The 60,948-nt window shown below is 42.3% G+C and overlaps 1 protein-coding gene across 6 annotated transcripts; it reads right to left on the bottom strand.

The window, feature by feature from the left end:
* Positions 1–1,855: 1,855 nt before the first annotated feature.
* Positions 1,856–58,864, bottom strand: pbx3b (pre-B-cell leukemia homeobox 3b). Of its 6 annotated transcripts, XM_070833347.1 has the most exons (11): positions 58,293–58,864; positions 57,642–57,715; positions 14,201–14,442; positions 13,077–13,267; positions 11,904–12,039; positions 11,060–11,089; positions 6,949–7,114; positions 6,312–6,389; positions 5,760–5,872; positions 4,806–4,895; positions 1,856–3,131 (listed from the first exon to the last, which is right to left on the bottom strand). In XM_070833347.1, exons 1-11 carry the CDS (start codon positions 58,538–58,540, stop codon positions 3,039–3,041), a joined length of 1,461 nt encoding a protein of 486 aa, XP_070689448.1. In that variant the 5' UTR covers positions 58,541–58,864; the 3' UTR covers positions 1,856–3,038. The 6 variants fall into 6 exon arrangements, with proteins under 6 accessions (XP_070689448.1, XP_070689449.1, XP_070689450.1 ...); XM_070833348.1 differs by lacking the exon at positions 11,060–11,089; XM_070833349.1 differs by lacking the exon at positions 5,760–5,872 and having other exon boundaries at positions 3,048–3,131.
* Between the last annotated feature and the right edge of the window lie 2,084 nt (positions 58,865–60,948).

Genomic DNA, 60,948 nt, shown 5'->3' on the forward strand with positions numbered 1-60,948 from the left:
GAACCTTAGGAGAATCTCTAATAGGCATAATCTCAGAAAATGTAACTTCTTTATTTAAAAGGTTTGGAGGCCAATTTTGCTGAGTGCAGTACTTAAAATCCAATAGTCGAAGTCTTGAGGAAGCAAATGTATCTATTTGTAAAGGTAGAATGAGCAAATAGATTGTAATCCAAATGGCAGGGTACAGCAGTGCTGGACTTCAAACTCTAAATGCTTTCATAATTCCTGTGCGAGGAAATACGTATGCATAGGCACGCTCCATTTTATCAGAGAGGACTGGTCTTAAAAAGCATTGCCATGGAGTGAGCGAGCACGATGCACTAAATGTTGGACAATCTCCCTCCAGCCGAATTCAATCAGTCCCAATAAACATAACAACAAAACACAATAATAACGGGATGCAAAGTTCTTTTTTTGTTTACCCCAAAGACAACAGTGTTTTTTTAAATTTACCTTGCAATGAGATGAAGAAAGTAAGAAAGTCTGTGTCATGGGTGTGTAATATCAGGATAAAGATATGATTTCCAGTGAAAGGTGTTCAATGAAGTTCTGCACTGGTTGAGTGGACAAATATGCTCTCCGGGGAAACCGTCTGTGCTTTGCGCTTGAATTAAACTCGTGCTACGCTGTTACATCTCTTTTCCCTTTCTCCTGTCTATCCACACTCATATGTTGGAGTCAGAGCAAATACTAAACGTGCACACTTGCGTGCACACACACACCCACACACACGCACACGAAAGTTTCAAACTCGCTGCACATCATGAGTGGGGATATTCTTAATTTGCTACTGACACACTGGTGTTTCGGCAGAATTTACTCTGTCAAAACTCCGGAAGGGTCCATGACCGAGAGACACAAACACTGGACACGAGTACAGGAGGAGGATGGGAATGAAGAACTCTGCTGAGAAAATGAGGATAAATGGATGTCAATCTCCATGTGGAATTGGTAACCAATGATCCATTAAGGCAGCCTTTCCACAACAGACAGACAAAATAGCCTGAATTAGAAGTGCCTGACATTTCAGTTAATTGCACTAACCATGTCAGCTCCATAGTAGCTGCAAACCAGGTTAAGTCTTTACCTTCTTCCCACCATATGAAACAGGGGCAAAGGCCCTGGACAGAGCTCGTGTGTTCAGGGATCACTGCATTCAAATTATGAATAAACTGCTTGAAAAATCAGTGTGGATTTATCAACACAGATACAGTTCGGTAAATAAGCATCATTAAGCTGCTCCTAAAAACATGAAAATGCATAAAGAAGTGTTGGTGTGTCAGTGATGCGGGGTGACGTCCAGGCTGGTAGAATTGGGAGTTTGTGCAGGAGGAAAGTGCCAAGCCTCTCCTACTGGCTCGACACACATGAAAGAAAGCACAACTTGCTGTCATGAAAGCAAAAGGTTTATTCATGTTTGAAATTACACAACTACCACAAGGAAGACTTTTCAGTCCAGGGTGTAGTCTGGTTAGAAAGTAACACTAAACATCTTTAATACATTAGAATCACTGCCACAAATCATTTGTCATGACTTTTCAGTTTCAGAATCACATACAATAGAAAAAAGAGAAAAGAAGTTTTGAACCCTGTTGAACAGAGCTGAAAATGTACAGTTCTGAATACTGAAACCTCTATGCATTACAATTTTTATAGTGATTTTTTTCTTTTCTTTTTTTGCATGATTTAGTAACAAGATGAGCAACATTCAAAATGTTTTTTTTTTCTCAGTATTTACAACAGTTTTACTGTTTGGTGTTAATTTATCAACAATGTTCACCGCACCCCCTCGTAAAAGCCACAGACCAACGATTTCCTCACCCCACCCCTCCCCGTCTATTTTTCATGGAATTAATATTGATTTTATTTTCATTTTTTTATTTTTGTCATTTTAAGTTGCGGTACAGCAACAGCATTTTATTAAAAGATTAAAATATACATTAGATTACATAGAGAATGAAGTGAGTTTACAGTGTTACAAGATGTAATCAAAATAACTACATAAAAACATTAAATAAGGGCAAAAGGAAACTATGGTGGTGATATTGTTAAGAGGTAGTAAGTGAGCACTCTAAGCTACAGAAATGTTGGAAATTATTGGTCTGTATGAATTTGAATGAGGTAATAAAGCTGTGTATTGATTGGTGGGATGTATAATTACTCTTAAGCTATATTATGTACAACTTTTCCTGTGTAACGGGGGCCTGCTCCTGTGTGCCATGTCAGAATGATCTACCGTGGGGGATTTGCTGATAAGCAGTACAAAAAAAAAAAAATGTTTACATGTGTACATACTAAACATCAAATTATAAAATATGGAATGGTGTCATGTTATAGTCAAGCAATCAATTACGCTTCTTTATGTTCCAGAGTTTGAATAGTCGTTTCCTTCTACTAATGTATACGGCTGTAAGGCAAAAATAAATCTTGGAAGTAACTACAAAGCTGCCATTGAGCTGTCAACGGTAGCATTGTTGAGTTGCTGGACAAGATTGCAAGCACATTACAGTCAAAGAAACAGCTGCTTTAATCTATGCATTGTATGAACTGAAAGAGAACCCAATTATCAAAATGGAAAGTAGTAATTAAGTCGGGAATCAAACAAATTGCAGTTTAAAATGTCATAAAACAAACCAAAATGTTAAATCGAGTGTCATCCAGTATTTTAAGATCTGATCCTTAAAGTTTATAATCCGAAGGCTGTTCTGTGTTTGTAAATGTGTGTGCTTACCCCTACGACAAACATATAAGTGCATGGTGATTACAGTTGATTTATGAAGACAGAAAGAAAGCTGAACAATCAGGAAACACTGGGTGTTAATGATGGAGGACGCCATTTTGCACACAACTGTGTGTGTGTGCGTGTGTGTGTGTGTGTGTGTGTGTGTGTGTGTGTGTGTGTGTGCGGCGTGGTCGTTGGAAATTTGAAGGTACAGCAAAAACAAATCTGTTGTGAAAAGTTTTTTGTATGTCCACCGCTGTTAGTCAGCCAGTTAAAGGAGTCCATGCCCATCTTGAGGCGAAGATGCAATAATAGATCAATTCGAGGTATCGGAGTGCACACTTCCGGGTCCTTCTGTCGGAGATATTACAGAAGACGGAGTCGTTGCATCTTGCCATCCCCCATTAGCCTGGGACACAAATGGGAAAGGTTGAGATTACTATCACGTTCTCTGCAATATGAGCTCTGTACAGTTTTATTGCCAAAATGTAACTTAACGCTCCAAAAATGGAAATGAGAATATAGATTCTGGCCGTGTCAGCTGATATTCAAATGTTTGACACACGATGATGCTGTGTGATTAGTCCAGCATCCTTTGCATTACAGTGGCATCAGCAAAGAGGCTCTTTGGAAACAAATTTGTCTCTTGTCCCGCCCAATGGGAGCAGTCCCTGAAATCAGTGTCTAAGCAGATTTCAGCAGCGGCCGACAGCTTGTCGCTACATATTCTCCTGTCAGTCAAGAAGAGGGAGGGCTCGGGCCGGGTGAGGTGGGGAGAGCTGAGTGAGAGTGACAGGGCAGGGCCTCTCCAAGAGAGCCAGTCTTAGCCAGCCTGACTTTGCTTTGCTCCAGGCATGACCTAGCCTTTACTGGATCCTTCTACGTCACCACCAACAAAGCTAAAGGTTAGTCTATGCTAATATATCTATAAGGCACTTTCAGGGTGGATGCTACAAAACAGGAGCTATACAACCGTTTGACTTATTCAAAATGTTGATATTTTATGGCTGTGTTACTCTTTTGCTCGATTCTCTCTGGTTAAGGTTGTTCTGCACTGTCAGTTGCTGTTTTAGTAAAGATCATACTGAGCTCTGCTGAGCCAGTGGGCACAGGTCTACACTGCGCATGGAAGTGAGAAACCTTGTGAGAAAGTGAAAAACACTTGATCCTGGTAGGAGCTGACATGTCTAAAGAGCTTATAGCAATAAGGCTTCAGCAAAGCCAAAATGACACCAAAAGCACCGAACGCTGGCAACAGACGCCACCGTTTGTTTACATAAAATGTGTTAATTTTTCTTCACACAAATCATCTTTTAATTTCCAGCAACGCTAAATCTTAAACCTTATTTCTGATGCTTGAGCTTTGAATAATATTAGACTGTGAACATGCGTGCATTTTACCCAACAGGCATAACAATATAAAGAGAGCAAATGTTGAGGTTGTGATATAGTGCAGAGTGAGAGAGAGAGAGAGAGAGAGGGAGAGAGAGAGAGGGAGCTGTCTGAGACTATTTCTCTCTGTCCCTCTCTCTTCATCCTCTCTCATCAACAAAATTAATCTTTACCCTGATAGCTTCAGATTAAGCACTGCTTTACAAAAAGGCGCCATATCAAACCTCATCATGGAAGATGGAATTCATGTCTGGAAAGGGCTGCGGGCGATCACATGTTCACATTTTATCATGAAGATAAGGCTATGGAAAATTCTGTGAAGCATTTCAAAACAGCTAAATTCAACAGATACTGTGCGCCATCTCATTTTTGGTTTGAGTCAAACAAAGTCTTAGCAGACGTTTATTAAAGCAAAGCTAGAGATTTGATTCCCCTGCTGTGTAATGTGTTTTATTAAATGCAACTTTTATTCCTATCAGGTGACATAGTGACAGGATATGTGACATCGTGCTTCAGGAAGCTAAAACACATGCACGGTTATGTTTATCGGGATGTGTGCAGTGCAATTTAGTTCTAAAATATACCTGTGCAGCACATTTTGTTACTACCAGACGAAAACTGGTAGTAACTGATTTCACATGGCCTTTTGTCTGAACAATCTACATGTGGAAGCTATAAATCCTCTACTCACATTTAAGCCATGTGGACTATACATCGTGTTCCCCCCGAGAGCATCATTGTATCCTGCCGTCTGACTGATAACATGGCGCAGGGTATCCACCTGAGGGAACAGACAAGGTGGACAAGCTGGTCAACTCAGTGTCTTAAAGCAGGTCAATACTAACTGTAAACATGCTCGGTGAAGCAACAGATACTGACTAGTGTGAAATCACAAAGGGGCTCCTGAGACAGAAAATGCACTAACCAGATTTGTTACACAGCTGATAGAAGAAAAAAAAAAACGGACATAACTAGCATGCTCAAATCTACAAATCTATTACAGTTTCTATAGTGGCTATAGCAAAACAAAGAAAAACAAAAGCATAAGACATTAATGGAGGAGATACACTATGGCTGTTTTAAATCAGCCTTTATTTTTACCTTAATCATGAATAAGCATAGATATTTGTCATAAGTACGTGGTAGCGATTGTGCGTCAGTTGTGTAGCTGCATTAAACTTACAAAATGGAAGACATCAACAACACACAATAACAAGATGAGACAGGAAGATAGCAATACAGGATACAGAAAAAAGGGGAAAACACAGTACCAAAAACCCAATACCAACCCAAGAGTTCAAGTCAAAGCCAAATGCATTCACAAAATGTTTACTTAAGGTGTTTGGAGTATTGCAGTAACCAGTAAATTGCTTTGTGGCATGATAGCAGTGGGGTGGGATTATATTTTGGCTGCCAAAATATTCCATCCAAAGCGAAATAGTCAGTAAACACTTTAGTCAATTGGAGGTTATGGGAGGCCTCACAGTGGTAGTTTGAACTGCCTTCGCATGAGCAGCGTGTTTTTTTCTTATTTTCTATTTTTGGTTGTGCTTCAGACTGCACTGTGGATGGCTCAGTACACAGGCAAGACAAGGACAGCTCTCTGCACTGGTAGTCAGGAACTGTCCCTGATTGTTGATCCTACCTGTGACTGTACATTGGCTCCGACTTGTGCCCCTTGGTAAGAATCCCCATTCAGACTCTGCATGCTCAAGAACATGTCCCCAGAGTTTGGGAGGTTAAAAGAACCTGAAGAACCTGGAAAGGGAGGATGTAAGTAGCTGAATACATGAGAAGGCTCTATAGGGAAGCACAGGCACACACGCTCACACACAAATTCAACGCAGACACACAAGTCACGCACATGTCCGCAGACGCAGACCCAACTCAGGCAGAAAAATACACTGAAGAAAGACTCATAAAGCAAGCAACTACAAGGGTGAAAGGAGGGAAGGAGGAGAGGCAAAGAAACAAACAGAATAGGATGGCATGTAGAGGGACTCAAGAGGATCTTTTTATGAATGCGGTAGACACAAATGAAATGAAAATCACATGACACAAGGGGACCAGTTCTATATGCGGTTGGTCGCTTAAGCTCCCAATTGTTCCACATCACCTACTTCCAATCTAATGTTGGCAGGGAGGTATCACATGGTAAATGACAAGGACAATAAGAAGCTTATGAAAAGACCAGTACCAGTAAACATGTTGGTTAAAAGAGTGTTTTTGCTCTCTGCAGAATCCAGCTGAAACTCTTCATCTTTCATCTGGAATCCTGGGTGCAAGAAAAAGGGACCACTTCATAAGCTTACCACATCCCGACGCAGGTCCAAACTCAGCATTACATTACTTATTAAACCGGACTAAACATGCCCCTTTAGGCTTCCTCTTTTCATATGATTCTCACTCAATATGAACTACATCTAATAATCTTTTGATACAATACTATTTCTGCACGTAAAATGCTCCCAGCGATTATGTTTCACTTTATTTAGCACAAAAAAAGCGCTACCATTCAGTCGGACTACATACCATTACATTACAAATGACAGGAAGTTGACAGAAAGTCAAGGGAAAACAAATCCCATGGCATCCTTCTGAATTTTTTTTTATTTTGCCAAAAATACATGTGTTCTCGGTTCACAAGTCAGGAACGCTCTCTTTATGCATGAGTTTGCTTGGCATCAGCTGTCTTATAGACAGGAGACACTGTGATCCCCAAGCTGGGAGCAGAGCCTGTCACTCTTGCCTGTGTGAATCGTGCATGAGGCAGCAGGTTAGGGGCTGAGGTAGAGGGCAGATCTTTTTTTCTGTCTGTATGCAGGAGTGCCTACCGGAGTTAGGTGTGGTAGGGGAGTTGGCCTGGCTGTTCTGCACTGCAGCGGCTGCAGCGTGCGCTGCATTTACAGCAGTCTTGGCGGCATACAGGTTGGCTTCTTCCTGAAACTTGCCGATATTTTTCTTGTACCGGATCCTTTTGTTGCCAAACCAGTTGGATACCTGTGTGGGAGAGCAGAAGGAGGAGGAGCAGAGGAGTCAGACGTCAAGCAGCCACAGCACCGTGCACTGAGCAGTGTGATTGTTTCAAGATGTCATGTTTGGGTCCATCAAGTACCCAATTCCCAGCCCCTGCAGTAATGTCCGCCGGGTACACAAGCTAATTAAGCCATAATCAGGAGCCACTTGTGTCTTCTCATGGATGGGAGCATGGCATGCTCTCAGATCTGTCTCCTGACAAAACTAAAACACAAGGGGCTCCTATTGCACAGACACTTAAGTCAATATATTACATATATTTCTCATATCAGGGCTGGTTGTTAAAAATACAAATCCCTCAGTGTCCTATGTGAATGTTCATATTTTACCCTCTCACTGATTCCAGATCAGTGACTCTGGGTGATTGACACCTTATGTAAAAACATTAAAAAAAGTAATTATTAAATAAAATAGGGCAAATACAGTAGCAAATACAGCCATACGTTACTTATTATATGTAGGCTGCATGCCAGATTTAACACAGACAGAAAAATGGAGAACATGTTTCAACTTGAGCATAAATAAACAATTTCTATTAAAGCATACATATCACCTTATAATCTTTATAAATAATAAACAGCTGTTATTATTTACAATAAGGGCTGGCCTGGGTAGCTGTACTTAAGCTATACTTAAATATTTGTGTGTGTGTGTGTGTGTGTGTGTGTGTGTGTGTGCATGCACACTCAGTGATTCGGGAAGCAACTTTTGTTTGTAATTATCGAATACAAGAGTTTGAGGGTGAAGACCTGCAGACGTGTGAGGCAGTAAACAGAGTTTATCGGGGCACTCGGTGTTAATTGATGTATTAAAACAAAAAAATGTAATAAGTAAGATGGAAGAAGAGGAAGTACTGAACTCAAATTAACGTCTGAAACAGTGTGTATTCAGATTTAGAGCAGTTGGAAATGCTAATTTCGTTGCATTGAAACGATGACAACCAACATCAGTCAGACGCTGAAAAGTTGTGTGAGGGGTGAAGCTTATATGTGAATGCTGGCTCTGCAATAACTGCGGAATAATAATGAGATGATGCTTGTTTTTAATGGTTCTATAAATTAGAGTGTCTTGTCGCTGTGCTGCTGCCCCCCTCTCAAGCCCTGCAGCCCACGGCTGGACCAGCCAAAGAGCAGCTGCCCCTAATGACGCTTTATTTAATTTCCACCCATGTGCTTAAATTTTAATATCCCCAGCAGCCCGCCAATGCTGTGGAGTAAAAACTGACTGGATTTGCAGGACATCAGATCATTTCTATCCTGCACGTCTCTGTGCTCTAAATCTTTAATATCTAGGCAATTAAAATTAATGACCATTCAGGCGAGGCCCACTGTTGGCAGGGTTTCCTTGACATCAATTGTTTGATGGGTTTACCTAGAGGTTAAACTAACAAGCAAGGTTTAATTGGAAGCAATGAAAGCCCTGGCCATCATCCTTTTTACTTAACCTGCTTATAGTGGATTGTAGAGCCAAAGACGATGCAATATTCTCGCTCTTTTAGACAGCTCACAAAGTGCCCACAAACCACTGGAAATCACAGAAAATGTTTTCCAAAGCTCATCGGTCTGTTTAATTTAACAAAATGTTCATGCAAACAGTGTATTAAACAGAACTGCATTCATTAAAATGTCAGTTGTGGTGTTTGCACATGAAGACAAATTTGAATCATTAAGTCTGAAAGTTGACACACACTGGTTTACTTTTTTTTTTTACCATACACCAATATGGCAGTGATGTACGCCAATTCTACAGTTTTATATTGAAGTGTGATTATTCCATAAGTTAGAAACTTTAGTCACTTTAATGTGCTCTTGTCCTTTATGATGAAGTATGTTATGATTGTCTTCTACCACCGTATGGTGTTACAAGCCTGGTCAGACTCAGCAGTGTTGGCATCAAACCCTGTGGACGTTACACCAGCCTTCTCCGTTCCACACACACACACACGTTTCTCTCCTGCCCACTGAACTCTGGCGTTAGTGATTCTCGGGTTCAGCTAAATATTGAACAAATGCACTGCACTGTAAGGTGTGGAGCACAACCCAATCTACAGAACTAATTCCCTTTTATCTTGTGGCAGGCCATGCATTCAATTGACTCCTATGTGTGGTGAGAACCAGGTTGTGAGATTGAATTACCTGACATCAGCAGTCTCAAAGGCAGCGATTGTATAATGACCATGCAGACTCATTGCAAGAACACGATACCGCTGCCTTCACTGCTGCCCACTAGAGAGGCCGCGGAGCTGTAGTTAATAATTCAAACTATTTCACCCTATTTCAGGTCAATACCCCTTCGCTAGTCAATGTAAAGCAATGCATGATCTGTCTATGATCTGGATGTATGTGTGGTTACAATGCCCTAAGCCTTAAATACAAACACAAGGGTGGTCTCACTAGCTGTGATACCATCAATTATACAGGCCACATTAATAATGAATGAGAACTCAAGTCTTGGCTTCCCTGAATTCACTATGATCTGAAATACTGAAATGTCACTCAGAAGAATAAATGCAAGAAATGTAAAGGAATCTTAAACATCTTAAGGTGTTCGACCACTGACACGGGCTCAATCGAATGTGACCTCCAAAACCCTGACAAAAACCACAGCCATCCAATCCCATGCCTTCATTCAGGAGCCCAGCACAGCGCATGCAAAGTGACAGGGAGTAAGACGGCATCCTACATTTACAGAGCCACTTAGGTGATTGTGACAACGTCAATAGCTCATTGTTCTTGAGCTGTTTTCTATAAACAAGCAGGATTCAATATTAACCAAATCAGACACATTGACATAATCATATAATGTTCCATTCAAGATTTTTTTTGTTGTTGTTTGCTCAAGGTTATCACTGCTGCATTTAGACATAAATAAAACGCAGGATTTGCACTGCAGGAATCTCCTGAGGTAAACAGGCTCGGCTCTCTGGGAATCACTTGCATTTCAAATGCACCCCGGCTAAACTGACACAGGGTGTTTCGTCAGCGATGATGTATTGAGCAAAGCAGCAGACTGATATCGGCATACCATTCACGACTGACGGTTTTTACTTAATGAACTGCTCGTGCAGTCAACAAAGCCCGCAAAAAGTATGTTGGGGGTGTTTGAGAAATGACTTCGCCGAGCCCTCGGCGTGGCCACAGCGAGCCCGGGCACAGTGAGGGATAACACACTTACCGTGCACTCGGCATCATGTCGAGCCTCTGACTTTGTTACTCACTTAAAATGAGCCAAAGCACTAAGAATAAGTCAATAAGAATGTCTGCAGTGGCCTCCGCTTGTCGTGGAGTACGCCACTAATGGGGCCTGAGATGAGTTCGAGTGAATTTTTAAAAGCCCTCTAATTTCTGCACAGACTGATTTGCTCTCACGGGAACTGGTACAGTGGCCTGTTTTGCGAGGCACTCAGAAAACAGAGTGGGGCTCCATTTGTGTGAGGGTTGGCAGCCATTTCTTTAACCGCTGCAAAGCACACAGCTATCGCGGGGTAGGTGGGTGGGAGGTAAATAAACCCAGAGCGCAGTTTTGCAGATTCAAAAGACCACACAATTAGTCGACGCTCTACAACAAACAAAAAAAAAATAATGTGGTAAACAATAGCCAAAAAGTAAAATTTCATGTGACACATTTGTACACACATAATATGGTGATAACATGGGTGTAGTTCAAAAATATGAATCAATCAAAAATAGTCTGTGTTCTTGGGATGTAAATGCTGAAAATTCTCATCCACTCTTTTTGTAATATGCAAATTCAAACTTTAAATACTGTAATTCATCATAGCATTAGCATTGGTCCAGTGGTGTGAGGGAGGGAGGTTCTGTGCAGTGGAAAACTGTGAGGCTATTACATACATAAACAAAGGAGGTACAAAAAAATGAAAACAGTGGATCAGGAGAAGTTATGACATACCTGTGATACTGTGATGGTGCTTCCCACCCCCTGAAGGCAAAAAAGAATGGGCTTTTACAGTATCTGACTCTTCATGACTACACTCAATATACCCCTCAACACCCCCTCCCCACACATAACAAAACACTGCAGATTATTGTATAGATTCATGTTTCTCTGATATTGTGCCTCATGAGGACAACCATAGAACAATAGAGAATCAAAAAAATCTAGATAGTAGTCACAATCATAGCAGAAAAAGAGAGCACATGATGATAATACTTTGGATGTGGGGGTTAGGTGTGAGAGATATTGCCTTCAGGTTTACCCAACAAGGAGGCTATGCCATATATAAAGTGGCAAAGTCGAATCTTTTACGTCTAAAATTCTACTGTGAATTAACAGCGTCCTGCAAGGTCACTTGAGCAGCAAACATACAAATCAATATCCAGTATCTTCCAGTGTTTTGAAGCACCACACTTTAACTTCTTTTCTTAAAGTAATGGATGATGCCATTTTTCTTCCCTCTTCTTATGACCTGAGTGCCTGACCAGGCAACAGAGAGAGCACACATGGTGGATGGGAATGAGAGGGGAAAATGGCAGGGGAGCCAGCGTTGGGGCGGCTAAGGAAGGACAGCATAGTGCTTTGATTGAGGCCAAGATGATATAGGCCTCCCCTCCCTGTGGCCCTGCTCTGACTGACTGGGACCGGCCTTGACTGAAGCATCATTAGGCAGCCACAATGTCAAGGTTAGCTAAGGACATTGTGTCTTGGTGGTGTGACCTACAGTAACTATCCCTCTAGGCTTTAGCCTTTCCCACCCTGATTACCCACCAGTTACTGTTAGATGAGCACTACCCACCTGGGAAACTGTGATGCTGCACTTCTTGGCCAGCTCCTCTTTAGCCTCTTCGCTCGGATAAGGGTTGCTGAGGTGCGAGTAGAAATATTCATTCAAAATTTCCGTCGCCTGCTTGCTGAAGTTTCTCCTTTTCCGCCTGAGTGGGGAGCAAAGCGAGAGAAAGGCCGAGCAAGCTTATTAGTGGGACCAGCATTAACTCATCCATTTGGATCGCACAAATTGCACAATCAATCTCACACATAAATGGTGAAAATAATGAGGAATGGGCACTAAGGGCCCTCAGGAGAAGAATATCGTGTCCTGCTCCAAGAGTCTCGTCAACACTCAGAAGACCAGACCCCAACCAATAAAGTGACATGCACACACACACACACACACACACACACACACACACAAACAAACAAACACACTCAGTCACAAAACACATACAATGTTTAATTTGGTCTGTTGGTCTCCAATCTCCAGTCCAAGCGTGTAATGTGTAGAGTTTAGTGCAGCGGATGGGTGGGCTTTGTGATGGAGCGCAAAGCCCAGTCGGAGTGCATCTCGGTACATTATAGAAATCACGGCATGCACAGTTGAGCATTGTTCCTGAAGTGCCACAGCCCCAGGGATCTCCAGTAGAAACAAGCAAACTCTAACTAGATCTGGGTCCCCCTTTCCCTCCCAAGGGCACTACTTATCATGTTGTTGAGCATTTGCTTATTTTGCCTTGTTTACTGCGCTTCACACAGGCAGTGGGCAGCGAATGTGCTTCCACTTGGCTTGTTTGGCCTGAACTTGTGCCGCTCTCCACAGAGCACCACACTGTTAGTGATTAGAGTAATCCACAACACCTGCTGATGACCTCCCCTCCATCCATTACACATGACTTGGTCCCCATTTCATTTGGTCTTAACTGCTCTCAGGTGTGGGGGCATGAGTGTCTTGAAAATGGATAATGCATGGAACATGGACACAATTAAAATCATGCATCTCTCTCGCGGTGCTCATACTGTGTACTGTGCCAGAAAATGAGAGAAAAAACAAACTTAGCCCACTGGATTTGCTTATATGGGTCATACAGAAGCAATAAAAGTTTCTAGATACCAAACACACACACACACACACACACACACACCCGCGCACATACACATGTATATTGTATCTACATTACATGCACCATCTACTGACCTGGCATCAAGGAATCTGGAGCGCAGGATCATGACAGCCTCACAGGTGCTCTGTTTCAACTGCATCTGGATGGAGCTGAACTTACGGTGGATGATTCCTACCATGCGCTCGATCTCTTTGGGAGAGATAGGTCGCGTGCGAGACTGTTCCCTCAGCAGGTTCATCACATGGGTAGTGAATTCGTTACATGCCTGCCAAGTGACAGAGAGACAAAAACAGCCAGAGTGAGTTCTGTAAATGTCCCAAAATCACAAACATTTTTCGCAACTCACAAAAAGCTCTAGAGTTCAGGGACACGTTTTTTCATACGGGAAATGAGTTCATTACATGCAAGTTGTGTGTACTGTTTATATATTACCTTGATGACATAACATGGGAAGTCATCTTTGAATATAAATGCAGATTTGCAATTTGGCTGGGCCCTAATGCAGAGCGAATTTAAACAGCTTTTCGTTAAACCAGTAGTTCATACATGATTAATTAGAATAACTCATTTACGTAGTGCACACTTTAGCTCATTACTCTGAGTAAAATTCGTTAAGTATTTACATTTAGATAATTAAAACCTGGAAACACCCTTAAGAAAGATGCATTTACTCCAGGCGAAGTGTTGTGTGCCCCCGCATACCCACCTCCTCTCTCAGAGTGCACGGAGTAAATTAGTCTAATTTACCTCTCTGGCTTGCTGAGGCATCACTGTTACACCTTCTATTTTCACCCATAATGCCTCTGTGTTTAATGGCAGGCTCAAAGTGCTAGGTGAAGGAGCTGATCATACTTTCATTTAACACAGATGACTAAGGCGCTCCTTTGGATCTCTGTAATCAACTACACCACAGTGAATAATACTGTAATTTTTTTCCCACATTCTCCCACATAATGCACATTCTCTGCTAATGCAGGAAATAAGCTGTTCTGAAGCGATGTAAGGTATGAAGTACTACTTAAAAGGTTCATTTGAACCCAAGCTGAAATTTCAAAGAGCTGGTAGTCTTAAGAGTCATATTTCAACATTCTCGTGGCAGATCTTGGGTGTAAAGCAAAAGTGCTTCAGGAGGTATTTCAAGCAAAAAACTGAATCCCAAAACATCTTAACCCCGACCCCGCAAACAATCCTCATTTACCTGTTCGTATTTCTCCAGCTCCGTGTGGTAGATCTGTCTGATCTGGGTGAGTTTGGCTCTGTAGTCGGAATGTTCGATGGAGTTGTCGCCGGCCCCCCCAGAGGCGGCGGCTGCAGCGGCGGCGGCGGCGGATCCGCCACCTTTCTCCGGTCCCGCCACGCCCTCTGCCAGCAGCATGTTGTCTAAACGCATGAGCTGGGGGTCTGGTGGGTCCTCCTCCTGGGCGCCACGGATGCTGAGACCTGCAGCAACACACACACAAACACAGGAACAGTGTCAGCTAATGTCATCCAGAGACACGTTAAGAATTCTAGTCACAAAAAACAGAACAGATCAAGTGCAATTAACAGCATTATGTCTACATAGACTGCTATAGTGTGATGTTTCCCCTGCAGGTATGAACTGGGTGCCTCCTGCGTGTGTGTGTGCTGTGTTCCTGTCGCCCATGTCTATGCCTGCTCTCTTTTATTTACACACTGCGCTGCACACTGTGTGTACGGGAAGGCTGACATGACAGCAACATCCATAAAGTGACAAATGCTCAATGGTGAAGTGGCACTTCTACAATGTGAAAGGATGCTAAACAGAAAACTATACCTCTAGTAAGTGTCTCTGTCTTTGACATGGTGAATGCTGGGAACTCCAGGAAAGTAACTACTGTTTTCCTCATTTCTATTTGCTTATGAGGTTTGAATCTTGTATTATTTTACAGTCCAGATTTTGCAATATTCCACAGTCATAAAAACATGCGAAATGAAACTCATACGGCAAAAAGAGTGCAAAGTCAATTTTATGTAAAGTGCCCATTCGTGATTTCTGTTTTTGCTCTCACACTGTGCTGTTTATTTCCTCTGGTTTTCTGTCTTGCCGGTCCGTCAGCAAGTCGTAATCACCCAGCAGATTGCATACGTGCACACCTTGATGCATTGGCAATGCAACCACAATGCCAGGCTTTACAAAGAGTAAACAAACAAAAAACACTGTGGGTCAGAATTACAACAAAAACAAGCTCGAGCAATCCACTCTAATAAGTGGATGAAAATGTGGCTCAATGGGCAGTAAATACTGAGTGGCTACTCGAACGTTATGATTACCAGAGTTGTTTCAATTCAATAATCCCTCCCGCAATTCAGGGATTTTCAACAGCTCATTACAGCTTCATTAAGATATGGCCAGCCTCTGGATTCTAAATAAGAAGATTAGTGGCTCTATTGTGTCAGCCAGTAGGCATGCAATCAGAGGAGCCCTTTTAACACGCTTTGACCGACTGACCCTGCACACCATCCGCAGGAGTAAAAACTCCAGAGAAAACAGTCCTTCTCTGCCTCCAATCTTTCTTCTAAACACATTCCTGAATAAAAAAAGAAAGAATTAAGAAACACATCATATCATGTAGCCACTCCTCTGATGTTTTCATCACTGTTGTTGCTTTTTGTTTGACTGCAGTGGCACCGAAAAACAAATTTGCCTCTATTTATGGATCGGCTGGCTTCGAGTCTTTTAGGTGTAATGGTGTGAGAGGAGTGGATGAATGTGGCTATTTGTGTTGGAGACATTGAGATGCTGGACAAGGCTCCATCAGGCTTGCAGAGCCAAGCCATCCATGTGGACAATATGCCGCTGCTCCACTAACCCTCATCCACATCACACTGCATCTGCACAGCTCCACCCAAACGCTCTCGTTCTGGACAGCCTCGACTGTTTCTATTCCAGTTTCTGCAGCATGAAACAAAATGGCACATGATTCAAATGTTGACTGACCAGATGCCTGGCTATATATCTCAACATGCTCTAATAGCTGGTGGTTTGTCTGCCACTACAGCTCATATTTTCCTAATTCAGTATTTACTCCCACTCTCTGATTCAACACAAGCTCAGCAGGCTGCACTTTCCTTTGTGCTGCGGGTGGTGGTAAGTAGGTAGGCATGTTTTTCATGTCAGGTATATTAAACATAACTCTGGGACGCAGCGTACATTTCCACACCAAACCCAGTTGTCACTTTCACTCCACTCACTCTATATCCAGGGGAAATGCAGCTGGGGGAATTTACAGGGCTTTTCAGCTAAATGGGCATAAATCACAGGTTTCATTCAAACTAAATAATCACAGGCCATAAAAAGCTACTAGTCTCTTACCATATATTACCACAAAGTTCCTGTGTGTAATAATGTGGCCATTCATGGCAAAGGAAAGCAGAGCGAGACATTAGAAAGTGACATGTAATCCTGTTAGTCCACTGACATGTGGAGTGGCCGTGACATTTTTATCATACGTGTCCATTTCTATTTGGGAAATCAGCGGGATAAAAATGATTACTGTGCTGCCCTGAGAAGCAGACGGCCCTGCAGAAGCCCACCAGGGTGTATTTGTGCCACAGCAGCTACGACTGGCCATTCATAACGCACTTGTTGGGAGGGATGATTCGTCTGTCTCAAGCACATAAATACTAAAAATTAAAAAAAAAAAGAAAGAAAGAAAGAAAGAAAACACAGCCTACAGGAGAAAAAAAAAATTAAACACAGGTGCAATGTATCTCTGTCTCGCTGTCTTTTTCCTTGCACCTTTGTTGGAGGAGCTAAAGATTGCGGATTCACTGTCTAAGCTCAGCATCATCACACAACTTCCACAAAATAGGCTCGAGCAAGATAATATCTTTAATTTGCTGTGTGGTTGACAAATCTGTATAGTAACTTGCAAAGCCACAGTCGCATTCTAGCACTGCAATGCTGCTTTGCCTGCTCAAATCCTTATCCTGTTTTTGTCTGATGATATGGGTATTAAAACAAGTTTGGGCACCCGAGTTTAGCTCTAATCCACCTCCACAGTCAAAGTGGGATTAATCTCAGTGCAAAGGGAAAGTGCGGAAGTCGTGTCACCTTGGTAAAGCCTGCGAGCAATAGGAATTCAGGAATGAAAAATCTATACATGGTCTGGTTATTTCACACAACTCCTATGATGCTGGCTCACTTAATTGGCAGGGCCAATCTAATGAAAAGAAAAAAGAAAAATCAGAAATTGTAATAATAATGTAACATGTCCTTAATCTGCCTCATTTGTCATACAACAATACAGGTGGGGTAGCTGGGGAAAAAGCACTTGCCTATATGATTGTTCCTCATTTCTCCTCTGTGACTGAGACAAAAGGAGACACTGTGATTAATTCATCCCTATCAGTCAGGGGTGGTTCTTCTTTTCATTTTTTACAGGTTTCACCATCGGTATCAGATCCAAGGAAGTAACAAATTTGACAGATAAAGACAATGCAGCCCTTTTCTCTCATATACTCTCCCCTGTTCTCTGTTTATAATCATTTCCGGTTCTGGGCTGTTGTCTCGTACATCATTCCCTGCTTGAAGCCCTGACAGTGATCTGAGCACTGCCTCGGGCCGCTCTCCTTTCCTCCCACCTCTTTTCCCCCCCTGTGCCCTCTTTTATTCTGTGGGCTTAGCTGACCTTTGGCCTGCTGCTTGTTTACTCTCATCACTGAAGTGTGAGCAGGAGAGCCATAAAGGCAGAGCCCTGCTGGGTTAATGTGGCCTGCTGAAGAGGGAAGGGGTGGCTCTGGGCTTCTCCACCTCATTCTGCTGCACTGACTGCACCGTCAGATGCCAGACAATACACTGGAAGAGTTGTGCTTGATGCAGATAAAGCCTGGGAGCCTGGCCTTTTTTTTTTTTTTTTTTTTTTATGTAATTGCTGTTTTGTTGCAGTAACTCAATGCTTTTCTAAGATGGTTAAATGTGCAGCTTGCAGAATGTGCACTGCAGTAAAGTGGTCATGCCTGTGTGTTAAGCTGTGTTTGATGACACACGCTGCAACTCTGTTATTTTCACCGCTGTTTCCAAAACATCCTGTTCATTACAAGTAACCCTGACCTCCTGCAGCTCCTCTCCTACCCAGTGCCTCCGGTGAACAGCTCCGGCCACGTATCGACACTCTGTTCATCTAATTGCATTGATCCGCAAAGGTCTCCCAAAGCTAACTAATCGAAACAGAATTTATTTTCTGTCAATATTTGCAAAGGTCATCTCTCTTAAAGCCGTGGAGTAGACGGTGTGAGCAGAGAGGCTGCTCAGAGGAGGAGGAGGAGGAGGAGGAGGAGGAGGAGGAGGAGGAGGACTGTGGCATCTAGCCTGTTACTGAGGCTCGTCCAAGGTGAGCTTTAACTCTGGCTTGGCTCTCAGGATCCAAGGCTTCTAATCCACCGTGTTATTAAAACCCGCTGCCAAAGCAACACACTAGAGACTACAGAGGGCTTAGAGTATCCATTTCACAAAGAAGCCAGTGTCACTACAGCCGCGTTCCACGTCTCCTTTGACTTCATATCATCTCCTTTGTCGTGGCGCCTGGATCAGTGACTTTCAGCTCCAGAAGCGGGGATCTGGATCAAATTACCATTGAAAATCTTTTGTTCTGACAAATGAAACATAAGGATCCTCTTTCATCGACGTTCTTAAAGGCTTTTTTAAGCTTGGCCTACATCCACATGGCACAAAGAATCTGAGAGAATGCCTGCGGGCTCTCTCTAGCATGTACAGTAATTAACATGCCATTAACACATTAATACACATTAACTATTCCCAATGTTAATGGCAGAGTAATTACCATACCTGATAACACACTGTGGGGAAGCCAGAGCACATTGGCCACTTTGTGTTTCATTTTCTTTGTTGAGCAGGCTGAAAAGAAGAATTTGGGAAGATGGCTCATTTTGCTTTCCCTCCACTCAGGAGATATCTGTGTCTGTGCGTGTGTCTGCAATGAAGAGCGGCCTATCGAACCCCAAAGAGTGAAGAGTGCTTTGACACGCATACTGCGGCTGCTCTGGTTTTACTAAAAAAAACACACCTGAAAGGAAGAAAGTTCTCATTGTAAGCCACTAAGGATTGGCTTTAGAGGTGAGGCGGAAATACTGGAGGGGACAGAGAGTCTGGTGATTAAATGCGGAGTAAAAGGAGGCAGGGAATGGGCCCTAAACTGGGGAATCCCTGTCTAGAATGATGATGTATTTCCTCCCAGTGCGGTGAGTGATAAGCTAATCAGCCGCGCTGACAGTGAAGTGTTACAGCCCCTCAGTGCTGGGTCAAGACTTCTCCCATCATACACCACCAGCACACACTAAACAGACAGCGCATGGAGGTGGTGGTGGGGGTGACAAAAAGTGGCTCTGGTCAGAAAAGAAGATCTCTGTCAGTTCAGGTAGCCTTTGTCCCTCGATGATGATGATGAGCGCACACCCCCCTCACCCACAAAAGAGGAGGCTGTGACAGCGGGGGCGAGGGGCGTGAGGGGAGGAGGAGGGGGACTTGCCACTCTCGACCCACGACTCCAAGACATGCGGAGAGCGGGGGTGGGCAAGGGGGTGGGAAAAGACAACCCAAACAAACATCTTGAAGACATTTTGCCAAGCACACCAAAATTAATCACTGTCCCATGGTGGCACTGACATTTGTGGGAAGTGACACACAACATGACAGACTAGAGGGAGAGGATGAAAGGAGAGTGAGGGAGGGTGGGAGGGCTGGGTAAACAAGAGCCACTGTCACTCGCTGCGATCATGTGTGCATGTGTGTGTGATGTGTGTTTATATGTGGACGTGTGAGTGCCCGCTTTGTTTCCTGCCCTCTAAGACTTAATGTGGGCAAACGGCCAAGTGGTGTAGTGATGGCTGACCAGGCCTGGCAGTGGCGGCCGCACGCAGCGGTTGGGGAGACTGGCCAAATGAGTGGACAGGACCTCCGCTACAGATCAGCACACTGACTGACCCTACAGGACACGTACAGCATGGGGCTCCGACGTAGGGCTCACATGACTCGCATGGTCTGCTAGTCACACAATGAGCCACATTCACTGAGAAATGTGTGTTTTATTAAGGCAGACACCCCAAATCTAAGATGGACTTAAAGAACTATATACTCAAAGAATATTGCGATCTCTGTGCCGTACATAGACATGGAGTTTAGACTGTCTGAGACAGTTATTGTGTCTTGTGTTTCAATATTTCATTTGATCCCTCTATATTGTGTTAGCATGTTTTGCTTATTTCTTTTCTTCAGTTTCATTTTATATTTCATGTATTGATGGTCTAGCTGCTAGCCTCAATTTGCTGCAAAGGTAGGCTGATTTGTTATTCAGACCCCAAGCAAATAATGCAAATGTGGCACTGAAAGCCACTTATGAAATACCCAAAGGCAACTAATCACTCCTCCTCTCGTTTCAGCCTTTCTGCAGCCTCCTAATTAGAAGATGGAGATTGCATGAAACCAGGTCACACAGCAGGTCTTGTACACACCGATAACTAGGCAAATACGCAGGCAAAACTTCATCCAGACAACAAGCCAAGCATGCATTATTTTAAAGGCTAGAGGTGAAAAAATAATGCTATTCAGGTTATTAATCCCATATATTTCACTATATGCTCCCACAGAAAGGATTAGGCTTGAAGCATTTTGTGCACGTGCTCTGTATTTGGGTGTTGTTGTGCATGCATGTGTGTTTGTGTATATCTGTGCACGAGCATACGCACATGTCTGCATGTGTGCGTGTGAAGGCTACATGCTCGCATAAACAAAGAAACGGCATTGGTAGCATACACCCAACCATGATCCACTGCCAGAGAGATTATTCTTTGCAGTGGCATTTCTGCAAGAGAGTTGACAGTCCATCATTTAGATTTTGCAGTGTATCCACGAAAAGGCTGCATTGCCTGAAGCAGAGGGAGCTGCTCTTTCCTTCAGTGTCTTTTATAGAAGAGAATTCAGCTCCAAATTGTAAAGCCAGAATCTTTTGCTAGCTGTGCTTGCGTGTAAAGGACTCTGCTATGAGGCAACTAAGATTATGACAGTGGAATAAGACTGCGCTCGACGTGTCGATTCTCAGCGCATCTCTTGGTGACGACTGATAGAGCTCACAAAAAAACAGGTCCACCTCCAGTGTCTCAGGCTGCGTGCACCTGAACAAGAGCACTGTTTCGGCAAGCACCCCGAGCCTGATGTTGCAGGTTACAGCTAGGTCTGCAGAGTGCAGTGCAAGGAGTGGCTGGGCAGATCAGGTCCAGGCCAAACAACAGCTTGTGACAGAAGCAGGCCAAAGAGGATGTTGAGACACGCAGAGACTTAACAGGCAGCCGGCCTGCCATCCACTCTTTTTCAGCTCTCCTTATACTCAACACATCACTTCGGATCCATCGCAAGTGCCCCTCACAGAACATGGCAAGAACAGACACGTTACCATAAGAAGAGGAGGAGTTTTCAAAGCAAATGAGTGAATGATTGCTGGGAGAATATCATCTCCCTCATTTCATTTGACCAGCTGAATCGTTTTGTTGTACACCTACAGATGATACTCCACCTATTTTTTTGTGTTGCGTGATACCCTGCGAACAAGGTAGCAAAAAAAAAAGGTTATTTGGTGCTAATTATTCCCAGCATGTACTTTACACACCATTTAATGAGTTAGACTGCAGGCATGGCCATTGGCTGTGACTTGCTCGCCCAGTTATCCAAGATGAACCATGCAATCTCATTCACGTCACCCCTGTCATGTGTACCAAGTCCCCCTCCGCATCCAATTCCCTGCTAGAGCTTCACTGGAGCAGAGACGACGCGCCACTGAAGCAACACAACAGCTCCCGTAGCGTCTCCACACACAGAGGAGGGAGGGGCTTGAGGTGTGTGTGCGTGTGTGTGTGTGTGTGTGTGTGTGTGGCGCGGGGGGGGGGGGCTCACTCTCATAATTACAATAATTAACAGTTGCAGATTTAATTGGAAGGGAAGGCATTAACAGGAGGAACATTGTGGCACGTGCAGAGGGAACCTTTGCTGCAAGAAGCTTTTGTCTTCTCTGTACCTAATGGTGCCTTGGCTGCGGTTGGTGAGTGCTGACACAACACAACGCAACCAGGCTGAGGGTTCAGACGGTGGGGCTTGTCAGGATTCAGACTGGAGGCAGATAATTAGGTGCCAGGTTAATGAGAGCACAGGCTCTTGATGGCATTTGGTTACTGTATGTGGGCAATTAATGACTTTGTTTTTGTGTTTTTATTGCCCACTTGAGTGGAAAACATAATACACTATTCACCTCAGGCCCGTGTGTGGTATTTGATGGAGTAGCAGTGACTGTGGCTGAAGAATCCATTCATTGTGGTGAATGGTTAATTCAAAACAATGCAGTATACTATATGGAGCTGGGAAAACGGAATCTCAGTTCACTCATGGCCACATTGCTGTATGACCTTTTCAGAGTGTATTGCCTCATGGTTGATGTCAAGCAAACACTGAAGTTGCAGGTCAGGCGCAGGACAATGTAGCCACGAAAACACACCAGAACAAAGAAAGCAAACCCGGTGGCCATAAGTGTTCAGTTAATTCAGCGTATCAGGTTTCATAATGTATTTGCGAAATTCCATACCCCCTAGAAAAGCCCTGCTTTCATTCTGGAGGATTTATTGGCAATGAATCCACTGAGAGGTCTTTAGACATCCTCTTCTTTAGCCCAACCGCTCGACGCCTCCTATTTTGGAGTTAGTTGTTCTCTTGCCTGTGGTGGCCAATTAGAGTGCTATAAGATAAATGGGCACCCACAACTTTGATGTCCATCTTTTTAATAAGCTTTGGTTAAGATGACATCTGTGTGAAAGAGTTCAATATCTTCACAGTGGGAGAGAAAAGAGGTTTATTCTAAAATGAAATATCATCTAAATACTGCTGGAGGTTTAGGCTGGGTGGGGGGATCATAGTGTCGGCTGTGACTCTGGTGTTGCATTCATTATCTTCCGCTGCAGTTGTGCAGATTAGTCAGCGAAAGATGATTTTTAGAGCCTCGTGAAATCTATGCTTTCATACCACTGAATGGGCTTCAGCATAAATAGAAAAAAAAAAGAAGTGTTTTTTCTATCCGGTATTCAAATATAGAGAATTTATCAAGCCTGAATAAACTAGTTTTAATACACATTTAAAACAGAGAAAGACAATTAATTAGCCCAAGTACAAACACTTGCACGACCCGGAAATCATTCAATGTTGGGAATATGAAGCAGTAATGGAAGAGAAGCACAGTGTAACAATATCTAAAATGGTGGGGTAATAAAATGGTGCATGAGTGTGTATGAATGTAAGAGAGAAAGAGAGGTGGAACGAGAGCATATATCTAACCTAGCCTGCGGACGTGCTGCTTTATACGTGTGTGTAACTCAGTCAGGAATAATGTAAATGTCTGGAGAGTCTTAAGACTGAGCAGGCCCGTATAAAAGCACCCTGTTTCAGGCTAGTAAAACAAGTCAATAAATACAGCGGAGAAGCCGATGCTGTCTGCTGCACTCTCCTGAATGAAAACAGAGGTGAACTGCTTATTTTCAGTTTGGCACCAGAGGTTGACAGCAGCATAATGGGCGCTCATACATTCTGACTATCACTCGTCACAAGCTATATCTGTCAATATTCCACTCAAGTGCATTTTAGATGTAAAACAAACGTTCCCTGGGAAGACTATTTACGACCTGATGTGGTCAGTTGCTAAATAAACTAAACGCTTCCTACGGCAGCGACTGACCGCGTTATGATGTTTTCTTTCCCGCTCGATTCATCAGTGTGTCTTTTTGTTGATTCTCGCAGACAGAACAAACACTGTTTGCCGAGCCTCAGTAGGGCGGCACTTACTTCACGAGAAGGCAGATCCTTTCTGCCCGCGCTCCAAATGGGAAGCCGATGACACAGACTCACACAAAATGGAAACACCATTAGGTAGGCAAACACTTCACCGCGATAACTGCTACCTGATTACAAGCGGGGAAAGCGCAGCCATGGTTCTGCTTTTTTTCATACAGTGTCAACACTTTGGGAAAGCAAATATTTCAGTGACTACCTTCCTTGCGCTTTAATCCATATGGTGCTTTCTGTTTGTCACCACATGTGTTGCACTCCCAGGATGGGTTTCCAGAACTCTCCTCTACGAGCAGAGGCTCACCTGCTCCACGCTACACAATGAATACACAGAGGTCACACACCGTATCACAGCAGGGCCAGCGTCAATCCTTTATTAAATTACCTGGCTATCTTCTTTTCTGTCACCACACTGATATGAGGGTTATCTTTTTCATTTACGTCGCGGATTTTCAAGGGATTATGCATTAAAGATTAAGGGCGTGTATACCTAACACCTCAGCACAACAAAATGTAATACTTCAGACAGCGCATGGCTGATGTGTGTAAAGCAAAAGGAGGTGCTATAAAACAAATCTTCGGCAGCCAGAACCGTACGAGGTTTATTCTCCTCAGACAATACAAGCTGTGACTATACAGAATGTTTCAACCCTAAAATACTGTGGTAAGCAATACAAATCCCTTGGACAAAATGAAATGTATTAAACATGTGGATTTCATAAATCTCCCTCTCCTCAGTCTGGGTCAGAGGTATATTCACTGTAGAGCTCAGCAGGCACTTTTCCCTCAGCATTGTTACTCTGAGTCGCAAGTGCTCCGAGTGGTTTCAAAATGAATGTCAGCAAAAGCTGCACGTGTATGGCAAACAGCAGATCCTCACAGTAAAATGGTTCAAATCACTTACCCCTGCTACTTTAGCAGAGTATTACAGCAGTGCAGGGATTTAACGGTCTGCTGTAGAAATATTACAGGTAGAATAGCGAACCAGGATGCATATTGTAGATGTAAAAATGCTCCAAAGATGAACAGTTCTGTTTAGTTCGCCAGCTTCACTCTCTACAGTGCAGATAGTGTCAAAAAAAAAAAAAAAAAAGGGGAAAAAAGCCATTCAGATCTGAGCACAACACTGTTAAACACCCAACTGGGATCCCTTTAACCTTGAGCAGCATACCAAAGGTAGAGGCAGCCTGGGGCTATGGGGGGACTGGCTACCACAACTCCCAGTGCCATGCTGTTCCACAGTGGGGGCCCAACATGGCCAGATTGCCAGAGAGGCCGGCAGAGGTGGTGCTACAGAGTAAGCAGGAGCTGATCATTCATCTGCTGCAACATTCACTTAAGTTGCTCCATTATCTATTTGTTTTGTTTTCCGAGCAATTCCTTTTCTGGTCACCTCGCTGAGGAGACAGTGCACCCGTGTTCACCTTGTGGGTGTCGGAGCATCTGTCGGTGGCTTTTTCATGTGACATTCTCACTAATTATTTAGCTAGCGTGATGGATAATCTGTGATCATTAAAGATCAGAAGAGCTAAGAAAAGATTGGGAGTAATTATCATTGCTCTGTGGTTCCCACTAATAAGTGAAAGGCTTTGGGAAAGCAGCAAGTAGCACGGATACACAATTAAATGACCCGTCTCTACCAACAGGCTCCGGTATTTTAATCTGCTTCAAACTAAAAGCTAGTAAACAAAGTATGAATGATGTATGAATTTTATACATAGTTCTGCTTTGTGTGGGGGGCCTGGGAGAGAAGATGAATAAAGATGGAAGATAAATTAGTGTGTGTGAAAGGATATTCTTTCCCTCAAGCTCATGATACGGCTGAGGCAAAACAAATAATGAAGCCTACAACCTATGAGTCACTTCAATCCTGATGTATAATTCAATCATTTTTGTGACAGCTGACGATTACTTCATCATCGCATAAAGAAGGATTAAAAAGTTGTCAAATTAAATATTAAAGAGGGACTGCAGGCAGTGGTGAATTTTTAAAGGAATAACACAGATTGGAGATGAAATGAGGCACCTATATGCATATTTTATGCCATAGGGAACAAATGCATATATTTTCCTCTAGGCCACCTACTTTGTAATAAAGAATAGCGAGTGTATAGATGTGGTAATGCAGCACAGCGGAAATGATATGAAAGAGAAATTGGTTTTACATAATGATGTCAAAAGGAATATGGCTCCGCATGGTCATGCGGAATAAAGATAAGATTCTCTTTCTCCGTGAGTGAATATTTCGCTAATGGTTTCTTCATTTCCTTAAAGAATAAAGAAGTCAGCTTTGAATGAACCTTGAATGAGGTTTCTATTGAATGAAGTTAACATTTATCTTTCAATAGCAGAGGAGATCTGTTGAAAATACCCATGTGTGGAGCAGAATACTGAACGTAAAAGCTTTGTCATCTGTTGAAATAAAGAGAAAGTGACAAGTGACAGTAATGCTATCACATTTTCAGCTGAAGGAGGGTTTGAAGAGGAGAACAAAGCAGCGAGATGCAATGCGAAGAGGGTTAAATCTCTATAAAGAACAGAGACGAGGGTGCATTTCACAAAGTCAGCATCGATTGGAGTAAACAATGACTGATCAATATGCACATAAAAGGATCCTTCTAACAAAGACTTGCATGTAGATTTCACATATCATATCTCACAAACAGATAATGCTTTCTCAAGCCTGTTGAATTAGCAGCAGTGGCCTTTTTGTATTATATCTATTTTGCTCCCATTCTTTTTTAAACTGTTTGCTTTTTTTTTTTTCTTCCTTCCATTTAGCGCAGATACACTCCTGTGTCCACACACACTTACTCATGCAATAAGCATCATTGTCACAGAGGCTTCCTTTCCAAATGGTTCAGCCTCCACCATCTGCAGGCGTTCCCAGACACACCGCTTTGAGTCTGCCATAATGATGCATGACTAAGTACAGTTAAAGTGTTGCAGTCTGTTGGCAAAAAGCAGTCAAGCACTTTGCTATAGTGTCACTACGGATAAACCATACAGCTGAAGGTTGACGATGGATAAAAGGCAGTGACAGGCCTAGTGATGTGACTCTGTGTGTGTGTGTGTGTGTGTGTGTTAGTGTGGATTCACATGTGTATGAGAGGTTAGAAACCATGGCACAGCAGATTTGTAAGTGTACTTAACTACGATGTGAAATAGGGTTGGACACAGTGACATAAAATGCTGTGCTGGAGTCGGTTGAAACTGGGACACGGTTTAAAAGTTATTCCCTCTGCCAAAAAAAAGCAGGCATCTCCCTCCACTACTGTGGTTTTAAGGGAATCACAACCTCATGGGTTTACTAATATTGTTTGTCACACACATCTCTGAAAAGTGTTGTTAGCACAATGTGAAATCTTCAACTGCAATCCCAGCACATTATTTTAACAAACGCGTTTTTCCTTTCTTGCTGCATTTGGATTCTGTCGTCTAAAATAGACATTTTTCTTATTCTTGATTTACAGAAGATCATTACACTGTGTGTGTGTGTGTGTGTGTGTGTGTGTGTGTGTGTGCGCGTGTTCTTTCAGTCACTTCAAGTCCAGCCCTTGCAGAGCACTGTTTATTTGGCCTTGCACATCCAACTCCTTTGGTTGAATTTAGCAATAAGGGACTCAAGCCTCCCTCTCAGCTCCTTCTCAGTCTCTCTCCTCATTTCACTGTCTCCTCCAGTACTCTTCAGGGTAGATATTCAGCGTACAGTGAATATAGAGGAGACAAAGAACTCTCCATTATAGTGTACTCTGTTTGCCAAAGTCTTTAGTGTCAAAACGCTCCACAGACTTTGTCGCTGCTTTGTCGAGTTCACCGCTGCTGCTGCTTTCATGTAAATGATCTTGAATGTTATTTTCTAAAGAATGCATTTTAAAGAGAAATTCTCATTTCTGCCTCTGCATCTTGTCACAAACCCTTTTCTCTCCTATCTCCTCCCCTCTCTCCGGCTCCCTCCTGCTGCAGCCGTAGACTGCATAATTGATGCAAATACTGTCACATGTGTCAGGAGTGGAGGCTCTTCTAGTTTACTTCTGTGCAACACTTTATCGGAGAACATTAAGTGGAGAAAGCAGCCTCATGCCAGGGGTGGAAAATCAGCTTGTCAGTGGTCTCATTCACACAGCCATTGCTTCGGGATTGTTTCATCAAGGTGATTGAGAACAAAAAGTGCGGCAGCAAATTTCAGCTTATGTTTAGGAGCCCTGCCACATACATTATTTATATTTGTTGCCCACCCTAGTCTCCCCAGTCCTCTGAATACATCATTGCCTAATTCTCAAATTTTTCTTCAGATTTCCTCCCATTTGCGCCATATCCTTTCCACATCAACCACACCAAACCATTAGGCTTGTAGAGCACACTTCTTGTGTGTGACACAGACCTGAAATTATAGATAGCTGCTTTCAAGGAGTGCTAGGGTCTGATGGGAAAGCTGTAATGGCTGTTGAGTGACTGGAGTGCACTCAGAGACAGAAACAGGATTTCATTTACAACAACGATACAGGAGGAATTATGTAAAATGGTAACATTCCATGCCATTTAATGAGCCATATTCACTAATGTCTAAGTCTATGGTCTAGTGGTAATAAAACGCACCGCCTGCCAGAGCTCCCCTGCTACACTGTGTCTGTCTATTTCCAGCTCTGTATGAAACAATGGTGCATAACAGAACAGGCAGACATTTGCAGTTCTTTACCCTGCGCACTGAATGCTCTGCCCTCAGACCTCAGACAGAGTGAGGCGCTTGTCTGCTACCCCCTCCTCCCTCTCCCATGCTCTCTCTGTCCTCTTTTTTTTTCTGGCCCTAGTCTGTGCTACAGATTAAGTGACTTGATCCTGCAAACATCTGAAGAATTCAGCTCCACAAAGGGGTCAGACAAAGGCCAGGGGATAGCCTTACAGGTCCTCCTCCATTAGCGGATCCACAAAGGTGTCATCAAGAGAGCTCTACAGGCAAGAAACACACCTCAAAAACAGCAGATTGCCAATTGATGTTTATCTCTGGACTCATTATTAAAACCGTCAGTGCCTGCATCTGCCTGGACATACGATCGCTGAAATTAATGGGAAAAATTGATTAGCCTGCACTGCACATGTCATGCGTGATGAGTTGCATTAGAAAGAATAATATTCTTGGCTTGGTAAATGGATTCCTACATCTTTGCACTATGTCAAATCTTTTTCGCAAAAACATTTTTTATTTTTTTTTTTGCACAAACAAGTTCTCGCTTGTGAACTGCAATACTCACACCAAGTAAGCTGCAAATGCTGACTGTCTCTTTGTTCACATGTCTCTTGATATAGACAAACAAAAATACCCCATATTTTCCAGCATTCACAAAGAATATCTGGGGCTCCTAGAAAAACATTTCAACTGTAATAAGCTTTCTCCATGAGAGTCTGAAACATTTCAGAGGGCTCCTTTGAAGCTCTCACTATGTTGACTGTTCATATATAGACAGTGCTTGGAAAGCCTGAGCGCCATATCACTGTAACCTCTCAGTGCTTCTGCATTAATAATTAATTGCCAATGTGAGTAAACACCACTGTAGATACAAGAATGCCCCTAACAACACACACTCTGCTGCTCCCACTTAAAGCTGTACACTCAACAAATTTGGATGGAGTTTCCAGATACATGCTAATGTTGCATATAAACTGTATTCTGTCACGTTTATCATGGAAAATAATTCAGGCAGCAGCTCCTGAGCATATATCCAGTTTTGCAATTTAACCACGTTCGGCAAAAATTTCCTTGGATTGTGATTTGCTTCGTTCTGTATAAACCTTCACACGGGCGATACGATTCAACAAGGCGGCTCCATCTTTCACTCTGCAGACGCCCATGTACAGTCAGACCCTGCTCAGGAGGAGATTTGGAGGCGTTGCTCTTGCGCAGTTACCCTTTAGCTTACAGGCAACATGCTGTGAGTTTACGGCTAACACAGCCTCATTTATATTACTTATAGTGAGGAATGTATGTGCAAGGCCTGTAGAACATGCTGACCTTGTCACTGTTAGCAGCATCTCCCCGTGCCAGTGAGGAGCCTTGCTGGTGCTCAGGTACTGTTACTCAACCTGCTCGTGTTGTACATAAAGGAGAAACTAAGGGCTTCTGAGTGTGACAGCGGAGCCGTTGCTTACTGAATGGCTGAGCAACATAACACGCCCACTGAGCTCTGATTAAAAGATTTTTATTACACGAGTGCATATATGGTTTTGAACATGGGCATTGCCATATATTATATAATGCAAACACTAATCATATTACTACGGCTGTGTATGCATCACCAGCGAGCCTTATTTAGCTTTTGGTGGTGTAATACGGCCAGCTATTCAGGATTCAGGAGCAAAGAGAGCGTCTTTTATCTTACTATAAATCCTCATTATTTCTAATAGCACTACTGAAGGCTAAAGAGTAGAGCAGAGCATGTTCTCTTTATTCTGCAGTCACTGACAGACATGGCCAAGCACTACGGGTTAATGTAATATCACAGTTGGATGCCTCCTCAACTCACTTACATTCCCTGTTAGCTTAAAAGTCCTTCTGTTAAAAAAAAAACACGATATATGCAATGCATGAAAGGAGGTGACGACTGTAGGAGCCCATAATGGCAGAGGGCCCGCAAAAAGTCCAGATGAATTATTCCAAAAAATTATCTTTCACAGGCCCATCACAGAATGATGTCTGAAAGATTGAGAGCAAATCATGTTTAAATGTTTTCAATCAAGCAATACATCACTATAATGTTGTAAAATAATGTCTGAAGAAAACAAAAGACTAAAAAAAATCACATCTGTGATATTAGTCCCATTTTGTCATGGGGAAACGTTAGTCTAAGAATAGAAAAATGGACTGTAAAAAGTCCATGGTTCATCTACTGAGACTGGCATATCAATTAGGATTGTGAATAAGAGTGTAATTGAAAGCAACAGGAGCAGAAAGAAGCGGAAATTCATCAAGGCAAGCATGGAAAAGCACAAATGAGTTCCGAGCGAGACACAGAGAGCCTCGTCCCTATTCTTCTGCTCCCTCTTTGCCCAGAACAGATCCACCTAATCTCTCCAACCATTACCAAATAATGAAGCTAGCAACCAAACAAGTCTGCCTGCTCTAGTAGTTTCCTTTAATAATTCTAAGCAGGCTAATTGTTTTATTGGAGGTGCAAATAAATATTTCTTGGACTGTCTCTCCTTCCAGCCACGGAGGATTCATAAACCTGGTGTTAACAGCACATTGGGTGTTAAAGCCTGCAGCCTCGGGGGCCCTGATAAGTAGTAAATGTAGTTGTATAAAAGTGAGAAAAAAAGCAGCTCGATGTGTAGTGTTAACCAATTACGGTTAGCTCATCAGTCACAACCTGTTGAAGCGGTTCGCCACCTCTTTGCGTGTAATTTTGAGCAAACTAAGAAATTTAAGTGATGTCGAGGTCAGGGGTCACCTTGCTGGGACTTTTATTGGTCCGTTTTATTGGGTGTGTTGGTGCTCCGTGCCTGTGATTGCTTTCCAGACCTGGCTTGCGTTCGAAAGGCTCAGTGGCCAGCAGCATCTGTGTCTTCCTGCACTCTTATCTCTGCTGGCAAGCAAGCACACTGGTGCAGGCCTGCCACACAATCATTGTACCACGGCTCCACTGTCACTAAATGGCACGTTCTCTCAGCCCCAGTCCTCCCTTTCCTAGGCACGGGCTTCTCCAGCTGCAGCCTAATTTCCTGTGACTTGCCTAATTACTGTAATTAAGGATTAATTGCCATTAATTATTCACACATAAGCTCATCGCAAATCATGGGGTAAATGTCTTATGAAAGCTGCCATACAAGCCATGTATAAACACACTAGGATGCTCCAGGCTGCTGAATCGATCACTCAGCCCTCCAGCAAATCTCCACGCCACACTTAGGAAAACAGCGATAACTCTCCCCAAAATCAACAGCCTATCCAGGTGATGGAGGAATCAATTCACATGCTTTATTAGTCTCAGCTACATTCGGTCGCTTCCAATAGTGCTTCTAGGATCCCCAACACATGAAGCAGGCAGAGAAGAATGTGTACGCAATATGCTGTAAAGTTTTGATTAAAAAAAAAGGTGTGACGCCTCATAACACATGATACTAGGCAGGATAAGGATAAGTAAAGGCTAATTCTACTTTAATCAAATGCGGTCGTCTTACCCTTGCTTTTAGCAGCATAAGAATCCATTCGATGTGTTATCACAGGAGAAAGGTGAGGAACATGAAACTCTAGTAGACTTTGTCATGATTCAGGTTGTTGCTCATATGACACTTTGTTTTTCATTGTATCTCTAAATTCTGGGAAGACAACTTAAACCTGGGGGGTTGATTTTGGGTCAAGGAGAAACATGTCATTAACCCCTTCCCCTGGGGGAAGCTTTTATCTCTTAAAAAAAGAAAAGTGGTCGGTGATTTCTGAGTCTGGGACCTTCTGGCTTTTGCTGGGAAAAAAAACTCCAACATAGTGAAGGCAAATATTTACCCTTGCCAACACTCTGATGCTTCCCACGCATTTTTGGGGAAATAGTTTTTTAAGGCCTCAGCATCATAAAATCATAATAATGGCTATAATGTAAATCTGCTGAATATAAAATATCTTCCAGGGACTCGCATGCAAACAGTATTTAAGAAGCGACATTTTTACAAGGCTTTAAATCAGCAGTGGAGCCATGTGTTGATGGAGGGAGAAAAAAGAAGAAGTAAACCGTCTGGTGCTTCACATCATGTCGGCAAGACCTCACAGTAACATCACAAACTCCATCATAATATGCGATACTGACAATTATTTTCTGAATCCCGGTGGGATCTGTGGAAGCTGCTGCCTCAGCAGGGACATTGCACACCCTATATCTGCTTCTCCGTGTCTTTGTTTCCCAAAACTCTGGTCACTGAGTGAGAGGTGGATGGGACGAGAGGGGACTAATTGAGGGACCGAAGGCTGCTGTGGCAGATTAATGAAAGAAACATCTTCATTTTGGGCACATAAGTTTGTGCGTCTGATTTAAACATTTATGTTAATGGACCTTCTGGCAGCTCTTTAATGCTCTACACTCTCTTGTAAACAGCCTCTTTGCAAATCCATCATTGGACCATCCTGCAAAAGCTCGAAGCTGCACAAGGAGACGGGAGCAGATAACACCGTTCCACATCAAGACAAGGGGATAACAAGACTTCAGACATACAGAGAAGGCTTGAGCCAATGCTGGCAGAATTTCCCCTGATCAGCATTATTGCAGCCAGAGTTTAATTTATAGAGCTGAGCTAGTCCCGTTTTATGTGTTTGTTAGATTAATGTGCAGAGCCATACTTTTTTACTGCTATAGTCTTTGATCAAGTTCAATTTATTGGGATTAACCTGAGGTTCAAGCGTGGTCTGTGATGCATTTCAAGTCATTTTCTCCAACTGTGAGTGAGTTTCTCGTCCTTATAATTAAACACAAGTTTAAACTGTCAAATCCGTCTACCCACTCTGACGGTTCCTTAAAGATCCAACATGTTCATTTCTTATTTCGAACTAACTTTTAAACCTTTCGCCTTTTCAACATGGCCCTTAAATTAGTATACGTTAATTGTTACCTTAGAAGCGGCGCAGTGCTGTGATAAATGCTGGTTTCCACAGACAAAAGAGAAGTGCCTGATTGCGCCGTGGTGTTAATATGGAAACGTGTTGTACAGTCAACCTGTCACCGCGCTGTGTGTCAGCATGTGAGTTACAAGACCCCACAGCCTGTGTAACTTTCTGTGGACCCTGCTGCCCCCACACATTTCACACTCCCACCTCCCTCTGTGTGACACCTCCCAGCACGCACATGCATCATCGCGTCATTGATGCCTAATTGATACTTCCCTATTTATTGTCACCTTCCCTCTCTGTCAGCTGACTTGGTTCTCCGTGTCGCTTTGCATTTATGGACTCCCGGCTGCCTTGATCTTGGTAATTAGAGTTTATGTGCTAATTGGTGTAAATACAAAGATGGGAGTTGCAGGCGAACACTTCACACCGCAGCTATAAATTGTGGCTCTGGTAAGTGTGGGTTGTAGTGCTGAGGGGATAGCAGTGTCTCTGGAAAACTGATATTTCTGTCAGCAGCCCTCGTCCTTCTTTACACATTCAAAGTGCAGTGCAGCTTGAAAAATATTTGGACAGCTAAAGACATCTTTGCATGGTCTGGCTTTGAAAGACTCATTTACCGTTGGGTGTCAAATGTCATGGTTACTATTTCAAGACCAGATTGTCGAGACATAAGTGTTAATACACTTGATTAAATGAGGATATGTGGTTTTGCATTTCTATAAGATCTGCAACCACTTCAAATATAAAATCAAACACAATATATATATATATATATATACATTCAGAAAATTGCAGTGTGCAATTACTAGTAGGAGCACCAGGAATGTGGCAATTTGAGCTCTGGTACCTCTTTTCAGTATATTAGTTGTTCTATACTTTCTTGGGAACAAGAACATGATGGTTTCTTTTATGTACACTGTACAGTTAATTTATAACAAACTCCAGTCTCCAGAATTCCCATTTGGATGCGCTGGAACATACATCTATTGTATTATGGCTGAGAGGACAACCTGAAAATAATATATCAACCTCTGGATGCTTGGCTGTTGTAAATTTCTTGAAATGACAACATGATCTGTAAACTAAAAATGACTGTAATAACAGGAAACCAAAGATGACTGTAATCTCTGATTTTAGTCATGATCATGAAAACTGTGCTTATGAATAGAGAGTTACATCTCTAAGTCACTCTGGATGAGACAAAAGCAGTGTTAATGTTAGTTGGCTTAGCCAGTAATGGTTGTAACAGTGTCATAGATCTCCTTTGGTCTACTTCAGGTGTTTCTGTAAATTCTTACAAAATGTGACATGTGAGTGTAAACAGAAAATTAAGCAAACAGTCATTAATTATTTTAAAAGCACAACAGCCTTGGCAACAGTACAATGAAATGTCCTGCAAGGTTCTTTATATGGAGTAATGGATGGGGCACAGTGGCTGTGTAGAAAAAAAAAATACATTAGTGAGATATGATTTTAATCTGTCAAAACCAAAGCTACCTGGTCTTTATGTTTAGTAATTAGATCTGCTGACAGCTGAAATAACACGAGTTTAAAGCCAAAACATAAAAAAAAAAAACAGCCTGTGTGAGTCTTTCCATTACTGTATAAAATGCTTCTTAAGCCATCTGCTTCAAAATGCTCCATTTCACTGAAATGTTAGACACAATTATGCAGATATCAAATAGCAAACTTTTGCACTGATTAAAATCGCGCTTCAACCATGTGCTTTTCACATGCAAACACACACAGATGTATGTTTCTTTCCCCCCTTTTCATTTTCAACTTGGTTCTTTTTAAACTCTGTGTTGTCAGCAGATGTCCTTCTAACGGAGACAAAGAAAATGAGAGGGGGCTGGATATCATCAGCATAGAAATGAGCCTCCTCTCGATGCCCCTTCTAAGGCACAGCCACAGCGCCGCTCCAGCCACTGCACTACCTTTTCAACTTGCAAATGACAGTGTCACCAAATGCTATCCTTCCATCAATCAAGTCGAGGGGGTCATGAATATACAAAAGGCAAAGCGGAGACTGGCTGCCTCCCGCAGCTCTACTTGGCCCAATTATACAGGCTCAGCTTTCTCCTGTGAGCTTCCACTTTTTGTTTCAGTCTAAAGGGTACAGTCCTAGGAAGCCCCGGGCTTAATCAAGGTAGGTCACGCATACTAGACCTCTCAAGTGGACTGCAAATGCAAGTTAAATGTGGACACCAAATGTCATCTTTCTTTTACATCATTAGTGCTGGGGGGCAAAGACAGCAGGGGTCAGTTCTGCACCCCTTTTTTCCACGCACACTCCTCCACATCCCATGTACAGAAGTCCTCCTCTTTATCCAAACACAAGACCAGACCACTAGGCCGCTGCAGCTCCCTCCCCTCTCCTCCCTTCTCCTCCCCTCCCCTCCCCTCCCGTCCTCGCCTCTCCTCTTCTCTCTCTGCGGCAGCCTGCTTGCCCCTTTCTTTACCCCAGCTGTCAGATCATAGTAGTGAATTAGCATTCTAACGGATACGCCTCAACCCGGGGATGAATTAGCACACAGGAGTAACTAATGACCTCCCTGCTGAAAGTGGACCTTATAATCCATGGCACAGCTGATCAATACCACTGCTTCAGCTCAGCTTACTCTGTCTATTCCCTTTTTAGTTTTCACTGAGATCCTTTCACAGTCTTAGAAAAGATATCACAGACAGTTTAATATAAAACTAAACCAGATTATCACAGGAGTCACATCTGTTAATGTTTAAATAAAAACTTATCAGTACACCTGAATGGTGGCTGCTGAAGACAAAGCGCGTTGGTCGATAACGTCTCATTGTTACGTTTTCATTATGATGGAGAATGTAAACAAGACAAATCCATGCGTTAATGTAAGTAATGTTACCTGATAGCATCAATCACTGAATACGGCGATTGTGTTCTTGCTCTGTGTTGACAAAGTGTTGTGCGAGCTGACTAATCAATCACCTCATTAGAACTGATGATTCTAATTGTTTCTGATGAGTGTTGAACTGATGCAAAGGTTAAGACCATTTTGATGCATTGAAAGCCAGTTGCTTGAATGAATGCGTTATAAATTTGTTACGTAAAATTGTGACACTGATGGAGCAGGAGTGGACTTTCTCACTACAACACTTATTAATGACTTATATCTGGATGAACTAAATATATAATCGCCATGTTCTGCCTGAGACGGAACCACCAATGGCAGAATGTACTGTAAAAACATGAAAAGGGCTTCCTGTCAATTTTTTTTGTCAGAATTTAAGACCTCCTGTAAACAAATTCACAGATAAAATATGCTCTCAAAATAGATGCGACAAGCTGTTCTGAACAAGCTTTGATCAGCTTTTTTGATGTGTTAATGTGTCAGTGGAGGCGCAGCAATCAAGCCACAGTAAGTCTCAGAGGAGTGTGAGAAAGCAAAGGGTTAATGTGGGCCTACGGCTGAGAAAATAAATTACTCTAAATATGTAAGTGGACGTTGAAATGGGCCCTGTAAGAGCAGAGTGGGTTTGGGTAAACCAACAGTCTGTCTGCAGTAATTTATAGACAGCTATGATAAATACTATTTGTCCATGACAGTCACATGAAATAATAAACCATGGATGGCGATAAACATTACTAAATCCTGACACTATTGATTTATAATGTCTAACAGTGACATCAAACCAAACAACTGACAGAAACAATGCCAGGGCTTTAGGAGCAGTTTGTCAACTATTAATTCTGTCAAAGGGGGTTTCGCTCTAAGCCGAGAGAGCTTGTCTTGCAGTTGTCAATCCCTTCGCTGGAAACGACTGCAGCACGTCCGTGGGCAAGGGCCCTAGGCACTGCTCCGTTAGCCCTAATTACCCCCATCCCTGCTTTGGCAACGACAAGACCAGCCTCTATTTAAAATGCATGTTAATTATGCAAATTATTAATTGGGCTGGTGCTTGAGGATTTGTGTTTATGCCCGGATTAGAGTTAATAACTGTATCAAGCTACGTTTTAAGCCTGACCTATGACAAGTAATGCTGAGGTGCTGAAAGGGATATTTTCCAATACATTACCCTCTCTCCTCTTCCAAGTCCATTCCCCATTACAGCAGGCTGAATAAATGACACACAGATTCTCCTACCTCGCAACAACAACCATACAGTTTGGATGTGCGCCGTGCACTGTGTAACATCATACCACAACGCTGCACCGCACTGCTTTGTTACAGGATCTTGTAGAAGTACAGCAGTTTATATTTGCCGGTGACTAGTGCGAACACGCGGTCGCATAAACAGTCGAGGGTCCTGTTTCACGGCGATCCAGGACTAGCTGTCAGGCTAATTGCACACACCTGTGATGGGGACCACACACGCTCTGTCACCACCTGCCATGGAGAACAGTCAGCTATGGCCTGCACTGTGGTCAACCGGCTATCACCAAGTTCAAGTAGACATCACAGGAGAGCCAAATATTTGTGCAGTCCGTTAAACAACGGATACATGTGTATTTGTAGAGATTTCACATGTTGTTAATAGCATACATGTGCACACGGCACACAATAACTCCTGACTTAAGGAAAAGTTGTAACACATCACGCACCTCTGTCCTCACACCTTCAACTCCTACTTATATTTGCTTGTGTACCAAATATGTCCCTAGAAACTGTGACTGTATGTTGGTTATGGATTTGCCTCAGCTCCACACAGTCCTGCCAAAACCTTTGGGAGCCTTTGGGAGCGCTCCCTCGATAGGGTTAAGTTTGAGTTTGTATGCCTACAGTCATGCATGAAGGAGGAGCTGCTACACAATACCCGAGAGGTATGAAAGGAATATGAACCGCCAAAACCATGGCAAGAGAAGACTAGATAAACACTTCATTTACCATCGTGTTTTCTCTTTCTTTTTTGCAAGTCATGACACGAAATATCGACAATTTAACACTGATTTGAAAACAAAAAACGGTAGGTGAGTAAAGGAGTAACCCTGTGCTGCTGCAAGTGAAGTTTGTTGTCAAACAGCAAACTTTTGCTATCGTGAGGTTAGCTAGTCGTATTGTGCCTGATATGTACACAAATGATGGGCTCCCATCTGCGTAGCGAAGGACGCTGAAGCTAAAACAGCTAACTGGCTATAAAAATCAAATCAAATCTTGTCATCTCTTTTCCACCTGCACTGTTTTCAACCCCAACGACCGCTATTCGTATTGTTCCAGAAAATCCGACACACTTTATTATAGAAAAAAAACAGACTGCAGAGGGTGTCGGCCCCAGTGTCAGCCAGTCAGCAGTCTTTCCACTTCCTGCCACGACTGAAATGGTTAAGGGCGCATTAAGCTGTTTTGCTCAATGGCCCTTGACCAATATAAAGAAGTACTGAGATAGCATGTTCTGATTTATGCCCTGTGAAGACATTATGAATGCATGCAAGCACATGCATGAACACCAACACTCACAGTCTCTGAAAAATAAGTAAATGTAGATAGATAGATAGATAGATAGATAGATAGATAGATAGATAGATAGATAGATAGATAGATAGATAGAAATGAAATGAAATAAAGCACAATAAGAGACCGAGGTAATAAATCTGATAAACGACAAAACCCATAAAATTGCAAATAGACTTTTCATTTATTCTCAACAAAACCCTTTGTTTGTTGGATCTAAATTATAGCTTGATTAAAGTCTAACAGAGGGCTACAGTAAATCCTGTGTGAATGTTTGCTGCAGTTCCTCTAGAATGGGAAATATTGATCAGTATGATTTCCCTGGGTACTAGGGAGCTGTAGAGGAAGAGTGAGAGACATTATTTAAGGGACATGGAGCCTAAGTTGAAAAAAAAAAAGGGGGGGGGGGGGGGACGTGACATTATGGTCTGTGCCTTGAAACATGACTCAGTCTGAGTGGCCTTTGATGGTAAGGCAAAAAGGTAGTTCATCATTGTCTGCATGGGAACCAGGGGGGTGGTTGTCTTGTGTTGATTTTACATTATTAATTTGAGGCACACAAGGTCATTGGGGCCGCTATAGTCATGAGAACCAGTTGTTATCTTAACACAGCTGTCGGGCTGAATCTGCATTGACTGATTATGCCATTGATTGGTAACACTGTGAGAAGGGAGCCTTTAGGATATTGCTCCAAATTCAGAGCCTTTTCAATGCCACAGTTGCGTTTTGGTGCCTGAAAACGTGGCTTATTATTTGTATTTTACAGTCTCTGCTGTGTTAACTAACACTGTAGCTCAGAGAGCCTTGTATAACCACGTCTCAGACACCTTCAATCTGCTGTAAGCAAATCAAATGTGAATGTCAAATTGTTGCAAACATATGCTAATGCAGGAAAAACCTCATGTGTGAGGGGAGGGGGTAGAGAAATAAATAGAAAATAAACATTACAAAAACTGTGAAATCTTAAACAAAGGGGGTTGAATCCTGAGCAGCTGGCATGGAATGAACTCTTCTGGAGAGGGAATGCCAGTTTCAGAGCGCCCCGAGCATCGATTTGGAGCCAAGGCAGTAAACAGCTTTTATCAGCAATAATGATGGCATAATCCCAGCTAAAGAGGAAAGTAGCATATGGTGCAAAGCTTACAACTGCAATCCCAACAAAGTAGGGGGGATTTTCATCACTTTGTCCACTTGAAAGACACTCTGCCAATTCATTTTTTTTCTCTCTGTCCAAGGATCATAATCTACACTGTAAAATTAACATAACTTATGTAAAATACAGACATTTTTCTCATTTGTTGACTGAATTATGGAACAATGGGGTTACATCTCCAAAATGCAAACTTGTACTACAAACTCTACAATGGTAAGTGCACATTACTGTGCACACAGGCTTTATTAGGTGACTACCGCCAACAATCTAACAAGGAGTCACTGTGATTCAGCATTTCAGTCCTGCATATACCTATGAATTATGGATATAGAACGTAATCTCACAGCAGCAAATTAAAAATGAATTCCTAACAGGTCATATAGCAGCCATTTACACTTGAGTCCAGCAATCTGTGCTGCAATGTCTATATTTTCAGTTTTATCATATTCTCTTTCATTAAACCTATCAAGTGCTCCTTTTGATCAGACAACCAAGGCCAGAAGACAGCTCTTTTCCAGGAAGAGTGTAACACTGCCAAGTAGCACTCTACACTGGCTTCAACCTCTGTCATTGATTTTCCTCCAAGCTGTGACCATTCATTGTTTGTGACATTCTCCTGTCGGCTCTTTAACACCCTTCAACCAAATCAATTTCATATTTTTGTCAATGCCTTGCAACTGGATGAGCCAGATGGGAAGGGACGTCACATGATTTAGGATGTCGATTTTCTGGCAACATTTTTATTTGCAGTTTTTACAAGACTTACAAAGCTGGCACGATGGGTTTATTTAAAGACATGTAATGGAGGAGAGGCAAAAATAAGCTGGCATGTGCAATTGTAGAGCCTAAACAAGCAGTCATTAATCAACCGGTTGATTAACAGAAAATTAAAAAGCAACTATTTAACTGGTCAATGAGTCATTTCAGTCATTTTCTAGGCCTAAATGCCTAATTTTGGACAGTGAGTCCACTATTTAGCATTTATAAGCTGCATAGAACCATTTAATAAATGCTTTATAACCAACTGTAATGCAGTTTTAAGATTATTTATGAGAGCTTTACGTGTTTATTAATGTAAAGTATTTGACAACAGTTAGAACCTCTCGGTGACAACATATTTCATTATTATTACTACTGTCTCTTACACACACTCACATTCATTCATTCACACACATTCATTCTATGTATTATATGTGCTCATGGGTTAATTTATAGTTGATACACAAATAAACATATATATCTGCTTACAACTACATTATAGTGGGTTATAAACGTATGTATCCGGTGCTTATTCATTTCTTATGAACACAAAATATGGGGACTTTAAGTAAAATGTTACAATTTGCACTGAACGGTTGAACAAAACACCTCCACAGATTGTAACTGGTACTTGACTAACAGCATTAATGGATAGTGAAGAAGATCATAAGTGGTACTACTAAATTATTGTTAAAAAACCCTACCGCCAAACAATTATCTGTAGATATTATAATTCTGCAATAATAATGGTATTAATGTCAGTTATTTGTTAACCGTTACCATTCATTGTCATTTCATGACTTAAAGAACTGGCAGGTTATCTGTCAGACGAAAGGTGTTTTGTTGGTCTTCAAAATTTCATGGCTATCTACGAGCAGCGGCAATAGTCATGAACGTGTCAAAAGGAAACTAAACAGCAAACCATTTCTTTCCTCAACTCTAACAAATGACTAAATTTATTCTTTGCCTTTTTCACAAGCCTTCCAGACCATATGGCTTTGCCCTCTATTATACTCTCAATATCACGCACTAACAATGACAACAATAATAGCACGACTGACCTTGACTTCCCGTCTGGACTCTAAGAATAATATTTGATAGCAATATTAAGTGCAACAATAATGAGATGAATATTCCCCATTTAGTGTAGACAGCTTTAGGACAAATTCTGAAGGGAGAGCTGCCTGCTGCAGCTACATGCTGGTCACTCTTAGTTGTCAGGGCTGATTTATTGCCTCCTAGCTGTTCAATTTCACATTTTGTCCTCGTCATATCCCCGACTCATGATCATTCTGCACTGACCCTTGTAGGGCAGGCAGGGAATATTGATAAAACAATTATCTGCTTGCCGTTCATTTGATTTTCCATTTCAATTACGGATTGGAGGAGGCAAAAAGAAAAGATTGCGGCATTGATTTTTTTTCCTACCTTACAACAGGAAGGAGGCAGGCTTTGATGGGATGCTTTGGTGACATGGAATGGAGGCAGGAGAAGTGTGCAGCAGCTTCAGGCGTTATTTCTCTCTTTTGCTTTTGCAAAGGCTTTGCTTTATGGACCGTTTGTGAATCAAGTATGATTTTAAATGGCCAACTATTAGTATTATTAGAACGTATGAAGCCACACAGACTCTGCATCCCCTTTGTTCATGTCATTCCAGTCTCGTGTATCCAGTTTAACTGAAGGATATCTGACTGATTATTGATTTTGACGATTAAAATGTGATGAGGGCTTTTACTCCATGGGGGACCAGCATGTTCACACTGCTGGTGACCGGAGGTAAACACTGTATGTGCCTTGCACTCTGGAGGCCAAAGGACCCAAAGGTCATAGCAGTTTGTCAGCGACACCATTCCACTCTCTCCCCCTTTCTGATGGTCTGCCACTGTCTATTTGTCACTCTTAAATGACAACAGAGTTGCATCATACTTGTTTTTCCTGCAGCACTGACAAAATGCTCCACCACCTCAGCATTGTGCTACATTGCACTGTGATGGAAAGCATAGTGAGGGGACGATTTCAAGGCACATACAAGACAATTCCCGCTGTAACAGAGAAAAATAAAACAAACACAGACAATACAGTAAGGATTAAATTGGAGGAAAGTGCATGTTAAATGCTGAGTTTCTTTAGAGCGAGCCATGTCAAATGAATCCATTACCACATAAAGTAAATAGATTCTTCTGTAAATGATTTGGAACATTGGTAATGGGTAAAGACCTAATGGGAATCCTGGTAAAATAGCCTTTGGGGAGCCTGGGAAAATCTGCCTCAGTGAAGTGGCCGGCTCTTGGCCAAAACCCTGTGTAGAGGGGAAGGGGAGGGGGGGCATAGACTTCACAGAGATGACAGAAAGTGAGAGAGGGAGTGAAAGACAGACAGAGAAGGGTAAGAGAGAGCAAACTCTCAAGGAATCTCCACCCATGGATGATGTTAAGTTCCACTGTTGAGCATAATCGCGAAAAAATGCTGAAGACTTGAAAGGGCTGATGATAATGCTATTGCTGTCCAGTGATCCAGCACGGTCACAGGCAGCAGCAGCAAGGCACAGTGCTGTACTACTTCCTATACTGCAGTCCGCTTCGGCGAACACGGCAGCTCCCAGGGGATTTCACATGGCTGACCTTAAATAAGTTTGGCTTTGATCAAAGTTTAGCACGATCGTTCTGCTTGCTACAGATCAGGGGATCAGGGAGATGAGACCTGGGCTAGGAGGTCCTGGCAAAGACTCCTTCCAAAGCTCCAGTGCACCCTTCCAACACCGGATTATGTTGGGCAATTAAGGTAATGAACTGGCTAACGTAACAACGCATAATGATCCTTTTTATCCTCGCTCTCTAAGGTACCTCTTGTAGTATCTCTGATACATCTTCCTGCGCATCACTTAAAAACAGCTTTGCTGTCCTGTTTGTGTCCCGGCTGGTGGGTGTTCCCAATACAGGAAATGATATCATAGGTACTTCATGACAAAAACCAAACCACCGCTAGGCCTGTCTGTGAGTAAAACAGACAGTGTTCAGCAGGACAAGTAGAACGGTGGCGCTCTGGTTAAGTCAGATAAGTGTGCACAGGCTTGGTTGAAGAAGCAGAGGGAGGACAGCACCTGCGTGGACATGCTCATGTGCATTTGCCTGCATTGGTGTGGCGACCAGGCGCTGTGTCTGTCTGTGTGGCACTGAAAGCCTGCATTCCAGTTCCCCCAATCAACCTCCCACCCCATCAGTGCACAACTTGTCTGCCTGCTCCCTTTTCATTTGAACACATTTTCTAGCCAAAAATTTCACTTCAATCTCACCTCATCTCTCCATACTACATTAACCCCTGGCAATTGCCTTCCAAATGACCCCATTAAGCTGTAATTGCCTCAGCAGGCCTGCTCCCTCGCTTGTAATTCTGTGCAGCGAACCCACCAGACGTTCCCCCGGCATTGTTTCATGTTCTGGCTCCCATCAGCCAGTTCAGACACTGACCACCCCCCCTCCACCCCACTGCCCACCCCCACCCCCCACCTCCTCTCTTCTGTCGTGGCCAGAGCTGTTGGTGCTCACCACTAGCAGTGCCACTGGCAGACTCTCCTCATCTCCACAGTGAGCTCACACAGGAGCCTCTCTGCCCTCACTTCCTCCTCAGCAGCTACACTCACTGTCAATTACGCAAGCACATACATTCTCTACGAGAGGCCCTAAAGAAAATAACCCTCGACCTGGCTTTTTATTATGTCATTCCTGGGCCTTCATCTCAACACAGTACATGCACAGTGTGGTTATCTGTGTGGCTCATAATAAATACTAGCAACAAAAAAAAAAAAAAGATATGTGCTTTTGCCGTTCAGAATTTCTCCTCACGTGTCAATTACAGAATTAATTGTCGCATAATATTTGTATGTTAACCCATCATCTCTCTCCTCAGGTGTCATTAGGATGCTGTTGGGCGCAGAGACTACAGCTGGGGAAGACACCCGCCATGGCACCTCCCAGCACAACTTCACCTTTTCTGTTCCCACTAGGGAGCTGATGTCAAGACTGCTCAACTTTTTGACGAAGGCCTCCGCGGATAACTAACGCACAAATGCGGATAGGTGGAGAAAGCGATCCTGACAGTGATGTATTGCAACTAGTTGCAGGTGTCAAAAAGAAGACGCTCTGCCAACCATTGGCGTGCATGCGCTGTATATATGCATGCATGCACACGTCTGTGGCCCTGCATGTTTTTCCTGAACGCACTTCCCTCTGAGCATCGTGTACGGGTGTGTGCGCTTGCAGACATTTGATGTGTGTGTGTGCACATGTTCATGATGCCTCTAAGCCTTTACATGTGACCTGCTATGGGGGGACTCGGACTAATAATCCATTCAACACTCCCTCCGTCTCAAGCAGCACATCCTCCCTGCCGCCCATAACAGATTGGTTAGCTCATAAAGGCTTTCCGCTGCCACACATTCACACACTGTCTGTCTCTGTCTGCTAGTCAACCTATGGACTAAGGACACCATCTTCGAACATATATTTTCATTCGTTTAGAGAGGCTCTTTAGCGAGATGGAACGACATATCGAGAAAATACAGTTACATGAATTTTTTCCTTTTCACACTGCAGTGCTTTACTGTGATTTGGAATGTGGTTTTGAAATTAATTCCAAGCCCGAGATGCGCAAGCTTTCTCTGAACACACAAACCTTCAGAAATGCTTTAGATCATTTTGTTCTCTTGCTGCCCGTTTATTTAAATTCACTCTTTTTCCTAAGCAAATGTTCCCAGGAATATCAAGGTGTTTTTGTTGCAAAGCTCTAACTGATCCACGGGGATTTGCTTCCAACAGCCTGTCTCTCCCTCGCCTTTCAACACAAAACTCTGCGCTCCAATCAAAATGAACCACCAGGGACCCCCCTTCCCTCCCCCCTGAGCTACGCCTGCTCCGAGTGCTGTGATAGCAGCCTCTCTGCCATTGATCGCAGAGTTTAGCACAGAGCATGCATGCCACCGTTAGCAGAAAACAAAGACCTCTCTCCCTTTAATAGTGGCGCACGCCGTTAATGTAGCTAACGTCTTCTGTTTCCCTCTGCCCTGAAGAGTGAATGAAAGAAAGCAGATAGTAATTAAAAAGGTTAACTAGGGTCCACGTCTAGTCACAACTCATCTTTTTCACACAAATCTTTTTACCTCATAAACAGATTGATATCTTTTGGGGATGCACATTCACTTGCCACAAGTGATAAAAGCACGCATTCATGTCTTACTCATAATTGTGTTCCACGTTGCAAATCTAATTGTAGACACTGAATTCAAAAAGGAAACACGGCTTTATTGATCCACCTAACACAGACCAGGAGGATCTCATGAATTAGGAATGAGATAAATCACCATTAACCCCAGAGAACCCAGCTTGTGGTCGACCACTGACATACCGCACTGATCTTTTTTTCTAATAATCTGGATAATTCTTCCTGGCAAAGTATAAATATAACTCTTCAATGAATACAGCATGTGTCTGTTTATTTAATCAAGGGCTGATTTACTTGTGACAGAGAATAAATTCTTCTATTTTCTGTGAGCCTCTATAAAATTGCCATCATTTTTAATTAATTCTTAATTAAAATATATTACACCACAGCTTCTACCCATCTCTCTTGATATTCTAACATAATCAATTCAGAACCATTTACATATCATTAATTAAAAGCTTTCCTCTCTCATCCTTAAAATCATAATGAGGGCCGATTCCTCATTAGTAACCTATAAGGGAGAAAATAACAACACAGTAGAGAATGAATGGCGAATTCCACAGTGAGTCCTTTGTTTCTGAGTTTCTGAAAAGCATTTTTTTCTTCTAAATTGGATTTAAGAATTACTGAGTCAATTTTGTAGACTCAATGAAAATAAGTGAAGCAGCAGAGATGCTCTTAGTATTTATTTGTGCCTCCGTGCTGCTTTAACAAATATAAGTGTCACCAGACGTTTCAAATTTGGACTAATTTCTATTTTAAGGACTACAAAGTATTATTTATCATTATGTGTTTTCAGCTCTTTTTTTTTTTAACAGCGCAATGATTTATAAAATTCAAAAAAAAACATTTCAAAAATTACAAATGAAAAGTACGCAGTTACTGTACATATGGATTTTTGTGTTCATACACTTGCGAACAACAACGCTGGAGTAGAATAAATAAGTGGCCTAACCTTGGACTTTGTTTACAATGAGCCTGCAGACAAACAAACATGGCCGTTTGCTCCAAGTAATAATCAATTCTGCATGAATATAAAAGCCAGTTCAGTACTTGTTGATATGCCATCAGACTGCATAATTCAATTTCTATGTAGATTTTAAGTGCATCTACGCAAACGACGGCCTAAGATCATTTATTATCCAGACTTTACAAAAGCCAACACGTGCGTACTATCTTTCTATCTTGAGCTCTCTCTTAAAGAAGAGTAATAATATCAAGTAATGATAGGTATTGTTATGCCGAGGATCAGGCATATCCTGATTTTTATCGCCCGTCTCTCACAGGTGCTCCGGCGCTACTTGTCAGGACTGCATGTCTGGGTCTTCCACATGTCAGATAAAAATCGCTGCACTTGGTGTTTCGGCAGCCTGACAGCAATTTATTTGAATGTTTTGTCACACTGGTGTTGGTGCATTTTGTGTGGGCTGCTCACCGGAATGGCAACAGCTCGCAGCTTCCTGACACTTGTGCTCACACAAACACACATACAGACACACACACACACATGTAGACTATCTAACACACACACACACACACACACACACCTGGACTAGCACAAAATCACAGATGCATACTACATGTGCTGCATGTCTATTTTGGATAATTAAAACCTGTATATCTAAAAAAAAAAAGGTAGAGCGTTGGTAAACTGAATGTTCATTAATATTTAACACCCAATAAAGCTGATGACACTACATTGTTAGCACTTGTTATATACATTTACACCGCCATGACCACACACACTACCCTACATGAACCTGAAATAAAATGTCACACCAGCTGATAAACACACTAAACTAAAGTGAATCCACAAACAGTCATGAAAGAATAATTACGCATTTATGTTAACCTACCTTTTTTTTTTTTTTTTAACTTTTTACTGAGTTTGAATAACATCTAAATAAATAACACACACACACACACACACACACACACTTGATTCAAAGCATGTTAAACACAAACTTCACTGTAATCTTATGATTCTCTGAGCTGACATGGAATATTGAGTAAGTTAATGAAATCCTCTCAAAGACAGGAACTCTATTTTTACACCATGATAATTAAAGTACGACACAGTTATAATTTACAGCCCTCGCTTAATTGCATAGGAAAAGTAAAATGGGAGAGGTCTATGAGAGGAGATTAAATGTGTGTATGTGTGTGTGTGTGTGTGTGTGTGTGTGTGTGTGTGTGTGTGTGTGTGTGCGTGCGCGCACTTGTGTGCACGCGTCTGTGTGTGTGTGTGTGTGTGTGTGTGTGTGTGTGTGTGTGCGCCTCTTCCCTCCAGACGAGTGAACATAAAAGAGCTTCCTGTGCATCTAAACAACAGGACTGTATCTTTTAGCATCACGGAACGTATCAAAGATTAGGTAATGAAATATGCACTGTCCTATTTTTCTGCTACCAGGCCCTTTGACAAATCGAGTACAATCCAAAATCTCCATAAATCACTATTAAAGACAAGTATATCATCACCAGCGCATATATCTTCCCCAGCCTGACCTGTAGACTAATGAGAAAAGGCCCAGACTATCTTGTCTGATTAATTAATTCAAAATGTCGGCTGTTATTCAAATGTGAGGCTGGTGTTATTTGAATAACACTTGACAGCGACGCCTGAAGAAATAATTTCTGGTTTGTGAGGCTGCTGCGGCATTACTGATGATGGCTCATGGAAATGTTAGAAGCCGAGGAGTATTTTTTCCCTCTTCGCCAGTCCTCTCGCTTTCCCTCCCTCACCTTCTCAGTCATGATAGCTCCAAGAAGTATTTCATTACTTCAACGACACCCCACCACCACCACCGCTACCCTTCACAATTATTGCTCTTACCGGTTTTTTCCACTGTCTGTCCTTTCTCTGTGTTTGTATTCCCTCCCACAGCCAGCCCAGATCTACAGGGCAGCGCTCTGGCTCTGCAAGAGACATGCTGGCAAAGAGGAAGGTCATGGTTTTTACAACTGCAGCTCCCCAATGCTGACAGCCCGTGCTGCCAAAGTGACACACTCTGTTTGGCTTTCCCACGTTCATAGAGCTCCACAGCACTTCGTCTTTATCACGGAGCACGCCACACACACACACACACACACACTCATACAAACACTTGCGCACGCACACACACACACACACACATTTAATCAGCCTCAGAGCTGCATTTCCTGTCAGTGTGCAACAAAATAATCACACGTTCAGACCTAATCGCAAAATATCACAACAGACAAAAGTGGAAATTATCCTATCCGGTGGTGCATTTGTCCTTTTTCTTTCCTTTTTTTTTTTTTTTGGTTTTACTAAACCCAGTGGATTGGGGGTAGGGAAAAAAAAAGGCACTGGAGAAAGAAAACCATGAACGTACGTGCTAGGGCCTAGGGGCAGTGCACACCCCTCTATCGCTTCCCTCATCAAGCATGGATTCTAATCAGGGCTGGGGAGATATAAGACGCTCAGTCATTAAATAAATTAACTCTGCCACTCCATGCTCTCCTTCAGCACCCGCGAGAGGCCCGCCGTGCTCTGCATACTTACAGAGGCTCCGAGCATCACGCACCTCACCTTCACGCCACAGCCTAGCAGGCCTGCCAGCACACACACTCACACACACTCACACACACACACAGGTTAAGAACTAATCTTGAATATTTAGAGAAGGAGAGGAACCACACCTCCTGTCTTGCAACAACTGATGTTCACATTCACGAGAAAAGCTTTTACGTAATTGCATTAAAAGACCAAAAACAACCCTGGGGACATTTCCCACAAAGAGTACAGGTATGTCCCACAATTTTGCTTTGCGAAATCAAAGCACGAGTGATAAATAACCTCTGAAGACCAATTCTGATTCACAGGCTCGGTGAGACAGCGTAGACATGAGTTTTCTCAGGATCTGTGCAGTGTGCTGCCATTCATCAAGAGGAAGCAAGTGCAGTGACGAACAGTAAGAGAGCTCAGTGTCGGCTCGGATCACTGACACAAACAATCAAAGCTGACACAGTCTTCGTATAGCACCTGTCACTCCAGCAACACAAATAGATCAATATGAGGGGAGCTCATTCACTGTTTAAAACTCATATCCGTGCACCCACATCATCTTCCAGAGCACCGTGACGTAAAAAGTGCATGCTTAATACATATCAATCACCCTGACAGAGGAAATGCTTATTTGAGGAGCCAACGTGAGGCAAACGCGCCGTGTCAGCAGAATGTCCGTTGTCAAAACTTGCCATTTGAATTTTCAACCATATTGTGTGGAGACAAATGTCCTTAGAAATCCCTTACATTGCAATTTATATCATTTTAATGCGCACTTTAATTCTCCATTACTTAGAGAGGAAGTACCTGGGAGGGTGGAAGCACATTAGAGAAAGTAAGAAATGAACAGAAGGGTCTGGGGATCTCTCTAGCAGACACAATTAAATATTCATGTGTCTCCTCCTAGGACACAACAGATACAGATCATTATCATGGCAACAGCACACCACCATTTTGTTCACACGTTTGGCTCCGAATCAATGTGTGCGTATAAAATTCCACATGAGAAGAAGACACCTTCAGAACATCAGTATTTGTTATTAAAATTACTTTTTCAAGTGCAAATTATCACTTCAAATCATCCTGCATGGGTTCTAAAATATACATATATATGTATATATAATTATCAGTGTGATATTCAGACTATTAATTACTCCACTTTAAATGATGAGCAGTGTGGGATAGACTGTACACAGGTATGTGTGTGTGTCTCTTTAAGCCACATGGGACAATACACTGGCTCACAATGTTAGTGAATCATTCCAAAATTCATTACAAGCGCTCAGTCCTTTCCTGCCTCCTGCTTGAGGAAAAAAGCAAGAGAAGAATAGCAGTAATGTACTCTGGATGACCTCCACTTTCTAAAGAGAGGAGAAACCAGCCCTTTTTTTTTTCGCTTTTCAATCCCCATCAAAGAGGAGCAAAAAGGAGGGACAGCATTCCCTTGCTCGCCGTCATTAATCATAGCTTTCTGGGAGCAAGCGCATATTAATTTCTGTCATCCCAAACATCATTTGGTATTGTTATGCCACGGCTTAGTCCTCATTCACCAGCAGACGCCGGCCGTTCCTCCTGGTTTGAGGGAAGACAGGGCCTGTGTGGCTGTGTTTCAGAGCAAGAGGCCTTTATCCCTGGGGCTCTGACACCAATTAAGCCATTTCACCGAGAGAGGAAAACAGGGCCCGCCGTTTCACTGTAACATGAGCCAGCACCTAGCTGCTGGCCCCTCGCCATCTTTCCATTACTTCAGCCACAAAAATGAACTTCAAGGACTTAAGAAAATAAAAAAGATGGTAGCAAATGGACATACTTTACTGGCTGCTGGCTAAATTACAAAGGGGGGAATTTTCAGGTGTTTTGCACTGATCACCAGCGGTAGCAATCCAGTTCTCTGTCATAAGCTCCACCAACAAGAATATCTAAAATTATTATAAATATAGATTTAAATTCACAGAGAATATCAAAACAATGTGATAGTATTTTGCCACAACTGATAAGAGAAATGCTCAGTCTGCAGTTCCCTTCGCAGCTTCTTTTCCCCCTCATGGTTGCCTATTGGCAGGCAGCAGAGTGGAGCTTGTCTTAGGGCTAAAGCAGAATAATGCAAGGTTTGTTATGAATTAAATATTAGAAATCTTAACACAGCAGCCAATAAGAATTATTTGCCTTATTAAAGCAGCAGAAGACGCTGATTAAAATTTCATTGCATTGCAGTCTTTTTCCCATTTCTGCCTTCAATATATCATTCTAATGTATGAAACATGTGGAACAATGGCATATGGAACAATGGGAAGAGGGGCTTCATTTTCAAGCTTGCAAATGAGGAAAAGACAGCAAGGATTTCTTTTTTTCTGGTTTTTGGAAAACAATCTTGTGTAAAAGAAAAGAAAGGTGACAACACCGCATAATGCTGTTTTTGTCAGGTAACAAGGCACAGACTGCTACGGTGCCAACATATTACAAGTGAGATTTAAAATATGTGCATTTACTGACTGCGACCTCTTACTCCTTCATCACTTTGTGAACCGAAATCCATCACCTGTAGGAGTTAACGCCTCCACACACACCACAGAACAGTGTAAAATACAGACATTTAACTGCCTGCCAAAAATGTAGGTATATATATCAAAAAGATTTAATAGAGAAAAGGTTTGCAGAAGCAATAAGAGTGACAAAAGCAGGATTGTTTTCAGTGTTCTTGCATTCACAGATGATAGGTCATTTAGTTGTCCACATGTAATGTGTACAGAGTAAATGAACATTATGGTGTCTATTGTCCCATGAGGAAAACTCTTCCCTGAAACACTAGAGCTAATGAAATAGGGACCTATAAATAGCAGAGTCATTACTGAGAGAGGACTTGCTTTGCACCAGTCTTTCACTCTAACCCTTTTTACACTAATAACCGGCTCTATGGCATTACATAGACTCGGCCATCGAGTGACACGGTAATGAACATCATGACACAGGAGACTCAGGGAAGAGTTTAAAAAAAACTCAGTTTTTTTTTTTTTTTTGCTGTAAATAAGTCAGTTATAGCTGAAAGCTGAGAGTGTGTGCACACGGCACTAACCCTCACCTTAACCCTATCAAACATAAATACACACTAACGCCTTTATTCTGCAACAACATTAAAAGTGCATTAAAAGTTACTTTTGTTTTTTGCAACTGCGTGTTAGCGCATGTTGATGACTTCTTATTTTTCCTGATGACATAAATGACTACAGAGGCACAATGTTTTTTTTTTTCTTTTTGTAATTCTACCCCATAAGATGAAAAGTATGAAAGAGTAAAAGTGTGTGTCGTTGGCATTTATTTAAGCAGTGAAAACTCTTTTAAAATAAAAATAAAAAACTTGGTTTAATTATGTCTGGCAGGTCAAAGGTCTTTTACTGTTTTGACAAGAATGAAGTGATGCATTCAAATAAATCCTTGCTAACTTCTGCCAACAAGACAAAAAGTTGTATCATTCACATCCCTATTAGCATAATTTCTTCAAATGGACAGAAAAGTCTGATGGATTTCTGCTGGGGGTCATAGGTTGAACTAGCTCCTCTCACTGTCTCACTGCTTCAGGTTTAGATTTTCACAGATGCCTCAAAAAGCAAAGAGGGCTCCAACAGCCACGCTCCTACTGCTGTAAACTAATTTCAATCAATCCTTCCTTTTTGCATCCCAAGCAGCCTCTGCTGGCTGCCACCGCCTGAAGATAACTATTTCACCACCTCTGTCATGCCTAATTAACAACTCAGATGTACAATTCAGAAATTTCGCAATTAACCTACTAAAATATTGTTGGAGGATGCTAATTGTTATGCCAGTTGCCATAAAGACTCATTTGCATAACGTATGTGCAAAAAACAATTATGAGCTGTTGATCGCGCAGGAGCCTGCAGAAAACGCTTGGAGCGATGGAGGGGGAGCGAGGGAGACATTTGCAAGATGGGTGCTCGTGTGTGTGCAGATGGAGGGACAGCACTGAATCATGGTGCAAAAAACCAGATTTGAGGAGCCGTGCGTGCAGACACCAGGCACCACCGGTGCAGAGGCATCTATCTCCACAGCACAAAAGCATTTTCCCTTCCAAATGAAACTGATATGTATACTCCTGTTTTTTTCCCTTCCTTTCCCCTTTGTCTGGCTCTCCTCCTTTTCATCTTTGCTGATGGGGAAATGGAGGGTATTTGGGAGCTACTTAGATAATAGCCACATCTTCCCCGGTCCCCCTCGTGCTTTAGAGGAGGAAGCACTAGTGGCCCTGCCATTGAGCCAGTTAGGAACCCAGCTGTGCGCGAGCTATTCGGCACAACACTATCTAGTCACTGCAGCCGCATCACTGGGGCTCTCTGAGACAAAAAGCAGCCAAAGTCAATTGTCTCTCTTGCTGAATAGCTTTCTGTTCTCTGTCATGCATTTACTGGAGCTGTTTTCAGCATGAAGAAAACCCATAAGGTAGGAAAAAGTGTAATTAAATAAATTTTTGTTCTCTGGCTTGTAAGACGGATTCTTTTATTTTAGCTGCAGCTGCTATAATAATAATAATAATAATAATAATAATAATAATAATAATAATAATAATAATAATGATAATAATAATTCATTTGTATTAATAATAATAATAATAATAATAACCTAATTGGAACGAGAAGGGTCATTAACTTTGTCAGGAAACATTGAAATTAATGTTCCCTGTAGATTTCAGAAATGCTTACCTCCTCAGCCCTAACTCTATTTACTCCAGGTAATGCTTTTAGTCAGCCTTGCATGTGGTTAATTACAAGCTCATCCTGAACTGTATTTAATTAAAACAGCCTATCCTAGCTGAACATTACATATATCGTGGGCAAACCAATAAACATACATGAAAGCATGTTTAGCGGTTCTCAGAAGCCAAATCAAACATGTGCAACAAAACACTGACATTGGCTCGGACTGTGAGTGCAGTCCCTCCCTAATCCACTGCTATAAACACTAGGTCGGAGCATTTATCAGCCTGAATCTGCCACATTCTCTCTCTCTCTCCCTCCCCTACCTCTCCAGACCTCCTGTTTCTGAACCTGATGAGTCAAAGGTCAGGAAAACAACAAGTCAATACGCAGCCAAAAGAAGCGCCATGCAGCTGAGAGAGCTGTGGAGAGGGCTAAGCCTCTCTGTGGCACTCCGTGATTTAGCCTGTAATAGTTTTCTGTAATCTCTTTCTATTGATTAAACCTCACATCAAAGAGGAGTCTTGCTACAGAACCTCTCTTTTCCTGGTCAGAAATACCATATGGAGGTAATCTTTCACCTTTGTTATTCTTGCCGCTCCCGCTGCTGCTGCTGTGAGCCTCTCTTCCAAGCATGAGAGCAAGACAAGGGAGTAGCCAGCAGGATAAAACAAACCCAGCTCAGAGGAATAACTGCTAAACTCATCTGAATCGCAGGCAATTTTCACTCAATGCGTTCATTGTCTTCTCATACAGCCCACAGGGGAAAAAGGTACATCGTGAATGTATCCTTTGTCCGGAAACCGTTAGAAACATGCTGGAATAAAACATTTTAATTGCCATTTTTATGTATGTACCAAAAGAAAAACATCACACACTGAAGGACAAAGAACACCACTTGCCAACCGAATCTCACGTTTAGCTTATCTAAATGCAAAACCAAGAAAATTTGGGGGTAAAAAAAAAAACCCTTCTGCTAAAAACACTCAATTTAGTGACAGGCAAATGACTTCATGCTGCCACTTAATCTCATTTCTTGCATAATGCTCTCTAATTAGCATATCAAAGTGAATTAATACTTCTAGGGCATTAGCAATGCAGAAATACACTGTGGCTCTACAATAACAGTTAGAAGACTGCCAGAAACTTCTAAACACCCTTAAAAGTCTTCAAAATATCTTGCTAATACGAGAAAATGCACTTCTTTACCTCTACTCTATAAAAAAAAAACAAAAGAAAAAAAAGAGCAAGATCGTTTTCACCACTTTGATTCTGTCTCACCACTGAACAATACTTTTAACATAACAACTCCTAAAGCTTTGAAGCCAAACCCTGGACCCGTTATTCATCCGCACACTAGACAATAAGTCTCGCTAACATGATACATGTGCACAGTAATCACCCTGATGATTCTTGGACTGCTTTCAAATTTATTATTAAAAGTCATTTTCAGCCAGCGGTGGATCCCATGGCTAAAAGACAGCGGCCCCTGTGCCATCTGAACGGACATGAAAGGGCCAAGGAAGCCCTGTGAACGATGCTACAGGAGCCAGTGAAAGGCTCACTGTGTGCTGGAAAAACAGGCTGGTCAACAAGGCCACCAGACCAGCTGAGCTCTGTCAATGGCTAAGAGGGGGAGGCTGTGACTCTAAACCACAGGTTAACCATGCACACACACACACACACACACACACACACGCACACACATCACACTCTCTCTCCTCCTCTGTCTCATCTCTTTCCCGGGCACGTACACCCTTTCACACACACACACACACACACGTACATATATTTATTTAATTTTTTCCTCCAGCTTTTCTTTTGCTTTTTCATGCTGCTCCGAGTGGCTTGTTTAAACTTGAGCAGAGCAGAAACATGGAACAGCCGTGCACGTTTCGACAAGCCAAACATCTGATTAAAGTAACTTAACAGAGTAATCCTGACAAATCGGAGCAGCGGGATTTTTAATGTGACACAAGTTTGAAAATAAAATCACTCATTTGATATTTTTTCTACGTTCCACAGATGCAACGATGCTTCTGTACCGGAAAACGCTTTCACATCAAATCAGTGACTGCACACAAAATAAAAGTTGGCATCTTGTGTGTGATGTGTGATCTGCACCCTCTGTTTCTTCATTGTCTAAACTCAACAGGCACACACACACACACACACACACACACACACAGTAGAGCACCTCGGCTAGACTGTGGACCCTCTGCCTGCCTCTGTGGACGCCACCTGTGTTGGGGAAGTTCATAAACTTTTATGATCTCTCCCAAGCCAATTTCCTCATAAACCGTACAAAGGTCACAAATCTGACAAGGCATCGTATTCTTATTTTCTCTTTACTGAAAAATATAAATGCTATTTGGGAAATGTATAGTGACGTACAGTAGATTTAATGTCTGAAGCATCTGCTCGTTGTGCTTCTAGTTTTAAAGACCAGAACAATCACATAAATGTAAGGCATAATAAACGCAGTCTATCTCTAGAAATTAATTAAAATTGTTTAATTCATTTAAGTATTTATAAAGGGATGCACTCTATTATGTGTTCCATAAATATTGGGCGGAAAGTGCAGGAGCAGCACACGGTCTGGGCAATGGTGACTTTTTTAAAAAGCAAAGTTTGAGCTACAAGAAAAGTTCTAAGGCATAAAAACATTAGCTATAATTTCAGCTGTCTCTCATATATACGTGTGTGTGTGTGTGTGTGTGTATATGAGCGCACACACGCTGCATGTTTTCAAGCTTAATCATGGAAATCTGCAGACGTGATGAAAAGCGACAATATGCGACAGAAATATTTATTTTCCAAGTTATTTTTAAAATAATTTCCAACAAGCTGAATCTGCTATTTGTATTTTACTTTTCACTGCCCACATTTGCAGGAAAGGACTCTGCAGCACAGTGACTGACTGAGAGTGTTGGGAGCTGCCTTCATAGGTTGAAAACGTGGCAGTTGTTGTCAGGTTATAAAGCATGAATTCATTGTGATCTCAGCTATGTAGAGCATATGCTACAGGATTTCCCCATCCTGCTCAGTGCCAGGGTAGTCGGGGTGAAAGCTGGAACACACTTTCTGTTTAAAAGCAAGCAACCAGTGCTGGAGAAGATGCTCCTCCAAGAAAAAGAGCATCCCACCCACTAGAGAACAAAAAACAAAACAAAACCCCCCCCCACCTACCTCTACTCTTTCTGTGTGGCACAATGACATATTTAAAAAAGTGACTGATGAATTTGGGCAGAGGTCCCCTGTAACCTGGATGCAGGCTGCCATCGGATCACTGGGAGGTGAAAATGTCTGAGTGCAATGAGGCTCCAATCTTTTTTTTTTCTTTTCTCTTTTTTTTTGTTTTATCTTTGGCATCATATTAGGATATTTTTTACATAAAGATCTTACCTGTCTTTTCTTTGATTTCACAGAGAACGCTGAAGAGTGCTGGTTTCATTCTGTGACAGTTCAGTCCATGTTTCCTGTTTCAGTATAAGACAAGATAAAATACTGAAATAAGTATATCACATGTTAGATATTATCAAGTAGATTATTTAAGATATTTAGTTGAGTTGTCACTGTGCAAAGTTCCAACCCACACGCTTCTCAAAAGTTATCATTTGCAACTGTAAGTAAGAAGCATCAATAAAAATAAAAGTCTCTTTCACATAAGACTAATAATAATAATAAACATATAAATACCCAATGGCCACTCATTTATATCATGAGCCTACTGTTGTGAATTTCATATTTAGTTAGTTTTGCACAAGTGTGAACATTTACTAAAGGGCATGTGTGCACACCAACTTTTTGAACAACACAAGCTCTCTCAGGTTCACACAAGCAGGTTAAATAAAACGCTGTGTGACAACTTTCTCATGTGTTCCAGCAGTAAACACACCTGGGTGTAAGATTATGATTAAAGCCTCTCCAGCCTATTGTTATGCATGAGGGGAGAGTTAAGTTAAACGGGCCACATCTCAATAATGATGCGTTCAGCGTTTTGAGGGGGGGTGGGTTGGGGGGGTCGAAGTTAATAAAACATATAAATCAACCAACTTTGCTTGCGCCTCGTCCAGACTTTGATCAGTTATGGTCATTATTTGATGGAGAATGTCACCAATGTCTTGTTTTCGTCCGTCTCCGTCTGTCCCATCGTGTCCATGTGGAGGCGGCAGTGCCATGCCTCCTTGTACCGAGTGGCCGGCCAGACTGACACCGCCGATCGACTGCATGATCCGGGCTTGATCGTCCATAGTAGCCGCTAAAGAGTCTGTGCACTGAGCCACACAAATTGAAAAACTCATATACGAAATCGGCTACAACATGTGCCGCAAGGCAAGAGGGGGATGCAGGGATGTGTGATTCTTCGGCGAACACACACGTTTCTATTTTTTTTTCTTTTAAAAATGCCTTGCAGTGATGTTTCAGCCTAAATCTTGTGTCCCAAGTTCTCGCTGTCCTCTCGCTTTTTTACGCGCGGTCCAAAGTGCCAAAACGCGTTTCTGTGTTTGTAGAAAAATGCATAAATCTTCTTTTCTTCTTAACACTTCTTTGTCAAAATTGACGGTCCATCGTATCCCGCACGAATCCTCATGCCAATCTGTCTTTTCTGTGGGATTTGACGGGTGCTCGAGACAGAAACGCTCCTTGGTGATCTCTCATTTATTAGCGCTCTTCATGGGATTCCCGGCGCATTTCCTCTCCAAAAAAAAAAAAAAAAAATGTCCAAATCCTCCTCGTGAAGCGCCGGCAACAAAAATATCCAATGTGGAAACGTGTAAACAAATAAAAAAATCTTGCAGGTGTTGCCAACTATAAATGTGCAGAAATGATTCCCGCGACAACAGGCAGCATTACAAAAAAATACACAATCTGCGGCATAAGGTGTCCAAATGTGACTGTAAAAAAATATGAAATGTACAAAAAAAAAAGTTGGGAGATTTTCTGTTTAGAAAAAAAAAATCAACCACGAGAAGAAATTAATGAGGACACAGCGCTGTATAAAGGCGATGCGCAAAAAATATCTTGCCCTGCTGAAATTTATGAGCTCCAGCCTCTGCCTGTGTGTGTTTTATGTTGTTTGATGGCAGCGGTAGTGAGCGATTGACAGTGTGCCAATGCCACTCACTCAGTGCAGACGTGTCAGAGCAGGGAACAGGGGTAGAAAAAAAAAAATAAAAAATACAAAATACGAAATGAAAATGCACGCTCCGCCCTGCAGAGGAGGGGTCTATATTCTTGTCACTTCTCGCCTGAACACCGAAAAACAAAATGTTAAGAGCTAGTACTTAGGATGGTGATTATAATGATGAAAGCACGGCTCAGTCCCCTCTCTTTTCTTGCAGCAGCAGCGGCAGCAGCAGGGTATCCTCGTTTCCTCACGCGTGCACGTGCAGCTATGTGCATATTCTCTACCAATAACAAAGATTTAGCCCCGCATCAACACAGGCTAATACATAATGAGAGTTTTTATACAGTTTGATGTAGAACTGCATAGTCCCTTGTAAGCCTTGGTTCAAGCCAGGCAAGCAGTAGACATGTTTATATTATTGGAAAGTAAAGCTCCTCGACCAATCCCGAGCCAGAGTGACGAAGACTGACGATCCGCGTGTCCAATTACTGGCAGATGCATGATGCCGAAAGCCCACCCACTCCATCCCTCCATCTTCACACCGCTCGCACAAAAGGATGGGAACTTCTGATTGGCCGTTGCTACGAGTGACATCCATTGCACAAGCAGGCGGCGCTGCTCGGTGCTCCTCCGCAGTTGCTATGGCAGCAGACAAGTTGTTGAGCTGGATGCAAGGCAGCAAATACAACTGTGCACCGCCACGATGGCCATCCAGATCATGGATTTATAAAGAGCAGGAAGAAATAGAGGTTTACATTCATCGTTAGGGGGAGGGAGGGAGGGAGGGAGGGGAGGTGCATTTCATGATAAACATAGTAAAGAGTGGAGACTGGTTCGGTTTTCCTACACTGGAGTTTAAGAGGGGGATTGTGCAATGCAAGGCCTTGATGCTGAACTTTGGACAGAAGGTGTTTGTTTGAGTTGAGCTTAATGATGAATAAAGTCAACATCAGCGGTATACTATTCAACAATGCTGCTGCTCCATGTACACCACTGTTTGCTGATATATTATACCGGCATTAATAAAATTCACTGTGCGTGATGTCACTTCTCCCAAAATAAGACATCAGAGACAACAGCAAATGTGCAAAAGCATTTTTTGGGAGATCTTGTGTACTTCAAAATGTTTCTCTGCCTAAAATTCCATTTGAAGAAATGTGCAATGGTCAGCACTATGTCTGGAAAATCTAGCTCTCTGTCCTCACTTTCCAATTTTTTGTTTTTAATTTCAGTCTCGTTCCTCCCCTTTTTTGTATGCTGACGAGCCAAGCAGAGATGGAAGTCCTGACAAACTTCATCCTCATGGGCCGCATTTTATTCTGAGGAAGCTCATCTGCTGAGGGAACAAACGCCTTCAGTGTTTTTGAGGTCACTAATAGCGGTGGGCACTTCAATTTGTCTGTGGAAATTCTAAATTCTGTCGTTGGCGGTAGATTTATTCAGTCTGTCGGTTATTGTTGTGCACACAAAATGTTTCCAACACAGATGTTTTCACTTTTAAAGGCACCGTGTAACATTTTTAGTCTAAAGTCTAAATGGCTTCTGTTACAGTCTGTCATCAGACAGACAGACCATCACTGG

Source organism: Pempheris klunzingeri, chromosome 7 (genome assembly GCF_042242105.1).
Source record: "Pempheris klunzingeri isolate RE-2024b chromosome 7, fPemKlu1.hap1, whole genome shotgun sequence".
NCBI classification, from domain to species: domain Eukaryota; kingdom Metazoa; phylum Chordata; class Actinopteri; order Acropomatiformes; family Pempheridae; genus Pempheris; species Pempheris klunzingeri.

What these genes read in the sequence shown, in the direction of transcription:
- pbx3b (XM_070833347.1), bottom strand. Translation starts at nt 58,540, where the DNA reads ATGAGTTTTTCAATTTGTGTGGCTCAGTGCACAGACTCTTTAGCGGCT. An exon ending in CTGGACGAGGCGCAAGCAAA is followed by an intron (nt 57,716 to 58,292) that starts GTTGGTTGATTT and finishes ATACTGAAACAG; the next exon opens with GAAACATGGACTGAACTGTC. An exon ending in GCACCATCACAGTATCACAG is followed by an intron (nt 7,115 to 11,059) that starts GTATGTCATAAC and finishes TCTCCCACACAG; the next exon opens with GTATCCAACTGGTTTGGCAA.